The sequence below is a fragment of the Theobroma cacao genome, chromosome 7 (assembly GCF_053813885.1).
Source record: "Theobroma cacao isolate CCN51 chromosome 7, ASM5381388v1, whole genome shotgun sequence".
Classification (NCBI taxonomy): domain Eukaryota; kingdom Viridiplantae; phylum Streptophyta; class Magnoliopsida; order Malvales; family Malvaceae; genus Theobroma; species Theobroma cacao.
The window spans coordinates 10,463,730-10,524,677 of record NC_142645.1 but is presented as its reverse complement, the minus strand read 5'-3'; the positions used below and the strand labels follow the sequence as shown (position 1 = coordinate 10,524,677).

Sequence of the window (60,948 nt, the reverse complement as noted above, 5' to 3'; positions counted from 1 at the left end):
AGTGCAAAATAAAAGCATACACATGAGTCACGTTATTCTGTCTAATCAACACCAAGCCCCTTCCCTTAACCTCTGGAGAATACATATCTTGCTCTTATTAATTATTCATACTAATCACTGTTTAAATTAGCAAATAATACTGTTGCAGTCCAGTATTTAGTTCAATGACGATAATGCATACATCTCGGGACTTGGATTTCCTCGATTTAGAATATTAAGTTCCAATTAACTATGACAAGGGTATCTTTATATCTCCACTCCCAATCACTTTTTAGACGAGATTTTCCATATCGAACCAGTAAAAGTAATTAATTAGTCTCAACTCTACTATCCTAAGTACCTTAATTTAATCTCGAATTTGGCTCATTTCATAGGAATTATTGAACACGAGTTAATTGAGTTTTCAGAAGTCACATATTTACCTAAACTAGCTACAACTCTACACGAATTGAAGTCTTAAATAAGTAAGTTTAGGGTCAAAAATGTACAACTCAAACTCGATAATGTTAAGAAACTCATATATAAACAAGGTTGATCAAAGCACATTTTGGCTTCATTTAAATATAGCCTAGCTAGAGATCAATAGACAATAGTGTTTGTTTGACAATGGAATCTGTGCCTATGTATCATGGAATGTATATCACATGGCTACAGTTTTTTTCTTATCGGCAAGTAGCATCATGTTTTCTTAAAGGGGGAATACTTATTCTACTTGACTTAACCTTTCAAATTCATCTCCCTCTGCTTCTAATTCGTTCAATCAAAGTACAATGTTTTGGCCAATGTTTAATCAAGTACTTTAATACAGTCCATTTGGTATAGTGTTAGTCCTTCTCGGAGATTGATTGATATTGACAAATTAGACAACAACAAAGAGAGTGAACTACTAATTGAATAGGGTATGCCATTTGAGATTTTAGGCAAAGTTTTTCTGTCTAATAATCAGGATATGCAAGCTGTCCTAGCTACTCTTACTAGGTAGAACCTCTATCCTAGAAAAGGCCACCATATTTCCCGGGAGGGAGGCACATAGATGAGTATGCATGCTTCCCATGAGGAGGAAAAAGGAAAACTGCCTAACTCTTGTTATTCTTTTTGGAGAGGATGAAGTCTGGTTCTAATTCTAATTTTTCTTTGTATTTTCTCAAATGTTCAAAAAAAAAAAAAAAGAAAAAGGTAAGGAAACCCTAATTCCTGGATTTTTTTTCTTATAGATAATTGCTAACACACTTCCATTAGAAAAATTGTTATGGGTTTTATCATAAAGGGAAAAAGGAACTTTAGATACCCAGCTACCATGTGATTTGAACAATAATGTAGGGGTTGTGGATATGTACTTGACACTCTAATCTTTTTAAAGGTAATTTGTACTTATGAACTGAATTCATACTTATCCATGTACCAGATAAGTTAGAATCTAACTTTAATATTGATTTTTTTTATGTTACATAAATATATTATCTATTTTAAAATCAATTTACAATTATCCTTACTTTGCATGAAATTTTCAGATTTTTTTTTAAATATAACAACAATCATGTGATATTTTTACATATAAAAATTATATCTCTCAATCGTTTGACATGAACATCAAAGATAGACATGAATGTATTTCTGATCAATCTAACTAGAGCATTCAATAAGAATAATTAACAAAATTAACAATTATAATATAGGTCGAGAATTGATGCAAGGAGATCCATGAACAAGGAAGGATTGACTTGGTCTTTGACCAAGGCGACAATAAAACATTCAAAGGCACCTCAAGGAATTAAAAAAGATGTGAAATAACATGGCATGTGCAATGCAACAACATGAAGTAAGCAAGTGGGAAGTTTCAAAAAAAAAAAAGCACCAACAACATTTACGTGCTATATGCATAGTCAATTCAAAATAATAGATTATCCTTTTCATCATATAAAAACAACAAGAAAATGCAGAGGAAATATAAAAGGTAAACAAAGAAAGGTAATCCAATAATCATAGTTGACCATTGAGTCACACTCAATGAGAATTTCTTTCTTTCTTTCTTTTTTTCTTTTTATAATTATTTTATTTATTAATATATTAAAATTAAAATCCCAAGGTGGAAGATAAGAAAGAAAAGGAAAGACACACTTCTAGTTCCAAAAGATGAAAGATCCCTTTGGTACTCCCTACAAGCAAAGAGAGTCAGCCTTTTCTTTTTTTTTTAATTTTTGGTTGAGTTTGAAATTTGGGACAAAGACACACGTGTTAGAAGGGCAGCCTCCACTTGTAAAGTTCAACGCGTGGATGTCTAGGAACGCCTCGTTCCTTATCAGATTACGTGCCTTTTTCTCATTCGTAGCTTTCGCTGTCGGTCGCATTATTGTCGACATCTTTTTATTTTTTTTATCTTTCAATTTCAATAAATTAATAATTGTAAGAAGAAGAAGGAAAAAAAATTAAAAAAAAAAGAAAAAACAAAGAAGGAAACAAGAGGATGCTTCGTGGCAGCAGTCATGGAATCAAGTTTCATTCTAGGTAGGCTAAACGGCACATAGTTTTTCTTTTATGACAATTTTTTTTATTTAATAAGATCAAGAAAGTTCGACATTGGAGGAAAGATTCGCACCTTAAATTAAATACTTTATGCAATTATCTTATCAATTACGAAATTAATTATCATTGTACAAGTCAAATTTTGTACCTAGAGAAATGATTAGACATGCTGTCACTATTCTACATTTTCTTTTTATTTTTTTTAAAAACATTTATGTGGGATTCATTTGGTAAACTATATAGTATTATATGAAAATGGTCGGTTCAATTTTTTGAATTATATGAAGGGTTTTAATGATTTGATTGGGAAAAACTTTATTCACAGAGTTTTTGATTATGTCAAGGTTGAATTATTTGTTGGTAAAACCATGCAATCTTGGAATTAAAAGAATTCGATCCCTTTCCCGGTCCCATTTGGATATCCATAGCTTTCACAAGGGCCGTCCGGCCTCTAATTAATCCTCCTTCCCCTAAGAAAAAAAAATTAACTCACAAAAATTTAATGATAGAAAAATCTTATGTCCACATCTAATAATGAATCATAATCATACTAGAAAAGGACTATTCAATCTCGAGTCTTTGTTTATCTTTACAAGACTTAGATTATGGTGATTGTTTAATATAATATATATGGTTGTGCATTTTCAATTATTATTTTTAGTATATATGAGTTTGGATTCTACTGTAAGAATAATTAATCTATTTCGTTTTAAGATATGGATTAAAAACTTTTAAATTGTAGTTTCTCGATAGAGCTATTAAAAATTTCATGATTTATATGACTACATTATCAATTTGATATTTAAAAAAATGGTACCTTTGTGTATCGTCACAATCAATTATCCTGCTCACCTTGTTCGAGCTTTGAAATTTTGGTGATACATCAAAATAAGCTAAATGTAGCCAAATTGATTGATCAAGTGTTGTCAAAAACATGAAAATCTTGATAAAAAGGGACCCAACTTGAAAGCACGAGCAGAAAGAGTGCTGTATTTGCTTCATTATTGGTCATTACAACCATCTATCATTTCCTGGCCTAGCTTGAAAAGAAAGATACATAGTTTCTGACCATCCGGTCATAACAATGCATAAAGTAGGCGTGTTTCTCATTTACATACTGTTATATATATAAACAAGTATATATTTATTTATCTATCTATCTATATTGCATATTGAATAATGATTCAGATTGAACAATCATTTTATATGAAATTGCCCTTAACAAACGTCAAAAGAAAATAGTCAAAAACTGTTCAAGTCAACTCTCTTTTTAGTATATAATAATATATATGTCCCCACAAAATATAAAAGATTACAAAGTACAATAAATTTGTTGATCTAACCAATTTTTGCATAGGCAACAGATAACTTAATGGTTGTACGTAAGAAGGACTTGAGATGCATGGCACCCTCACAATAATTTGGGACACCCAAAACAGCTCATCGACAGGTATGTGTTGCATGCATGATTGGCTTGAAGTTTGATGTGACATGTGAACCAAGGAAAGAATTTTTCGCGCCCTTTGACCCATGTTGCTAATGAGGTGAAGTTAGCCAAATGGAAAAGAGGATAGGTATGGAGTCGACACAGCGAACTTTTTCTCTAAACATACCAAATATTAATGATGGAGCTTAGCTGAGGAAGAATTGTGCATGCCAATAAAGTTTTCTCTACCCCCCATGGTCACATCTTGCACGCAAATCTTTTCAATAGTTGTTGCCCTACACAATAAAACATCATCCTCCTTTAGCAAATGGGTAGATAGGGATCGATGATGATCGTATCCTAATCTAGAGGCTGGTGAAATTGCTTATCATTAAATTAAATGATTCAATATGCAATGAAGACTTGATTTAATGGTTGGGACGTGAATTTTGAAGAGTTGCAACGGAATTAGGCGTGCAGCTTGGTCTTGGATTACTTGATAGGCTATTTAGGACAAGATATGTTAGTTTTTATAGGTTTGAGATGAAAATTATGGCTCTCCTCTTGATGAGTAACAATTAGTTGGATCTATTAGTTTTATTGAAGGAATCCCAAATTTTTGTTGAGGGGCATAGGTAGATTGCTTTTGCTCTTTTGTGTAAGTCGACATGACCAGTATCTGCTAGCTTTTCGTGCAGTGGTCACTTGTTAAATGTACAGATTATGTACGATGTCATAGGGAATCTTTGACAAATCAGCTTGAGATTAACAATGGCATGTCAGTTGAAAAACGAGTAAATTGTTTTTAAAAAATTAATAAAAAAAAAGAAGCTCTTGAAGAGATTTCTTAATGATTCAAAGATGAGTTACATTTGATTTCCATATTGACAAGACAAAGAATCAATAGCAATGTGAGCCAAGAAAACCTTTTTGTTATGTACCAAGTTAAAATTGCGAATAGAAATAAGAACAAAAAATGGGTGTGCATTTGTTGGGGATGCATAAGTTTATGGAGTAAAGAAATTTAGGTCCAAACACAAACCAAAGAAATCATATGTAGGCATTGAATTAACATTAGGGGCAAAAAAAAAAAAAAAAAAAAAAAAGATCCTACCAAATAATATATGCATTTAAGAAAAGATTCTGGAAACAAGTGATTCAGAACGAATGGAAGATCCCCGCCCCCCTCCCTTTACATGTTTTGTGAATAGTCAACTTCATGAATAAGCTTGGTGCATAGTGGACTGGCAATGTACGAGTTATTTTCATGCCACGTTAGTGTACCTGATACTGAGTGTGGTAGTTGCCAGAGAAAATGGTTAGAGATTGAAGGCCATGGAAAAGTCAATATCCCATCCGGGCGGGGTCCCTAATTCACTATTGGTCTACCAGCTTTTTGGATTTCACCACCCAAATGTTTTAGATTCTCACGTGTCCCTTGCATTTGACTGAAAGTGGCTTTACATTTATGAATTATGTTGCAGTTTTAATCAAATTTCGACCTTAATTGTATGAATAATACTCAGGATTCTGATCTGGGTGTCGTTAATGCATGTTTCAGTTATTTGACTTAATGTGGCTCTACATTTATCACCTCAATTAAATAACTTTTTTTTAAAATTCTTTTGCTATTCAAGTTTTTAATTTAATTTTATTATTTTTTCAAACTTGACTCAATCATTATAAATTTAAGTAAAGAGAATGAAATTTGATTCGAGACTTGAACTCAAATTCGTATAAAATTGAAAAATGAAATGCCCCATTATGATCATGAGCTTCTCATGAGGTTTAGGATTCAAGTAGTTCAAGTAGTCATCAAGTCCAGTCTTTATAACTTACTTATAGCTTGATTCATTTATGCTCCAAATTCTTATGAATAGTTGGATAGATTCTAAAATTTCAATTATTAATATCTCAAAATATTATAATTAAAAATTTTTAAGTTTAAATTAAAAAAAAAGTTAAATTGACTTGAAGGGAATAAGCATGTTAACTTTCTTGTAATTCAAGATTTAAGATTTGTTCGACAGAAAGATACGATTGACAGTGACAAGATTGAGAATAATGGTGCCGGTGACATTGATAGTCAACAATGAGATTGAAAGTTGCAATGGCGAGATTGAAACCAAGAATAAGATAAAATTTGTTCGTCGAAAAACAATAGTGATAGTGAAGTGAGGTGAGAAGAGGAAATGATTATGTTTTTTTTTTTTTGGAAGGTAAGAGAAAATGACTATTATTATTTTAATGTATTTTTTTTATTTTATTGGGCATTGTTATGAGCCTAAGATATTTTTTGAATAAAAAATGTTAATAAATTATTAATATTATACTTAGTAAAAAATATTTTTTTAGAAATATTGACATATTGTTTTATATTAACATAATTCTTAATACAATAATTAGTAAAAATACTATGTATAGTAATTTAAAATACATTTGACATTTACGAAGTTAAGTCAATTTGTAAAATTTATAAATTATCTTTATATAAAATATTTATTATTAAAAATTAATAATAATAAATTAATAATATATTTACATTTCAAGCATTGGCGTAGAAGACAAAAAGAAAACAAAAAAGTGTGGCTCTTGTGTGCAAGGAAATGTTCGTCACTCGACTATAACATGAAGGGTAAAAAAAAAAAAAAAACAAAATTAAGGATAAAATTGGAAAACGAAAGAGGTCCAGTGCGATTACAGGCACTGGACCCCCCTTACCGCTTGGTGCGATTACGCACCGAGTGAGCCAATTGTGCCACATCAAGCTTAGCCTAACAGCTAAACAGATTGAGATTCAAAATTCGAATTTTTTTTCTTATTATTATATATAAAAAAATTATGATCAAATAAGTTCTTAACTATTAAAAAAATTTAATCAAGTTTTTTATATTTTTATTTTGAATCAAATAAATCTTTTATAATTAATGATTGACTAATTATCATTAATCAAAATTCTATTTGTAATTTACATCCACATGGCACTGACATAGTATTGATCTAGAGAGTGAAAAATGTCACATGATTATGTTATCATACCAAATTAATATATCGCGTTATCATCAATTGTGATATATTAACATATCACATCAGCATCACACTATATAGACTGATAAATAACATTTTGACTATATCAATAATTAATTATAAGGGTTTATTTGACTTAAAATAAAAGTGTAATGACTTATTTTGCTAAAAAATATATATATATATAGGCTTGATTGAACACAATAAAAGCATAAGGGTTTATTTGAATTTTTTTAATAGTTTAGGGGTTTTTTTAAATATTATACCTTTTCAGCTTTTCTATACTACTAAAAGTGTTGAAGATTTTCATTATTTTTTTGGCATAATATCTAAAAAAACCAAAACTATTTAAGAAAATTTAAAAAGCCCTTATATTTTTATTATATTCAATTAAGTTTTTATACTTTTATTTTGAGCCAAATAAATCATTATACTTTTATTTTGATTCAAAGAAGCTCTTATGACTAATGATAGATTTAGTCAAAATATTATTTGCCATTATATGTCTTGTGACGTTGACATGATAACATATTGATATTTCATAATAAATAATGACATGACATATTGATGTGACATGATAATATGGTCATATTGCATATTTTATCTTCCACATCAACGCTACATTAATGCCACGTAGATGTAAAATGATAAAAAAGTATTTTGATTAATGATAAGGAAGTATAGAGATTTAATTGAACACAATAAAGAATTTAGGGTTTATTTGAATTTTCTTTAAATAGTTCAAGAGTTTTTTGAACATGATGCTTTATTTAAAAAAAAAAAATTCATTGCATTTTTATTCAATAAAAACATTACAAAGTGTATTTTTAAACTTTTTAAAAGAATAAAGAAAAAGGTAAATTTCTTATGCTAATCATCATTAAGCAAGCTAGCTAGTCTAGCTTCACGATGAGTATGAATACTAGGTAAGCAGATATACCTATTAGTGACTCAGCATATACGAGATTTAATAGTTCCTTTGTTAACATATGAAGAAAAAAGATTTTAAAATAATAATAATAAAAAAAACTATTAAATTAAAATAACTTATAACGGCACTCGAGCATTTATCTCATTGATTAGTGTATAATCTCTCTGTCTAAAGAGTAATGTTCGAATCTTTCCTCTTTTAATTATAAAAAAATAATAATAATAATTTGTAACGTCTATTTTCAAATCAAAATAAATAAATAAATTTAGCACGTGCTATATTATTATAAACTGATGATAGTGAATGAAAATGACTCAATGGAATGAACTTCCATATACTTTGACAACAAAATAAAATCTAATTACATGACTCTTTTGTTGAAATGCATCAAAGAAAAAAAGGTAATTCAATTCACTAATAATTAATCTTTGAAATGTGATGAAAAGTAGTACTCAATTTCCAATCTTTTTATCCATATCTTGTGATCTTCTCCAACACTTTTGATTATGGAGGTGCTGCCACAGTATCATCACTCACACGTTGATTCTCAAACCAAAACAAAATGTGAACCCCAAGATTTAATTTTTTTCTTTTTAGCTTTTTTTTTTGACCGAAAATATAAATATTCTTATAAATGAGAAAATATTCTCGAAAGGGACTGCTCGAGAGGGAAGCTCTTAGTCAAAAGAAGTTTCATGCTCGCGTGAGTCGATATTTCAATATGGGATCCAAAAGATCCTTGAGGGACATCTTGATTCAAATCTTCCCCATATTTATCTTCTTTGGAGATAAAACTTTCTGCAAATGGATTTGGGGTCTTATCCTACACATTTTAAATGATGCCTTAGGGAAGCTTTGCTTCTTATTCTCGTCACATGATAAAGAACCCCAAAAAAAAAATTAAAAATAAAAAAAGTGACCAATTGTTCTTTGGTAAAGTGAGTCGTGACCTACTTTATTATCATAATCAGCATATTCAACTATGCCTCATCTCACTGTTCTATCTTCCTTTTCTTCTTTCTTTTTGTTATAGGAATAGGGACACCATTAGATTTTGATCTGCAGAAAAGGAAGATAAAATGGTATCCTTTTGCCGTCCTATGATCCCTAAGCTCCTTACTTTCAATACATGAATATATCATGTTTTCATTGTTGAGATATCCACTTTATCTTTCACAGCTTTTTGTCACCCTCTGGAAACCTGAAAAGTAAAAGAAAAGGGTGACTGGGTTTCATAGAGGTCTACATACATATGATGAAATTCTAAGCTTTTGAAGGCTCAGAAACATGGGAAACAACACCATCCACGATTACCATTAGCAGTACTTTTCCCTTGCTTCCTTTGTCAGAGCCACTGGTTGTGTAGCCAGATTTGAAGCACACTAGGAAATCTTTTATGGAATCTCCTTTGGGTACTCTATTAGCACGTGTTCATTTTTCATTGAACTTCAGTACAGGATTGACTTAAAAGGGGTTGTAGAAATTCAATCAGTTTTGTCTACTTCTAGAAATACAAGTTTTGCTATGGAAAGATGAGGAAAAAAAAAAGGAAGTGCAAAAGGGACAGCTAAGCACTTTGTGGCCTTTTGCCAAATCCCTTGAAGATGAGGCAGCGGTGCAGAAGAATCTATCTTCCCACCAAACAGTCACTGCATAGTAACATCCATGAATGAGAATTATGTAAGAAGCAAATTATAAAGTGGTGGCATGCTGTTGCATCTGGAAACTGATACATGCATATGCTTGAATTCATAATCAAACTGATTTTTTTTGAATGCGTGGTGGATATAATTACCAAGGGCATTAATTAATATAACATTGCAGAAAAATTTTCAGATTGCGTTTGCTTCTTTGATCACTCACCTAGTGCTGTGGTCAAGCATCACAAAACAGGCTGACAAGACAAGATTTCAACTTCAAGCACCACCCAGCTTGGCTGACTAAGATGGGCAATAAATCAATAATTGCTACATTAAGCCAATAAATTATGTTTTCGAAGCTAAGAAAGTTGAAAGCCAACTGAGTCTTCAAAGTCTCTGTAGCTCCCTGGCTTCGGTTTCGCTTGGAGGCTCCATAAACAGCCAGTCTCCTGCGTTGCAGGAAGAGTGTGGAGCATAACAGGCATCTTGCAAACAAGCAAACAATTCATTCTGATACATAGATGAAAAAGAAGACAGCTAGATGCAAACATGCTCTCCAACTTTCTTGTGAACTATGGGAGGCCACACCAAGACCTTGATACAAATATGTAGATATCATCTTAACTTGAAAGCTTACTGTTGTCTCAGATATTCCAAAAAAAACTATTATGGGGACCTGGTTTGCAGAATACTATCTGCTAACAATTCCATTGGTCAGAATTTTGGCCTTTTTTGGGCTTAGACTTCAGCATCTCACATTGCACAACAACAATTTTGAGATTGAACCAATATATGAAGAACTTCATTAATCAAGTGATTGATTCAAGTGTTATATCTTATTGTGAAAGGACATGTGAATACATTTCAAATGGCCTTTACTTTTCACCAGTTTTCAACTGGATTGATTCAAGATAAGTCTACCACAATTTTCACATTGGTTATGTGTCCGTGTGTGATAGAAAAAAAGACAAGGAACTGAACGTGTGAATTCATCTCATCTCAGTATAATGCTAACACTATTTATATGCATGAAAAACGTTGCATTGTGAACCATTAACCAACTGTAGCATTCCAAATTAATAAGCTCTTATATTGGCTTTTATTTCAATAATAACTGTATTCCAAAGTTTCATTATTTATGGCAGCAAGATGACAGTAATAGTTATCAAGGAGGATAACTTCAGTGCAGACAAAAAGCCTTCTGGATCAGTTATCAAATCAGATAGAAATTTCAACCCAACCATTAAGAGAGACAGCATGCTATGAAATAAGCACAAGTTGAAAATTCTTTACAGTTTGCGGCTTTAGAAGCAATTATATACCAACTTTCTGAAAAGAAAAGCAGTGCAGCCACCACATCTCTGGCATACCTTCATTCAATCACATCAATGGACAAATAATGATAACGGAGCATACAGTACGGTAGTAAAAGTAAGTAGAGCACATAGAACATTACAGAATATTAGTGATGCAAAACAAGAAGTTGATTGAAGTAAAATTATTTAGGAATTTATTTGATAACTCTGATATAAAATTTATGGGTTTTGTTGTACTGATGCAGAATATTTGAAATTTCTGTTAGGGTTTAGGTCTTAGGTTTAGCTCCTAAGCACCTTTGTTATTTCAGCTTCTGGTAGTTTTGGATTATGAATTTATTGAGATTTGGGAATATTGAATTTGAATATATCCCTTGCTTGGTTCTCTCTGGTTTTCTCTCCCTTTTTCTTATTCTTATTCCCCACCCCAGTCTCAGTTTCTTTCCCTCTTCTCTTAATTTCCTTCTCATCTCTTTTTCATTCTCTTTCCCCTTTCTGTTCCTCATCAATTAGCCAACACACAAATGCAACATTTGTGAATGAACAAGACATTTTAACAAGAAAAACACTAGTTATGGTCACTAACGGAGATACAATATAGATGCTCTGAATGTTGAGTGAGCAGGACACTTTAGATTGAGCCACAAGGTACAGTGCAAGCTTGCCAAATGACCAGTAGAATCATCATAACTTCCTGTTGAAGGAAAAATAAAAAAATAGTACACAATAGTTCTAGTCCATGCCAATTGCCAACTCTCACGGAACTGACTGCTTTAGAGTCAAATCCCATCTGTCTACAACGCAGAAGGGTTAGTGCTAATCCGCAATCATTACAAATGTTGAAAGCTCATGAGCGGTTTTGCAATGGTTTGCAACCATGTCATAATTATGTCACTCCAAGCTGCAGCAGGTTGGAATAGCCCTTGAATCCTTGTGAGATGAAAAGAACCAAATCTGGCAGTCCCAACCCAATATCATAGTAATCACAAAAGTGCAGCTGTAAACACAGAACCAATTCCTTTTATTTTCTTGGGCCAAAACACAGAACTGATTCAACAACCTATGAAACAACAGCATATCATTTTAGTAGCTTTTGAAAGCCGTTCAGATCGCTACTGAAATGAAAGGAACCAAATTCCTTAGCAGGACATACAGTGATAAAGATAGAACAGCAACAGTCAAAGAGATATCCACCAACACCTAGTCAACCTACCAGTCAAGAGCACAATATCAACAATGGAGGGCTACCATTTATCAGTATCTTTCACAACTGCTAGGGAAGCCATTTCCTTATTTCTTGTCAAAATTATACTTTTTCCTAATTAACTAAATGTTTTAATGTTTCTAGAAATAAAATTTTGACATTAGGCATCAGAATATAGAGCCTATTCCATTTTCCGCCAGCTAAAAGAGAGGAAAGAGGAGGAGCAAGGATGGAAAACATGAAGCTTTATAGTTGTTTAAGTTCCATCCCCTACATCTCAAATTCTTTTCCTTAGAACTCATATAAAGCTACTCAAGAGAAAAAAGTGTTTTTATGTAGACAGATATCCATCCTTCCCTCTTCTTGTTGGCAACTATAAGAACCCTATTTTATCTAAATCACCCTATACCATGAACTTTCTCACATTAGTGTCCACAAAAGCACAATCAACCTTCTACAACAGCTCAATCATGAAATAATAGGAAAAAAAAAAATCTTGAAACTTTGTACTAACAAAAAGTATACAAAAATACCTCAGGTGCAACAAAATGGTCATTTTCCAAATGCTTGTAAAGTCTAAGTAAAAAGCACTTAAATTCAAGTTGAAACTACTTATAAATACTGAATTTTGCAAATGGCCATCTAAGGTAATAGTCAGGATGTTTCTGGCATTCAGAATTAAGATAGTCTTGGCTGATAGCATAGATAAATATTTTAACACAGAACTTTAATTTGAGGTAAAATGCTTAGTGGAGTAAAAAGTAGTTCACACTGTCTATTTCTTCACTCTTTTACTCATCTTCCAGTCTTAATCCAGAATGAAAATAACTCTTCTGTCCTGCAATAAATATTTTCCATATATAATTATTTGCACCTTAGTAGAATTCTCATGGTAGGATGAGGAGTTATTCATAGGTACTGTTTCTCATGGCTCAAAAGACAGGGGATTCATGTTTATATCATCACATTAGGCTAACAATTAAATGATAATAAATCAATTCTAAGCCTATTTAATCACAAGAATTTCGAAAGACATTACACATGGACAAATTCTGTGAATCCCAACTGCTCCTACAAATCAAAAAGGATTTCCTTTTAAGTGCTATGGAATAAAATTAATCCTGGGAAATCCATCTTCTACTTTTCATTCCTATTTACAGGAGAACATGCATAACATCAAGGGGCCTCTTTTTGTCATCCTAAGTGAGTTTCAAGAGTCAAATCAGAAAATTTGCATAAAAAAGAATGAATTTCATGTTTTGTAAATGAATTACCTTGTTCCAAATTAGCAGCATGAGCTTGCTGAAGAAGGAGAAAAGAAACAATGAGAGAATTACGTAGCTTCATGACTGGAATAGAGCACATATAATTAAAGCTTGACTGATGTAGCTGATTAACCTTGACAATTTCACCTACCACCAAGCTTGCTGATGAAATTTAACAAATTATATGTCCACGAAGATGACTGTATTTCGCAAGTCAAAAAAGAACAAGCCAGGAAGATGACTGTATTTCCAAACATCAAATATATAAACCATACCCTGCATATTCTGGAGACTATAATATAGATCATAGTTAAGCTAGATAATTCAAGGTTTTAAAACGAAGGAGACTTCGCATTTGGATTTAGATCAAACTTGAATGTTTTAAAATTCAGTATTCACTGATGATTATTTGGATGATGGGACTATTTGTTTCATAGTTCACGACAGCTCCTAATGCTCCTCAAAACTGTGAGTGGAGAGCATCATAGAGTTCATTCTTCAATACCCAGCAATTCTTAAAATGAATTTCAAGACAAGAAAAATGGATAATAAGAACAGTAGACATTAGGGGTATTATTTTGAAATAACCAATTCTAAGAAGTGTTTATCTGTTAAGTATATAGCAGAAAGTAACACAACATGTCAACCAATACCCTGAACGTTATCAGTTGTAGCATCAGGATGTGTAAACCAGCAGGCAAATGTTACACCACTAGACAGGGTTCCATTTCTCATTAAAACTCAATGACATTGATACATGTAAAGGTTGAAAATAAATTTTCTTCCAGACTGATTCTCTACTGCTCTGCTGAAAAAGTAAATATTTGAGTCTGAATTGCATTTTAGCTCTACATATTACCAGGAGACACATTTAGAATACACAGAATCATCTATGCTGGATCAACTATGCCCCTTGGAAGGTTTAATATCGCTCACTAACTGTAAAATCTGAAGCCTTTACCTATTTTTCTTGCCACCTTTATAGAATTAAGTGTTCCATAAGTTCTATGGCAACCAGTAAAAAGAAATTATTCCAAAGTCACTACAATAGAAGCAAAAACTATAAGAATATTTCAGGATGCATTTATCAAGTCAAGATTGTAGCTATGTAGAGGGTTCTTCTGGTTAAGGAGAGAGGACGTGTTGCAATGAGTGAATTGCAATGCAGTAGAGGCAGCAGAGAGGAAGATTGGAGCAGTTCTTGAAGCGTAAGTGTTTTGGGTGGCAGGTGGTGAGGGATGAGAAAAAATGGAGAAAGCAACGGATTACGACGAATGAGAAAGGCTGAATGGAAAGAATGCTTGGAGGAGTCTCAAGAGAGCTTTTAGTATAATCTCTTTTGGGTTTCTAATGATTTTTTCCTTGCCTCCCAACCTCCAAGGCCCTCATATTTTTACTGAACAAGAGCATTTTCTTAGGAGTAGTTAGGAGAGCACGTTCAATCATGAGAGAACGTGTTTGTCATGGAAGAGCAGTTAAAAGAACTGTTTATGGGATATCAAAAAACTGGTAATGCAGTTGAGTAGTGGGCATAAGTTTTGAGCAATGAAATAGTGACACTTGATAGTGCGCCACGTGTATTCTAGAGAAAGAAAAATGGGTAAAGCACATGTACTTCAAGGAAAGATTAAGATGAAATCTTTTTAACTATATTCATATCTGAGCCACCAAGCCAACCTCTTTAAAACATCTCGAATGTGAAGGTAACTCATGAATACTGTCACTTATTCTGAGTTACTTTCGCTTTCACGTACAAACAATTGTTCCATGCTTGTTCTTGAGTGTTTCCGCGCTCGGAACACTCCTAGGTGCTCTCACGCTGAGAACGCCCTTGAGTGCTTTTGCACTCGGAACACCCCTAGACGCTTCTGCACTTAGAACACTCTTAGACACTTCTGCACTTGGAACACCCTTGGCTGTTCCGTGCTTGGAACGCCCCTGGCGCTTTCGTGCTTGTAACGATCCTAGGAGTTTTTGAGCTTGGAACATTCTTTGGTGTTTCTGCACTTGGAACACTCCTAGGCACTTCTACACTTGGAACACCTTTGGGTGCTTCAGTACTTGGAACACCCCTGAAGCTTCGCGCTTGTAACGACCCTGAGCGTTTCTGCGCTTGAAGCACCCCTGGCAGCTTATGCGCTTGAAACACCCTGGACCCTTCTACCCTTGAAACACCCCTAATGTAACCAAAATTGAGCATCTACAAGCTATAACATAAATACCAACCAACAAGCAGACAATGAAATCCCCAATTACACAAAAACTAAAAAGAAAAGTGTGCAGCTACAGATAACCAACCTACTGGTGTTAGAACCCAGAATGCATGACTTTTCAAGAACTAACAATACAAAAAACAAACAATAAACATGACTACACTCTGGTATAAAACGCTTACCATACAAGTGGAAAACAGTCCTAAGCAAATTACTTACTGAAGTCAAACAAAATCTACAAAACCCAATGCGACATCAGAGCAAGAAAACCAGTAGGAAGCTAATGAAATTGCAGTTATGAGGGATCTAGATTTAGGGAGAACAGAGCACTATCAAGATAAACCATGTGAGCTCTTGCAATCCGTCATTTACGAATTTTTCCTGACATATCTAGCAAGTTGAGAAACAGTTATTGCCATGCCGAAGATAACATAATGATGGAATTCAAGCCAATTTTCCTAGATGAAGCTGAATACATGACATTGCACTGATTCCCCCTCTACTAATGCATCATGGTTAGCACTAGAACATAGTGATCAGGATAGAAGTACCATGTCTAATTCCATTTTATTTAAAACACGCCATTTCCTGAGACACGGTCATAATGGTGTGTCACAACCTGCACAAGATTAGTATAGTTTTGCAGCACCTTGGGATACTATAGTTTGAATAGGTACATCTTATGGTCTTTATACTGGAGTGATCACAATAACACTAAACCTGAATAAATGTAAGAGCCCATTTGAGATTGAAAATTCATCGCATTTGCTTGGGAAACCCATATCACAGGCAAAATGAGAAGGATCAGAGGCAAAAGCTCAGAAACCTTAACAGAGAGTAATAGGAAATGAGTGTGTGTATGAGAGAGAGAGAGAGATTTTCAAGCTCCACCCTAACTGTTGTAGATTTCTAGGGAATACTCCAACCTCTTAATTAATCTAGGCAGCTTTATGATGGCCCCTTAGAGTAAGAGATTCCCCCAATTGAATGAGCAAGCAAAAGAAATCCTGATTCAGTGATGAATTCTCTACAAAAAAAATATATAATTTTCTAACACTTACAGGTCAGTAAGCCTTACGGCTGGATTGATAAACATAATTAAAAGAAAACAAGAAAGCATAACAAGAAAAGTTTAGAAATGTTTGATTTCATTTCAAAGTGGTAGATTCCACCAAAAACTCATATCACAACTTAAATAATATCAAAGCATTGTCAAGAACAACACTAGGAATGTATAAACTACCACCAAATGCTGTACCAGTTTGCTTTACTACTCCATTGTTACAGCTTTATGTACCTCTTCAATTTTTGACACTTCTTCATTCTGGTGAGCCACATCATAAGTGGCATGAAGACCAACAAGCAGGTAATATACTAGCATTACTGCACTGCAAATTATAAACCTCAAAAATGCCACAAAACCCAAAGATCCTATGAGAAACAAGTTCATCACAATTGACAAAGATGGCAACCAAGGAACCAGTGGAACTCCCCAAACCTTTGGAACACGATGCTTGGAAAGAAATACCATCCCCAAAGTCCCCAAGAACCATAGCAGTCCAGCCACAGTGTACCCAATCCATCCTCTCTCATGAGAATTCCAAAGTGCTGAAGCTCCAATTGAAGAACCAATAATAGTGAATAGACATGTGAGAAATTTTGTCAATTCATTCTTTGGAGTAACATCCTTCACATAATATCGCCTTACAAGCAATGCAGTAGCTATTAGCATAAAAATGAAGAGTGTACTAAAAGATAAAACACTCGACAAAACATCTAAACTAGAGAAAAATGCAACAATAGAACTAATCATTGTCACCAGCAGGGTAGCATTAACAGGAGTTCCAGTTTTGGGGTGAACCAAAGCAAAAATAGGAGGAATCATATGAGCTCTTGCAATCTGAGTTGTATATCGAGCTTGTCCAAGAGATCCAACCAACAAGCTAGTAGTCATTCCCTTGAGTGCACATATACTGACCAAATACTTGGCCCATTTCATTCCAATTTGTTCAAAAGCAGCAGAATATGCAGCATTTACATCAATCTCAGTATACTTCACCATCATGACCAATGCTAAAGCCATCAAGCAATAAACCACAGTAATTCCAGACATTGAACCAACCAACCCAATTGGTATGTCCCTCCGGGGTTTCTTAGTTTCCTCAGCCATGTTTGCCACCATATCAAAACCTGTATAAGACCAATAAACCACAGCAGCAGCCTTGATAACCCCTTCTGCCCCAAATGGAAAAAATGGTTCCAGATTTGAAGTTTTCGCATGAATAAACCCAAAAATTATAACAAAAACAATCAACGCACCACTAACCAAAGAACTAATCCAATTCAACGAAGATGTCCTCTTAGTTCCACTCATTGCTATCCCATTAGCAACCAAAAGTACCAGAACTGCAAGTGGGTCTAAAAGATTAAACCCTTTAGGCAAAGAATCAACCTTAATTCTCAAAAAATCAGAATCATTATTAATCATACTAGCAAAATAAGATGACCATGATCTTCCTAAACCTGCAGCTCCGACTAAAGCTTCCAAAAGAATATTACCAGCAGCTATAAATGCAATAAAGTCACCTAGTTCAATACGAAGATATGAAAATGAACCACCAGCTACAGGAATCTCAGCTGCAAACTCAGTGTAACAAAAAACTGATAACAATGCTGAAAGCCCAGATATCGCATAGGATAAAACAATAGCTGGACCAGCGTTGACATGAGCTTCTTGACCTGTGATGACAAATATGCCCGAACCAACAACTGAGCCAAAGCTTAGCCAAATGAGGTCCCACCAGGTTAGACACTTCTGCATGGGGTTTTCACTTACTTTTTGAAGGGTTACAAGCTCGTTGGTTGAGGAGGAACGGGCTAAGAGACGGTCAGTGAGGCGAGGGCAGGTTTGGGAAAGTGCTGTTTTGTAAGATGACATGGTTTGGAATGAGGTTTCTGGGAAGAAGTCTTTTTTGCTCCATCTCCAGTAGCTTCTTGTAGCTGTCGAAGAAGTTGCTTGAGCTTCATCCATGGAGATTCAAAGATCAGGCACCAAAAAGCATAGACAGAAACAAAAGAGAGTTTGGTTTGTTAGAGTTGACCCAGGAGATCTGGGACTGGGAAGAAGAGGTGGAAGTAGAGTAGATGAGAGTTTGTCGTATAGCTAACAATAAGCAACGTGAAGGAGAGAGGGAGAGTGGCGAGGGTTGGGATCTGCTTCCGTGGATGGAGTTTGGTAGGAACAGGAGATTCAATGGAATCAGGACTGACAACGACACAGATTTTATTAACTAGCTGGACTGACAACTCCAACGGGAAATCAACTAGCCGCTTGCTGGTTTGGTCTAACACTCTGTATTAACAGTATTCTTAATAGGCCAATTATTAACACAGGCTCGCTTGGAACAAAATGTCATGAGACGACTAGTGCGGACCGTTTGTTCTATATACCAATGCTTGATTAATCATCTTGCAGAAAATCATGAATCACCTTGAAGATGGAAAAAATCAAATGAGTATGAGCTGTATTCATTATTTCCATAATCACATGAATAAACTTGAGGTGAATATTTTTCCATAACAAGTCGAACCAAATGACTATGAGCTGTATTCATACATTGTTTGTAGCACTCTTATCTTCGAGAGTGAAAGTAATAAATGACAAAATGAATGTAATAGGTTCCATATGGAAAGAATCTGTTTTCAAGGTATAATCTCTAAACAAGCTAAAGTGCTCCCAAGTGCCAAGATGTTCTGATCTAATTAGTGGATCAAGGGCCTCTCACAAGCACCACATCTTTCCAAATTTGCAGTTTTGACGCTAGAAGCAGCTTTTGAGTGCGATGATATGAAGTAGCAGAACAACAAATACTAAGAGTAGGCGTAGTTTCAGCCTTCTATGATCCTCTCATAAAAAAGTAAGCTTGCTTCTGCAGCTAAAACATCCTTCTCTGAGACCCTACATACCTGAGAATCTGAAATGCAGAACCACTGCATTGTAGCGGGCTCAGAGTATTCATCAGAATCTGCCTCATCTGATTTGGCTCTCATAATTCTGTAAACAGTATAATGCCCACCTCCAACTCTCCCAAAGTGCTCCACGACTGAAACAAGCTGGTATAATTTAGTTTCTGAAGGAGGTAACTTGCTAGTCAAACTCACCTGCATCAAGAAATTAGGATACACGTCAGATATAGACAATCATCAAATACACCATCAGCTCTCAGTCCATTTAAAATCTTTGTATGTTATGCCCAAATGCATCTCCAAATCTATGGTATAGCATATATTAAGTAGATTGGTAAAACACATTTTGTTTTGAAATTTCATGATCAAGAAAATTTTTTTTATCTGAAGCCAAATTAAGACACAAATGCTTAGACGCAAGTAATGAGTCATGTTTCTCTAGAAACATGTTTAGCGTGCTAAGCTGGAATCTTTCTCATTGTGTAAACATCAATAAATGACAAACAATTGTCACATAACTAAAGTAACCATTCATGCAATGCTGCAAAGAACTTTGAGAAATTGTTTCCTTGACACTTCATTCATGCAGCAATTCTCAAATTTAATAACAATTTCACATTTTTTTCAATGATGAAAAGAGCAAAAGAAATAATACTTCTTGCTGGCAAAAACATGCACAATAATCAAATCATCTTAAAATGAAGCAGCATTTGAAAGAAGGTAAGAAAACAGAGCAAATCTACTAAAAAAATGCAACAAATGAAGTGCTAGCTTTGGATACTTATGGTTCTAGCTCAAAATTTGAAGAAAAGCCCCCACTGCTGATTAAAGTACAGGGAAGATATGTAGGCAAGCTGCTTTTGAGCATCATCCCACAAATGCCAAACTGTTAAAATCCTCACCTTAACAGAATTTTCAAGGCATGCTTTTAAATCATTAAAAATTATCCATTTAGTGAACCAACAAAAAAAGTTATTTAAAATATGTTGCTCAAAATATCATAACACCTACACATGTCCGGATCAGTAATTTTTCAACCAACCTTGTCACCGTGTTGCTCATGCATGTCTGTGTTTAAGGCCTTTGAACAACCATCAGTTTGGGACAAGTTAGACTTCCCTGGAAAGGATTCTCCATGGGAAGTACATTGAAAGTCATTTGCAGCTAATATTTCAGAAGAGACCTCTCCCATTGGTTTACTGATGTGATTGAAAATGGTTTCAAATTGCAAATTGATAAGGTTGAGACAAGGACTTGGCTTTTGATTTTGCAGCTTCACTTGCCCTTTTTGGACTCCTCCACAGTTCTTTATTTCCACCTCGCTAGTCATGAATGGGGACAGGTCTAAAATCAATGGGAAAGAAATATGGCCCTGCAATCATTAAGGCAGCCGTTCACTATTACGACAAAACCATTCTCATATCAATTTCAGCAAAGAATACGTACAACGAACATATACTTCAGTGAAGAGACAGAAAGCAGTGAGACTTAATGATCAGAATTAACAGGCAGGGAAATTACCTGAAGCTTGATTAGTTCCCCAAACTCATTTATTGAAGCACGTTGTAGATGAATGCATAGAATCTGTGAGTGTATGGTTGAAAAATAAGCATACTTGGAAATCGAACAACAAATTCATTCAGATAGTTTCTGACCCTAAATTAGTTACAAGAATAATTAATGTACTGTTGACACTTTAGAAGCAATTGGATTCTGTTTCAAGCAATAAAGTCTTCAACATTCATACCTTTGGACAACGAGCAATGCTTAGCTGCTTTAGAGTACATGAAAAGTTATTTGACCAGGGTAGCTTTTGAAGACAAAGAAAACTTCGACAGTCACAGGAGTCTTGTGCACTGCATCTCTTCAATCTTTCAATCTCCATCTGAGATCAAATGTCGGAAGATAAACATGGAAGAATATGCAGCAATTAATTGCATCAAGATAACCAAGAAACTGAAGAATCAGACTTAGGCAAGCATAACAAGAAATTCAGCAGATTGAAATCCACTAACCCAGAGAGAGAGAGAGAGAAACAAAAGTCTGTATTGCTAGTTAAAATCTGGACCAGTAGGATTGTGAGGATGGTATCAGGATAACACCTGATCTTACAATATAGATGGGTATCATCAGAAGATACTACATTTAAGGATTCTATATTGGAGTTGATTTTCTATCATAGGATCATAAAATTACAATATTTGAATGAGAAGTTTTAACAAATATGGCACCAAGATTATAATATTTTTATCAAGCAGATAGAAAACAAGCTAATATTTAAATCCAAAAGAACATTACCTCATTTGCCCCTGTAGAAGATAAATACTTTATCGCGGCGATGTGCCAACAATGGCTGCAGTAGTAGTTTTCAATTTGTTCAGCCATGACAAACTGCCTCAAGCAATCCTCCAAGGTACATCCAGCCATCTGGTGTTTTATTGAAGAAATTTGCACTAGAGTTACTAAGGGTGAGCTGTATAAGAAACTTGTCATGATGCAAAGGGCTTAGATATACATAATATTAGTAATACCGTTAAAGAGCAAAACCTTTAGTTAACATACAATGGTAGAACCACCATAAAGCACTGGCAAAAGGGGCAAGCTATGAAAAAATTGAAAGTCCAAACAAATCTGCAAAGAAAAAATAAATAAATAAACATATAAGATAAAAAACGTAGAGGAAATACCAAAAAGAATATGAGAGGTTAGATAAAAATTTCATTAATACTCTTTCCATTCCAGATTCTCAAATGTGGCTATGTCATAAAAAATTCAAGAAAATTTAGAATCACTAATTTAAAAATGTTCAAACATAGCATAGCAATGGTTTTTCTTACACAAACAAAAGCAAAGGTAGAAACTTTTAAGATGTGCTCTACAAGGGAACAATAACCTGAGATGAACAACTCTGACAAGTTAAAATGCTACCAATAATGCCATCAAATGGTCCAAGAAAGTGTTGCTGCCATCTTTCCTGTTCACTCTGATCCTCCTTCTGTGGAATTAGAATCCTACTAGTTTGAGACACAAAAGCATCCGCTAGAGTACTCTGACTGGGAAGATAGATATCTGAAAATTCTTCTCTTAAGGAAGTCAAAAGATGGAGAAATGCTTCTTCTGCATCCTACACATAGCACATATGAGAAAAATTACACTCTAGATAGTATGACACAGTGTTGTTAAAATATTGAAAACACAACCGCACCTGCTGGCTTGTTAAATCAAAATTTTGAATATAAAGCGCCAATGCACGCATAACTTTATGTGGGCTTAATGCAACTCTTCTTTCTCCAGCCATACCTAATTCTGCAAGAATGGAACATCTATAGCTCATGTTGTGATGATCACATTGAATTCAGTCTCTAAGGAGGTTTACAAGGTCAATTGTGTAGCTTCAATTGTGTATTTCTGATCCTCAACTAAACTAATCCTTTTAAGACACAGCTGAGAGATACCATTATTATTCCTTGGTTATTAAAGATAACAAGTGAATGCCTAAAGGCAAAAGTTGAGAGCATTCAAATATACATGAATAGTTTCTAGTTTCTATATCATGTTATGTGATATAGAAACTCTAAAGAAAGCAAAACAGTTCGCAAAGTTCTCATGTTACCTTCTAAGAGAGCAGTTAAAGTAATTGTAAGCGGCAAATTTTCATCCTGTCCCTCAACTGGTGACAATTTACATTTGTCTAGTATCTTCTGAAGAAAAGACTGAAAATATGAGCAGCTAGCCAGAGCCTGAAATATTGATTCAAGAACCCAAAATGAACAGCATTTTACCAAACTCTTCCTTTAGTGAAATAGGCATCCAGAAAATATTCAGAGGAAAAAAAAAGAAAAAAGAATAAAAAAAACCGCTGTGGTTCTGTTTGCTATATGGCAAAAATGAAAAAAAAAATACAGATAAAGGAAAATAATGAAAATTTCTTTTAAGAGGAAATGTAAAGCCTAAGAGTCAAAACGTTACTATTTTATTTCCTATTTTCTCTTCTATTTTCCTCAGCAACCACACAAAAAAAATACCCATTGCTAAAAGGAATCATACCTGCAATATTACATTCAAGAAACAGTTATTGCCAAGATTTTGCAACCCAGGAACCAAGCATAACTTCTCCAAATCTTTCTTTCTCTTTTCCCCCACTTTACCATCTCTTATTATAGCCAATACAAAACCAACAACTCCCACTAAACCAACCACTGATATATGAAACCCAAAAGCAGAAGCCCATCTCATATGCAACAAAGCTCTACAACCATGTTTCCAATTGCGGATTATTGCCCTTATACTTGTGTCTCGTTCCATTTCCATCATATTACTGACACAAAGGCCTACAAGATAATGCTGAAAAAAAAGAAACAGAAAATAAACTTCAAGAATAGAAAGACGAAAACCTAAAATTGAAATTTCAATAGAAACTATAACATAAACTCTGAGAATAAGATGATGAGGTAGGCCTAATTCAGGAAACATTTTGAGAACAATTGTAGGAATTTGTATTCATATACAAAAACATAAACATAAAAGAACCCTTCAAATGGTGGATTAATTGACTTCAATCTTTCAAAGAAAATGGTGGATTAATTGCAAATTCTATCAACACCTATTCGAACCTGCAAACTTGAATTTAAGGCCTAAAAAGAAGAGAAGTTAGAATATAAAATGATTCACCATGAATGAAAGTCATCAACAGAATACATGCGTATACATATATCTTAAAAACTTATCAGTCCCTCATAATTAATAGAATGCAAAATCTTGCACAGCTCCATCTCAGTGCTCAAATTCAACAACAAACAAACAAATTTGTTTAACCAAGTACAGCAATTCAAGTATTGACATTTAAACCTACATCCACATAACTAACATAGAATTCAAGTTTGCCTAAGAAAACTTTTCAAACACATTGAGCATGATTGACAAACTTAAACTAATTTCCATGAATTCTGATACACACCCAACAAACCAATAGGGATGAAAGTTGCACATTTATAAAAAATATCAACTCCTTCTATAAAATCAATAGCAAACAGAGAAACCCTTCTGCAAGAACTCATAAAAAAATTATTATAAGCCAAAGTACTGATTCCATCTAATCAGGCTACTCAAATTTCAACAACTAGTCAGTTTAAGTCAAAACCAGCAAGCTACAAGACATTTTTATTGGTGAAGGAAAGTTTAATAAAGAGGAACTTACTAAATGAAGAAGGTAAAAAGAAACTGCACCAGGGGCGAACCAATAAGCAAATCGGAGACTTTGGGGTTTTGGGTTTTTGGAAGGATGGAAGGAGATAGGTTCAGAATAAGAAAAATAAAAGAAGAAAAGAGTGAAGCCAAAACAAAAATGGGTTATGGAAGCTTTGGTGGCAGCTGAAGCAGCAACAATGGATGACAATTGCGTGCTGAGCGGGAAGTCAGACCGTCGTTGAGCGGCCCAAGGAAGTTTTTTTTTTTCCTTGAGTTGTTGGTTTGGGCTAAGAGTGTAATTTTACTTTTTCAAGTGAAAAGAGTTTTGAATTATTTAAGAAAATTTAAATAAATTTTTATTTTTTATTATATTTAACTAAATTTTATATTTTTATTTTAATTTAAATAAATTTTTATAATTAAAAATTGATTCATTATTAATGATGAAAATGTCATATGACTACATTAACATCTCATGACACAGAATGATAAGTGGCACTTTAATGAACAATAATTAATTAATCATTAATTGTAAAATTTTATTTGAGTCAAAATAAAAATATAAAAATTTATTTGAATTCAATAAAAAAAGAGTTTATTTAAAAAATTTTAAATAATTTAGAATTTTTAAGATATTATGTCTTTTTTATTTTGCTAAAAAATGGCTTAAAGATTTGAGGTGAATATTTGACGAATTTGTGTACGATTGTTTTTGGGTTCGTGTTTGAGCAATTCTGATTTGACATTGTAATAAATTCATGTTATTTTGAGTTTAGATTATTTTTAATTTAAATCATTGTAAAATTTAATTTGTTTCAATTTTAAGTAAATTTTAATGAATTTTAGAATTCCTATTAGTTATAGACATTTTTGTGAATTCGAATGCTATAAAGAATTTCATTTTTTTTATAATCAATGTTAAATCAATGTCATTGATTAATATGATCAATTCAAGATAAAAATGTAATAAAATTTTAAATTTTAAAAAAAAGTTAAATATATGTATAAATATAAATGATACTATAACTATTTATACACTCATTGAGTGATTTTTATTTTTATCTTTTTAGTCATTATAATTTTTTAATGATATTTTAACTTTTCAAAAATTTGTTCTTACATTTACTTTTTTCTGTTTGGACATAAATTATAAACATTAACATTATATATGATCATATAGACAAATATTCAATTGTAGTGTTGAATAATATAGAGACATTATTACAAAGAGTACCAATGAATACTAATTTAAAATGAACACAATGTAATAGTATAATATTTGCTAGTTTGCCTTGCCGTGATAAAAAAAAACATTATATTAAAATTAATTGATATAATATTGTTCTAATTTTAATTTTTGATCATTTTTGCATTTTGGTGTTGATGAAGAGTAAAGATGTCTTGGCTTGAAAATTAACTCTATAAATTTAATTGATCAATCAATTTGTATAACATTAATTAGAGTTTGCAACAATAGAAAATCAATAATCATGATATTGAAAATTAATTAACATAATATTTTTTTTAACGTTTGATCATGTGGGCACTAACATACAAAAAATAAGAACTAAGATATCTATTATTTTTGGTTGAAACAACTTAATAAATCTAAATGTTTAACTGATCAATTAATTGATCTTATTGCTGTTATAAATTATAAGAAATAATAACATTTAGAAACTAAAATTAATTGATATTATATTAAATCATTATTAACTTTTGGTCATTTTGGCATTACTCATGAAAAACGGAGTTTTATTGGTTGATTTAAATTTTTAGACTTGATTCCTTGGCTATTATTTTATTTTATATATAATTATAAATAATATTATTTTTCGAAGTTTAAAATTTGCATTCAAGAAAAAAGTTTAATCATTTATTTACTTACTTATTCTTGATAAAAATTATTTAATTATGAATTGGATCTTTTTAGCATTACGAGTTTTTTAACGAGTTTATATATGATCGATCTCATTCAAATTGTTGCAAGTTTAAGTCACTATAAGTTCGAGTCACTTTGGATTCGAATTGTTTCATGTTATGCTCGATGCAGTCCGTGTTCAACTTTAAATCGGTTTAGGCAAGTTTTCAAGTTTGTTTCAGATTTTATCACATTTATTAAAAATACTTACTTAATGTATTATTTATAAAAAGAATTGTATTAAATGCAAGTAATTAAGATAATAAATTTTAATGCATCAAGAGAAATCTTTAGTTAATATAGTACCTTTTAAAAGTGCCTTAAGGCACTTGTTAACTAAATTCTTTTTTTTTTTTTTGCTTTTCAAAAAAAAAACTAAACTCTTTTTTTAAAAGAAATGCAATACTAGTGATTTTTATAAATATATATTTTTTATTGCATACAATTTTAAAAGAAAAGACATTCATATCTGAGTACATTCATTATTGAACAAAAATGTTGAATTGTAATTGCCTTTAAAACATTCTCTAACCAAAAAAAAAAAAATTGTGGTATTACTTTGATGATGAAATTTTCAACTGTATTTATGAAAAAAAAATTCTTTAAGGAAGTTCATTTCTAAAATATATAATGAACTTTTAATTTAATGATAACAATGCATTAATTAAAAATATTTAATTTTAATAAAATTTTCTCTTTATTATACTTTAGATGAAAAATGACTCTTTCATTTTTTTTAATATTAAAATTTCACATGTTGTCATTATTCTATATGGTAAAGGATTTAGACTTAACATAATGATTGGTCTCTTCTTTTATAAAATTGAAAAATTCAAAGTTTAAATCTCCACTTTAAATAAATATACATATATATTTGTAAAATCACACCTTTTTTACTATTAATTTTTAAAGCTTTGTTGGTTAAATGTTTTTATTATTTACTTTAAAATTTCTAAATTTTTTGTAAAAAAGAAAAATCAATCTAAGAAAACTTAAATAAAAAACGTTACACTCAATGGATTCTTCATTCTTGTATCTTTAACTGTTGGTTGTGCTAAGAGTTAAAATTTATGTTGACTAATTATGTAAACTTCCAACTTCTATGTAATAACTTAATGCTGTCATGTCATGTGTAATGTTGACACAAACAAATGATTTTAAGCCTGAAAACACTTAAAGAAGTTGTTGGTGAATTAATATATATATATATATATATATATATATATATAATGTGGATATGATTATAGAATTTAAATAAGTGCTCTTTATATAATTTATGCAACTCAATTGCCAGCATATTTTCGGGCTTTTTGTATATTTTTCCTTTGATTATAACTTGTTACTTTCATTAAATGGTGATTTTTTTTAATTGAGGAAAAAGAAATTCGAATCATACTCTTTAAGTATGAATTATGTATTAATTAATAAATCAAATACTCAGTTGCTAAATGATGGTTATTTAAATAAAGAGTTAGACTGAATTTAAGCTCAAGGGAAGATTGTCGACAAGAATTATTAATCCAGAAGCACTTGAGCCAGAACTAAACCAAATGCCATGTCACAATTTGGTTTAGGAGGAGCATGAATTTATTATTAGAAGATATAAATTGTTTCTCTTTTGATCAACCAATAAGCCCTTCTTATGTATAATTCTTTGAAACTATTTCACAAATGCTTGGCCTCTATTGATTGTATGTTGACCATGGAGATCATCTATTTTCCTTCGAGTTTGGACCAAACTTATCTTGAAAGTGGATTGCTTTGGTTCATAAAACGACTGGATCATACAAAGCTACCTTGCATCAATGGGACTATTTTTTTTTTTGTTCTATTGTTTAGGACTTAGGTCCAAGTCCAAAAACCAAAATATTTCAAGCTAAAAGCCTTTTCCAAGTTACCCTTTACTTAAAACATTAAAACATTATTCCATTCTAGGTATTCTTGCCATGTTTCTCTTTTCCACTCCTGCCTCCCTAAGCCATGTCCCTAAGCCAGCAACTCCATATTCAACTGCACATATACTCACAATATTCCTCAAAGATCATCAAACTCAATATAAAAGCTACACCCCTATAGTTGCCCTAATACAGAACAAAGGCAATTTTGCATTCATAGTTGCTCACCGTTGCTAACAACATTTTGGTCAACAAAACCAGCAACAGTTCTCGTTGTCGTTGCACACCATCCTTGACTAACCAATCAGCCAAAATCATTTGCCTCTCGTAACATATGTTGGATTTTCTATTCACTGATCTTGGAGCTTATAACCTTTATTTGTTCTCCATGATTACTCTGAAGTTTCTGCACCCATTTCACAATATTCGTGAAATCGCTCCTTATCAACAAATTATGGGCATGGACCCATTAGACAATAAACATCTTTCGGGCATGGACCCATTAGACAATAAACATCTTTCGGGTATCTAGCAATTCAGCTGTGTTGGAATCCAAAACACACCAATTGTCCTTGAAAACATTGCTTTAACCAAACCCTCCTCATCTAGAAGCTCAATTTAGTTTTCGAAGCTCCCTCAATATTGAACTTATTATCGATGGCCTGCAATAGTTATTTTTTTAAATTGTGTTTGGTATTTTATAATCTAATTATATTGCGAGAAATGTAATTACACAAAATATGATTACTGGTAAGATAACATTGTATCGTTTGGTATACTAAGAAAAGTGATTAAAATGTTGAAAAGACAACATCACAACATTTGGTTTACAAGCTCTTTAGTAAAATTATTATTATGTATTAAAATGCAAGTTTAATATACTTTTTATGCTTTTTGTTGTAAATTTTTATATTATATCATCTCTTAAACAAATTTTTCAACAAGTAACCAAGTAGCAGGCAAATCCGCGTTAATATTAATTGAAAAATAACTTTTTATTTGTTAGCAATTTTGAAAATTTTAAAATATATTGTTATTATTATTACTAGACTATGGCCTATGCGTTGCACACGGGCCTCTTTCTATCTGTTTTTTTCTTTCTCTTTTTTTCTTTCTATTTTCTTTTTTTTCCTATGCCCTCCATGTGGTTAGAGGAGGAAGCCCCTTTGGAGTTTCTTTTAAGTATGTTATAGATTATTTTGAAATATTCCTAAAATATTAAAAATGAAAATAATTCTTTTTGGAAAAAATCAAAAGAGATTTTTTTAAAAAAAATTGAAAGTAAAAAAGAAATATTTTTTATTTTTAAAAGTTTATTAAAAATTACAGAGAGGAAATAATTTTTATAACTTTAAAAAATTATGAGCACAAAAAAGAATATTTTCTATTTTTTAAAAAAAATTCTAAATATAGTATTTATTTTATGAATTTTCTAATCTTCTATAATTTCTTAAAAATTAAAATTATTCTATTTTTTATCCTTCTAGAATTTTTTAATAATTAAAAAATATTTTTTATTTTTTTATAATTTTTAAGAATTAAAAAATTATTTTTATGTTTTAAAAATTTTTAAATTTTTTTATCAAAAATTTAAAATTTTTTTTTATTTTTAAAATTTTTTTAAAATGATAAAAATTAAGGTTTAAAATTTTAATGATTGGAAAAAGGTCAAAATGTCAAATCAAGTTTTGTAACATTGCAGGGTAAGTTGTAATATGAGATTGTATTAGTTTGTCAATGTAATCACATTACATTTATTGACTGTAATGTGATTGCATTGTAATTTTACGTTGTCTTAGTTTATTTTAAAACAAATGTTATAATGTAATTTAATTGCGTACATTATAAGAAATATGGGTGTACATCCTTGATACCAAACACTATCTTACTGTCTAATTTTTATTGATACTGTCGCTAGATGAGGGGGGCATAGAAGATCTAAAGTTGATTGGTATCTTCGGGACACTTTGTTTTGCACCGCTAAGCAACCCTAAGCTTGATGATATCTAAAGTTTGCTCAACATCTCAAATTCTGCCATTGAATAGCATCATACTGTGTGCAATTCAAGTTAAATTCAATATCCCAAATTCTTTGATAAATCTAATAAACTTTGTTTACATGTTTGTTTTAAAAGGGTTAAGACAATGACAAATATATGATAAGAGGTTTTCCTATAGTCATTTGTCTTTAATCATAAATTTGTCCTCTCTAATGTCTTCATGACAATTAGATTCTCTCTTTCCCTCAATGAATCTCTCATTTCCAGCCTTCCTTCCACACCTACCACTCCATTATGATCTTGTTTCCTTCCATTTCTTATAAATTTAAGTTTTGTGGCCTCTTTTTTGTCGACGATGAGACCCTTAAGAACATGTTTTTGCTGTCCTTGAAACCATTTCATGCATTTTCATGTTTGGACAACTCAACACAAAGCATACTTAATTTTTAAAAATGTTTTGACCTCTGTTTTCTTTCACTACTGGTTTCCCTCAATCATTTGTTTTTGCTGTTTTTCGTCCACTTTCTTTTATTATATTATAATTGATTTCACTTGTCATTTTATGAATTTAGAACTTAATTTTTCCTTTTTTTAGAATATTATCATATTAGCTTTTTTTAAAAAAAATTGATAATTTACTTAAATAAGTGAGAATTTTGAATTATATTATAAAATATAACATTCTTTGAGTCATCTCATGAATTTCATTTCGTTCGTACCAAGATTCGAATTAAAAAATTTAAGTTATAACCTTATAGTTTCCTTTTAAAGACATTTTCTGGTGCCTTTCATTTCATATAAAGCTTGACATGCAATATTTGGCAAATAAACATGCTACAATTTTCAACAAGATATGGCTAAGCCATGGACACGAGTTCATTGAATGTAAAAAACTGATTGTCAAATGTCTGGAGACAAGAGAAAAGCCAGGAGCCCATTTCTTCTTGGTTGCAATTTGCGACTTCGCAAGGGCAAACCGACCTTTTGTCCACCGCCCAACCACTGTGTATACCCTACACATGCACGTGATCCTGTGCCCTTATACTTTTCATTTGTCTCTCAATAATAATCCATATTTCACCCTCCAGATTAACAAGTTACACCTACAATTTGATAACCAAGAATCCGAAGCTTGACCCCCCATAAACCATATCCCACGCATCCAAAAGGCAATCCATCATATAATTGTGTTGTGATTGCTACCATGTTTGGTACCAAACTTCAATCCCAACAATCATATTACAAGAAATTCCAAAGGGCTCTATAGGTTTTGCAATTGGATGAGCCTACAAGGTGCGAGCCACCGGGGTGGTGCACGTGATGGACCCCTGGGATCCTACCACACCCTGGCTCATGCCAGACCACAAACATACATGAAACAAATCACCTGTTCTGAAGGATTCTTTCTGGTCATTTTTTTTTTGTGATTTTCATGTCTAATCCATGTCGGCTCCGGCACGCCGGCTTTCAAGCCCGACGGTGCAATGACGTTCCGGACTGACACATGGCGGCAGGAGAATGGATGCGGCCCTACAGTGGGGAGGGGGACTTGGTTGGGGACATTGTCACAGTCCCCTCTATCTCGAAGTTGTCATGATTTTGGACACAATGAAGCCCCAGTGACTTTTACATTGTCCCCTTTGACATACCAACCTTTTTGATTTGAAACTTTGGCGCTTTTAACTGCTTGGACCAAAAGCAAAAGAGGCTTATCTTCTCACTGTGTTGACTTTGGTGCATTGAGGATGATATTGATGGGGTAAGTTTTTCCTTTTCTTATTCCATTTTTTCATTTTAAGTCAACTAGGGGAAAGCAATATAACATACCTCCCAAGAGAAAAAAAAGGTTCTCATGTGCTAGCTTGCTTGGTTAAAATTGGTAGGTTTCTTGCAGCATTCAAGGGCCCTCAAGTTCTGAGTAAAATGCAGAGCTGTTTCATGGAAAATGCTGCTCTAGAGATCTTGGTGCTCCAGGTTGGTGGCTGTACCCTCCCTGAGCTGGATTCAATAGCCTTGTTACTTACCGGACAATTAGACATGTGGGTTCAAGGATAGGATCGATACCAGTACATACGGGAGCCATCATTTCTATGGCCAATCACTCAAGTTACTGATTACTGAAGTTCTTAAGTCCAAGAAAGAGAGATTCTATTAATGATGCATTGCATTTTAATTCTCCAAATTATAAAGACTAAAAAGAACTTATACTTTTCTGGCTCCAAGAACATGCCACAACGGTTCCAACTTAAGAATCCTATTTAGAGGGTTCAGGTTCCAATTCTGAGATGGGAGAGGGAGAGGTGGCCTACATAAGAACATATCTAACAAAGGAAGGAAACAATTCATGCATACAAGTTATAGTTAGTTTGGAAAAATGAAAAGAAATTAAAAGGACTGTTTCTACATTGTAGGAACAGTACCTGGTAATTGCTTGCAATTTTCCTTTCCTCCTGCAATAGCGCATCTTACATTTCCGCATTAAAATTTCTTTGTCTCAAAGCCTTAATTAGCAGTATAAATCATGTTTAGTGTATGTTCATTATCTGACAAATGAGGACCCATCAAATAGAAAAATCTCGGTACTATTCATGTGATTTTTTCGTCATAAAATCGTGGATCATCTTATCTGAAAATGATTGTAGCCCTACCATCGTCGGATTTTCTCCCTTCATGAATTAATGGCATGGTTATTGGTTCCTTCCCATGATTAATTAGAGAAAATCACAATCTAATCAACCTAAATAATGCAAAAACACAGTGAAAATGGCACATGTATTTTCTCCAGGGATTTATCATATCATGCTATAAAAATGCATGAATATTTTGCCAACTGGTACAATTTCACGGAAAAATTTGCCATGTTAATTTGTTTTCTGGTACAAAAGCTGCTAGTCCTTAGCGATGCAGGGTCATAAATGCTGTTCTTGGGCATATCAGAGAAGATAGGTCCACAAATCTATGGTATGCTAGAAGCTGTTCCCTGGTCCCTGTTTCTTGATACAAGTTGAGTGACAAAAACTCAAAAATATGAAATATAAACGAAGTTAAAAGAATATAACTTATAGTAATTATTTATACCTAATGGAGATTGGTTTCTGCTGATCATGAATATATATTCTAAGGGCAAGACTTAGCTGATCTTTGTGCTTCTCTAGTGTAATGATTGATTACAAACTAAATCTCAAAAATCCAACAGGCTGTGATCATGGATGTTTTTTGGTAAGCCATTCTAGGATAGTAATTGACTGAAGGATTACCAGTTGATAACTGTCTGCTTTTGTAAGTAATAGTTCCATATAATGAAATGATCCTCTTTAATTTAAAAAAAAAAAAAATCTAACAAATCCAATTTAATAGATTGATAGAATTCAGCTTTTCTAGTTTTAGTTCTTATTTTATCAATTTTAGTGAATAACCTCACAAATTTCACCTGAGAGTATAATTTTTCACCTAGGTCTTGCTCTTGGGGTAATTATTTCCACCTAATGGGGATTCTCAGTCAACTTAACAGCAGCTCATTTTCTTTCCTTAATATTAACTACAAATTAGAAAGAAAGCACTAAGCCATGGTTTTGTTTTTTTTTTATAGGATTGGACGTTTGGATCCTTTCCCTTTTAGTGTGTGGGTTCAGAATATTTAGATGATGTATTACTAATGAATTGATGAGTGTGCAATGGTTTAGATTATCCCAGGCAAAAACATAAGACTTTTCTTCCCTTCCACTCCATTTTCTGTATATGAAGATAGAACATGGTTTAGATGAATCTACATAAGCTCATACAAAAAATTCATCGACTGTGTTGTTGCTTAATTTTACACGGTGATCATGAGGAAAGGAACCTAAATTCCATACCTGAAAAACAGGTTCAATATCAGAAATTTGTTACTTTTTCCCCCTTTAGGCTTTCAATTATGACAAAACCAACTTCACTGGAGTAACAGTCCAAATGACAAATTCATCTTTAAATGGTTAATTGGAGGTTGTACTCCAAGCCTTATGCTAGCATTTTCATGCGAAGACAGCAGAAGACATTGATGTTGACTCTATAAGACCACATTACTCACGTAGAATTACTACAAATTTTGATGTCATAGTTGATTGCACCACATGTCTATATATGTAGATGGCAAGTGCTAGCTTTGCTTCTATATAAGAGTGGCAACATATAGAGGTTATTATAAGCAACAAAGAGAGATTTTAAACAAAACCTTATAAGAGTCTAAGATGGCTAGGGTTTCTCGCAAGCATTATCTTCTAGTTGCTTTTTTCCTCCTTTGCTTCATCTCTACAACTGCTAGAGGTAATTAAACTTTGATCCTCTCATCAAATTGAACCATCAATAATTTGAATATGGAGAGTTCCTAATTAATGAACTTTTTTTTTTTTTTTTATGTTGACAGCACAGAGTTTGCCAAAGGAGGCCAGGGAAACGGAGAAGGGCCACGACGATCAGGTGCTTACTGCAGCAACTGAAGATGGAGCATCTAATGTTGATGAATTAGTAGCTGTGGACTACACTCCGGCAAGAAGGAAGCCTCCAATCCATAACTAAGGAGATTTTGTGAAACAAGGACCATAGCTTTGTTTAGGCATTAATTTTACCGCAATCCTACTTTTATATATGTTGAGTGTATGTGCTTAGTGTTTAAATATAGTAGAAGGAATAAAAAGTTGGAAGAAATTATTTATATATAGAAACGAGAATCCAGAATTGATCATAGACACAGTGTGTATATATATATGCATTGACATATTACCCTAGCTAGGGTTCGTGCATATCTATCTTCTGAAAGTTAGGGTCATGCAATAAGTTTCCTAGAGTTGCTTTGGCAGTGTTCTTGTTATTGAGATGCCTTAACTTGTATTTGTCTAGTGAACATATACATCTACAGCTTTCTTCTAGTACTCTATAGATCAAATACACTACATATTGCTTTCTACCGGAAAAGTATTAATGTTGCAACAACACCTGGAAGGACCAATATTGAAGTAATATTTGTATATGATTTACATATATCAAGCAGCAAATAACACAATATTGAGTCCACATTTTTATGCCTTTTTATGCATAAAATTGTATGATTAGATGGTTTTATTTACGGTATGCTACTAATTTGTAAAACCCTTGAGAAGTCCACAAATTGAAACCTTTTCAAGTGAAATCTCCAGAATTGTGTTCTTGAGAGAAAACAGTACTACTAACTGCCTATTTCAATAAAGAAAAGATCTTACAAACTAAACAACCTTCTTTGAATTCTAGCCATAAGAAAAAAGTTCATACACTTATTTTGTTTTGTAATAGTTATATATATATATTGTGCAATCATGTATGAAGGCTGTTAAAATTCTGCTGTGGACAATGAATTCTATAGTAGTAGTATTATTTGATTGATGTGATATGGAGCATGTAGTGTGAGCCCTTCTTCTTAAATGATGAAACTTCATTTGAGAAAAGCATATGTATAATCTCTCCTTTCAGCCCTTTCCTTTGTCAATTACCTCTAAATGTCTGGTTTCAGTGGTCAGGTGCCAAACCTGCTAGATATTCCATAAAAGACATAAAAAAATTAAAAAAAAATTCTACCAATTAAGAATTTGATGACTATCTTCAAGCTAGCCTCTTCCTGCAGGTAATTTGCCTTTTTAGGTCATTTAATTTGTCCAGCTAATGATGTCCTTGAGAAGTAACCCATGAAACTCTAATGGACAGCTATTTTAGCAGGATTGGAATTAGCACTGGTTTTTTTCTTGATCAGATCATTGCTGCACTTCTTGCTTCTACTATATTAGATCATAACATATTTGGTCATTACCCAAATTTTCCTTTTTTTTTTTTTAAATTTTAATAGTTCCAGGACGAGAGATTTAGATTTGAGACTTTCTTTTTTTGGTATGAAAATTTGAGACTTTTTAAGAACTAATAGCAAAATTAACGAGAGAAAGTTGACTCAAGCTTCATTTGGTAGCAAATAAGAAATTATATATCAAGGTAAAAGTAAGTCAAATGAATTGAGCCACGGACGAGTCAAGCAAGAATTTGAGTAATAATTAAGAAGACTATCGAGTTAACATTTTAAGTAGTAAGATCATATACTAATTAAGGAACAAAATACTTAAGTGTTAATATATTAAAATTTGAGTACTATTATTTGTTTTTTGAAATTTTGATCAAAGTCAAGTTTAAATTTGACTATTTAAGTTTCTTAACTATTACTAACTAATCTATTGACGTTTACTTAATAAAAAAAATAAGATAAATTCGAAAAACATAATACTTATGTCAAGAAAAATCAATCAAATCTCTCTATGTTGCAATTAATTCTAGTGACAACTAAAGAAAAGCCAAGAACTAATAAGGCATGATTCAATTCATGTTGAAGGTGGCATAAGTAAAAAAAAGCTTAGAAAATTTTGGGTTTGTGATTGTTTTGATATGGCTCCTAGTTATGTCCACATATTTGATCAAATAATTTGTCAAATTTTCCTCTCACCAGAAAACAACCCGAAGACAAGATGGAGGCCACCAATAAACAAATTGTACCACCAAGTCAGGAAACCCCATCTTTTCAATAAGACATCTGCTGATAACACAGACAAAGGCTATACAAATTCAGGTCCAGACACAATTATGGCTGGAGAATTGGTTTTACAGGCCTTATGGCTACGGAGTTTGGCCCATGATTTGCATGCATTCCTGTGAATTTGTGACGCTCGTATTCTTGAAGAAATCGTGAGAAATGTTTTTTTTTAAAAAGATATTTTAAAAATAATTATTAAAATAAGTTTAATTATTTTTAATTATATTTAATTATGATTTGATAAAAATATCTTTTAAACTATTTCAAATAAATTAAACCATTCATCATAATTTCTTCTCATTTCTCTCCATTTGTACTTCGAATTTCTCTCTCACCATCCTAGTCTCTCAAATTTTGTCGATTTCTCTGTTCGGCATGCGTCTGTTATGCTTCCGATTTCTCTCTCCCTCATTTTCAGATTTCTCTTTTTTACGTTTTCAAAATACCAAGCAATAGTTTTGACGTGCTTGGGTGGGTGGTTGTTTGAAAAATTCGATTTTTAGGTATTTTGGATAAAACTAAAACGGTAAAAATAATCACAAATGTATGAAATAACTTTTAATTTAATAAATTCGGGACCTAGATACCAAAAAACTCAAATTTTTGAAATTTATAAATATAGGTTTTCAAAGAATTTTTTTTTTTTAGTCAAAATAAGTATTTTAGATAAAAAAATATTTGTATTTTGATTTATGAAAACATGTTAGAAACACTTTAATCTATGTCAAATTGTTAAAAAAAAAATTGAGAGGATTTGAAGTTTTGGTTCGTAAGTAACAACAATATTTTAGGCATTAAAATGTAACAACAATATTTTTTTTTCAACATAACATATTTTTTTATATGACGTGTAACAACAATATTTTTTTTCAATATGACGTGTAACAATCTAATCATGGCTTGTCACAAGTTTTTGTATATAACGTGTAACAAGTTAACCATAACTTATCATATGTTTTTGTAGTTGGCTTGTCACATATTTTTGTACATAACGTGTAACATGCTAATCATGGTTTGTCACAGGTTTTTGTACATGACGTGTAACAAGTTAACTATAACTTGTCACAGGTTTTTATATTTGGCTTGTTACATATTTTTGTACATAACGTGTAACACGTTAATTATGACTTGTCACGAGTTTTTTTACATGATGTGTACATTATAACGTGTAACTTCATTAAAGATAATTTTATTTAATTTAATTAAAAATAATTAAAATTATAAAAAAAGTTATTTTTAAAACTATTTTATTTTTAAAAATTATTTTTTAAAATGCCTCCGTATTCTTCATTCTCGGCTCTTTCGGGTTTGACAATGATTTACTCAAATGTTCATTCTTACAGGATAGGATAAAAAGTCTAGCTTAAGTAAGCAGCAGAGAAGGTAGGGTGGGGTGGAGTGGCAAATCATAGGAGCAATTGAATGCTTCCCAACACACACAAAATTCCCGCATGCCTAACTTACCCTCTGTACGTCACTGCCCATATTCCATGATTATTTAATAATTCTTTTTTATTTTTTATTTTTATATCTTCTGCTAACAGAAGCAAAATCATTTTAAAATTACTGTCATGCAGATGCTACTCCCAACAATTATCCTCCACTCTTGATCCCATCCCTACACGTGTCCAGCAGTAATATCATTGGGAAGAACATCCTGTACTTAGGCCCCACTTCCCAGGCAAAAGATAAAGTCATCGCTTTTATATTTTACTAATTTCTTTTACCCCTTCAAGAATTTTCAATTTAATATAAACAATATTAATTACAAATTAACAAGCGTATGTAAGCACTCTTTAACATTCTACTAATATTATTTAATAAAATTATCTTATACTCGATTTTTTAAATTTTATTAGGGTTATAAAATTACATGTGTGAGGTGCTTTATTAAAATATATTTATAAAAATTAAAAAACACTACAAACACATATTAAAGTGATATTTATAAGAATGATTTTTTGTAATTAAGGTGACTTTTATTTTAATTTGGTGGAAGTATTGTGCTAATTTTTTAAAATAAAAATTTAACTGATTTTAATTAATATTTTCCGATTGTTGGTAATTTTATCTCTTAACTGTTTTACCACGACCAAAATGACCTCACGTTTAAAAATTAAAAAAAATAAAAAACAATTAGCAAGTACAGTACAAAACTCCCGACTTCCACAAATCCAACGGTTGAAAACAGATCTTTCCAATTTTGTCACCACTCCCCATAAACAGTACAACGGTGGGCCCCACTCTCTGTCCACTTCATAGCAAATTGCCATGTGCCACGTGTCTAAAGTGATTGTCAGTACATTGCTTTGGGTCTGAGCAGACCAGACATAAAAATTTGCCAAAATCTTAAAAAGTGGAAAGAGAAGTGTGAAGGCAAAGAAGTGTTGCATAGGAAGAGAGAGAAAGATAGAAAAACTGTTGTCTTTATTCTTACCATCTGAGGAATCAAAGAATCTTTTTGAAGGAAAGAAAAACAAGTTTAGAAGAAGAAAGCAAAAAAAAATTTACTGTTTGTTGGGTTTTTTTTGTTTTTTTTTTTGCTTCTGGTTTAGATTTCTTCTTCAGTTTGCATGAGAGAGAGGTATGAAAGATTCAAGCTTTACTCAACTTTGCCATGATTTCATTTAGTTTGTACTTCTTTACTGTTTATTTATCTATTTGGGTTTTTTGAATCTGAGATTGTAGAAATGAGTGGTTTCATTTTAGTTTGCCTTTCTGTTGAAGAAAAGTTGGGTATTTTGGCCAGAAGATTTACTTCTTGGGCTGTGCTTCTTGTTTCTAGCTTTGTGCTGGAAAAATGCTTGATTTAGTGGGTTTTTTTTTTTGTTGGGCATTTTGGGTATAGTGTAGATACAGACCTGAAACCTGAACTACTTAGAAATGGGTTAATTTTGTTTTACTAATGTGTAGGTTCAAATGGGGAAATTTCTAGTTTTATTCTCCTGGTTTTGTATTTTTTAAATAATATTTTATCTTGTTGTGCTTTATTCAAGTAACTCTGGCTGAAATGTTAGTGCTTTGGGGATTGCAAAATGTTTTCTTTCAATGATTTAACTTATTGTGCCTGATTAAAGATAACTATAGTTGAAACGTTTGGTGCTTTGGGGGAGTGAGATTGTCCACCTAGACGCATTTATCAGGGGGGAAATGGTCAAATAATGATGGTAAATTAAATAATTGTTCCTTTTGTGTTGCAAAAACTTTCATATCTAGGCCCTTGCAAGATATTGTAAAGATGGTTCCCCCCTCTTTCTGCAGTGCCCCATTTCCTTTCTATTTTGTTGCTTTCTCTAAAAGTAAAATATGGAAATAGTTGCAGCTTATGTCATTAGTCTAGCAGAACTGCTTGTGTTGCAATAAATCCTCTGTAGAAATCAGATATGGATAAATGATTGAACCTTTTCAGGAGAAGTTTGAGGTAAACTAAATTAAGTTTTTTTGGTGCTCCGATGTGTTAACACATTGTTTTACAATCACAACTGTGGATGTATAAGGTTATAAATCAATAGAAAAAATAAAATTTAGAAAGTAGGAAGATGAGTGTGACTTATCTTCATATGGTCATAGGCTTATAACTAGCAAACTAGAGTTGACTGAAGCATTGCGTTAGTTTCTATTATTTACTACCTGGTGGAGCAACATTTCTGAACCTGTCAGTGAGAGACTATTGCAGAAATGTTAAGGTTGAGCAAAGTTCTTCTTTGTCATCCTATGGAAGAGAAACCTGATTGTCATGGTTGTGTACCCTTATGTTTGTTAATAGCTAAAATTCGGAATCTTGTCACCTTTCCTGCTAATTTTATTCTGAAATTGATATATAATTGTACCTTCCTTAAGTTTTATTGTCTTTGCTTTGGTAGGTTTAGGTATAAAATAAGCGTAGTTTTGCCTCAACTTGAGTTCTCCTTTAAGGACCAACCCTCTTCCCCCAATCCCCCCTCGCCCATCGGTATAGCTGAGTTTGATTGCGCTGTGGCAAGGAGGGGCTCAATGCAGATTGGAATTCACATGCCTCGTTTTCCATCTTGAAAACTTGTTGTTATAGGATGGATAACTTGGAACTGAACTTGCTTCACTGATATCTAAGCTTGGGGAGTTTCTGTCACTGAGTTTTGTCATATAAAGTTATTCATTCAAGTTTATCCATGGGCTTGGGTTAATTTTTCCACTGCCAGCATCTCCTTTCTTTCTCCTTCATTTTGAAAGAACTTGCTAAGGTTTGGTTGCAATTTTTCTTCTATTGTACTTAGAGTCTGGAGAGAAGTAATCTGCTTTTTTGTTTTAATGCAATTTGTTGCTGCAGAGTATACAACAGTAGAATGTCAAGCAACTTCTTTATGCTTAAATGCATATATTTATTGTAACTCTGATTGACAGTGTGATTTTTATATGGCAATCTTATGTTGTGACCTAACGAGTCAGAAAAATTTTGACAGGTTTGAATGGCACAGCATGATTTTGATATTGTAATTTAAGTTGCTGGTGTGGATGTTGATTTCATTGGAGTTATGTAGCTTTTGAAGAATACCTTCTGGATAGTGAATTTGGGGGCAAATTGGACATGAGAAGGCTTGTGGGGACATGCTTGAGCCAAGGGAAGCTGATATACCTGCATTGTTTCTGGTCTTGGTGGTGCTTCCTCTGGTTGCTTACTTTTTACTTGGGAAATGGAGTGAGACTTCAAAGAAACGAGAGAGGATAAGTATACTTGCTCAGCTTGCTGCTGAAGAAGCTCTTAGAGCAGAAACAATGGCTGCTGCCAGTGTTATTCCTCTTGTTGCTTCTTCAAAGAATGGACTGCATGTGTGTGCCAGGTGCTTTGGTCCAGCAACAACTCGCTGCTCCAGATGCAAGGCTGTCAGATATTGGTATATTCTATCCCTTAGCAACTGCAATGTATTTTCTTTAGTACTGTGCTTCATTGTTGTTGAATGCCCTTCTTGTTCAAGGAAGTAAAATATGGAATTAAATGCTAGATAGCAGTGTTTTGGAATGAAAGTCCACAGTTAGGCTAGAGTTTCATAAATGACAAATTAGATCTGGTCAAAGTGTTTCTGCAAATTAGTTAAAAGTTTTGTGCAATATTGTCTTTTATTATCACTCTGCAAAAATAGATATTCCTTGTGGTTGCCTGGTTAAATGAACTTTGAATAATTCATTACAGGCATTTATATGCATGAAGTACATTCTATAATATTCTAAGGTAGCTTTTTGTGCTTGATGTCTGAAGCTGCAGCAATCCTAGCTGTGGTTTGATTTATTTTTTTATTTTCATCCTCCCATGCATTCTAACTTTCCTAGAGTTTGTATTCAGGCTTTCTTTGGAGACTTGCTAGGTTTCTTACTCTTCCTTAACATTTTTTTTTCATTTTGGCTTAATTACCTGACGTGTTGTTAGTGTTTCACATTTCGGTTTACTTAAGAAAGTTTCATCTGCATTCATTTTGTGTAAGCATAACAGCTAATCCTTATTATATCAAAGCTAGTTTTGGAGGTTCTGAGTTGGTCTTTTTCTTTGAATTGGTGACCTTTTAGTCTCAATAAGTTGTCTAAATCCAAAACAACCTGCAGACGATGATGCACTTTACTATTTTTTGGTGCCTCTCCCTCCACCCTCTTCCGCCATAAGGGTAGGTGGAGATTGGGGGAAAAGAAGAAAGGGAGGAGTAGGTGACGGTGACATTGAAGTGTTAACATAAAGAACATTTAACGTAGTAATACAGGAGACTTCATTCATGATTAGTAAGTTTAAAAGTTCACATAAGAGAGTTATCATATTGTTATAGTGCAACCTCCTTACAGAAAGGCGTATATATAGAGAAATTACCATAGAACTTTCTAAGAGGAGAGTGAATGAATTTCCAAGCTTAAATTGGTATGAAGTATATTGAAATAATAAATATGGAAATATAATAAACTAATAACTAAAAGCCATTCCTTTTATTCATACAACAGTTCAAACCTTTTGTTTAAAACAGTCTATTAATAGAACAGTTCAAAACAAACTGGCTGTGACCAAATCTTTTCTTCTGTCTAAAAGATCTTGAATAATTTTTGAAGTTACTAAAATTAGAAATTTTTTTATGGTAAAATATATTTATTGATTATGACAGGAAACAGGTCATAATAAATGTTAAGAGATGCAATTGATCAACAATGGAAATCTATTGGTGCTAGGAATGGCCATCTATTTGGTTTTGATGAAATTCCTTTGGGACCCAACTCTGTGTTATAATTCATTGATTGGTAATGTTTCCCATAGAAAGATTAAATTTATGAATCAAATGTACTCTACATTTTCCTTGTTTCTCATTTCATGTAAAACTTCTCTACTCTCCTGGATCCTCACCTTTTCCATCTCAGTTATGGGTGTCTGTCTCTTCCATGAAACTGTCGAATGCATTTTATGGTCTATTTGCTGTATTCTACAAGTTCACATCAATTTCTGATCTCTCTCTTTTTTCCATATATACCACCTTGACCCACCCTTTCCACATGAAGTTTCTTACTTTAAAAATGATGACTTGTATGCAGTTCTGGGAGGTGTCAGATTATTCATTGGAGGCAAGTTCATAAGCAAGAATGCCTGCAGTTGGAGAGTGCAAGCACTTGCTCATCTCCTAGTGTTGCCTCAATTGAAGAATCTGCTCTACTCAGTGACAACATGAATTCACAGTTCTTTGGGTACATTAATAAGCAGGTTGTCACGGAAAAAGCACCTTTTGACAGTATAAGTCATTGTCAAACCGCTGGTGTATTTGCTAATGGGGATTGTTCTACAGTTGATAACTCTCACGTCTGTGCACCAGAGAGAAGAAGTACAGACAAGAGAATTTCTCGTAAATCCAACAGAGAAATGCTAAGAAGAGAGGATGTAGCTTTATTTGATTCTTGTGAGGAAATCTCAAGGAATCGAGCTACTAGTTCAACAACCAATAATATTTCTTCAAAAGAGGCTTTTATAAGGCAAAAGGTTCTTATCTGCGAATTTGTTTATGTAGAATGCATTAGCTTTTTCTCAATCATGTAGTCTGATAATTACATTGAACTATTGCTGCAGTCAAGAACTAGTGGCTTTGTTGCATCAGAAGAAGGCATCTCAAAACAGCATAATGCTGATGGTTCTAACATGCATATTCATGGACAAAATGCAAGAACTGCCATGCATGAGAGTCATAAAAATCAAAGTCAACATGGCAACATGTCTGAACCAAAAAGCAACTATGAAATTTCTGGCCCACCATATTCTGCAAAAGGTGGGACAAGTGCTCATGAAGCTGAAAATGCCTTTGTTCTGAGTGCAGAGAATTTAGTCAATGGGGAATTTTCTTTTAGTGATGAACCAGTAGAGTTAGACTGTTCTGGGATGACAGCACTAAAGGAATGCACAAAAGCCAGAAGTTCATTGCATTCCCTAGGACCCAAAGTCTCTAAATCACCAAAATTAGCAGTGAAAGTATCTGGGGAACAATTATGCCCTGAAATGGAGAGGAAGGGACAAATTACTGATGAATTAAGTAAAGTTTGAACTTTTTCTTCTTGATATTTAGGTGTTGCTTTTTGTAGCTCTTCATATTCTACATTTTTCATGCAGAAGTTTCTGGAATGACAGGTGCCATACTGACACCAGGAATTGATGGGCCTGCTAGCATGGGAATTAAGGAGATGATGCGTTTAAGGAAGTCATCAAGACTTTCCAGGCAGGATTTTTCTGCACTTTGTGGTGAAAGACGTAAGAAAATAAAGGTCAGTTTCTTTACATCTATCTATGATTGTTATCCATTGCATCACTTCCATTTTGAGTTAAATTATCTCATAGGGTTCTTGAATCGTGAACAGAAAACTCTGACTATGATCTGTTATCCTATTGTCTCAGATGCTGTTTCCTTATGAAGAATTTGTAAATTTCTTCCAGTGTGAATTCTTTGACTTATCTCCAAGGGGCCTTCTAAATTGTGGGAACAGGTATTGCTATTGTTACTTCTATGGTTCTACCTTCTGCTATATATGCCATCAAACTTAGGAATATGGTCTTCAAGTTAAGAAATGTTTGTAGTAGTATATATTCCGAACTAAAGAAAGAAAAATACTGAAGATTGACTTTATAAAACAGAATGAATGGTAACCTCAATACCCTATTGCATTTTATTTTCTTGATTTTACCCACAAGAGCTAGTTTAGTTGTACTATACTTCATTTGATTGGTAATTGCCAAGTGGTGTATTGCCAGAAGACCTATCAAAGTGTAATTCATTTTGGATTTTGAAAAGAAGGATGACTTATTTGTATTTGTATACTAAAAGAAAGTCCTAAGAGCTTACGTTTTATTGCACTGATGATTGTTTTTGTTTTGCAGTTGCTATGCCAATGCTGTTCTGCAGTGTTTAACCTGCACAAAGCCTCTCAGCATCTACCTGCTGCGAAGATCACATTCAAGAGCCTGTACTTGCTTTTTTGTGGTTTACTTGTTTGTTATTTGTACATTAATAATAACGTAAATATTGTACATTGTTTAATTGCATCAGAGCTTACTTTTGCATTACATTATAGGTTATGGGAAAGATTGGTGTCTTATGTGTGAGCTTGAGCAACATGTAATGTTGTTAAGAGAGAGCGGAGGTCCCTTGTCACCTAGTAGTATCCTTACACACATCCGAAGTATTAATTGCCAGATGGGTGATGGAAGTCAGGAAGATGCACATGAATTCTTGAGGTCTACAATATTCACTAGCCAATAGCCCCCTGCACCCCCTTCTTTTTCCTTTGTATATGTGTCTAGATTTGTTAGTTTTGCTTTAAACTTCCTCGGTTTTACTGTAAGATTGGAATTCATTCCCTTGCCACTCTGAAAGTTCAGTTGTTGTCTGTTTCAGGCTCCTGGTTGCTTCAATGCAATCGATATGCTTGGAGAGATTAGGTGGGGAACACAAGGTTGATCCCAGGTTGCAAGAGACAACATTTATACAACATACTTTTGGAGGGCATCTTAGGTCGAAGGTGTCTATAGCTATTTTACTTTGTTTAACTTTTATCTTATGTTCTCTCATGAAATATTGTTCTGCTCCATTTTTACGTTTTTTTTTTTTTTGACTTTTCCTTGGGCTATGTATGATGCAATCTCCGTGTAATTAGGTCAAGTGTCTTAGATGTTCTCACGAATCAGAAAGATTTGAAAACATTATGGATCTCACATTAGAGATATTTGGTTGGGTTGAGTCATTGGAAGATGCACTAACTCAGTTTACAACACCTGAAGATTTGGATGGAGAAAACATGTATAGATGTGGAAGGTGTGAAACCTTGTTTTAGTATGTTTTGTATTATCTTTTATTATAATAATCATGTAACTTGATTTAACTTGCTTAATTTACTGGCTTTGCAAATACTTTTGTCAAAAGGTGTGCTAGTTATGTTCGGGCTAGGAAGCAGTTGTGCATACATGAGGCTCCAAACATCCTGACAATTGTCTTAAAGAGGTTTCAGGTATGACTCTGCTCTACGTTGTACTCTCCTCTGTTAATGTCATGTCATAAATGCAAAAGCATTCCCTAGAACTTGCTCTTTTGGTCTATAGACATTTAGGTTTGAGTTTTGGTCTGGTGGTTTACAAGCTGCTTCATAACTATGTTAGCAACTTACTCAACTTAAGCAATTGTCACTTCTGTATAGCCCTCAACAAATAGCAGACAAGTCAGAATCAATTTTGAAGGTAGACATCATATGTCTGTACTGTTTTAAACACACCAAAGTGTAAAATTGGTTTCCTTTTCATTAGGTTCTTTATTTGTGAAACAATTTGGGGATGATAGGTTTATGTATCTATCTATCCATCCTGCATTGTGAACCTACTTTTGAAATATTGCATAATATTGTTTTTGGTTTGTTCATTGTTTGACTTGATTGTTTCTTGATGTTGCTGTTGCTTAATCAGGAGGGAAAATATGGGAAAATAAACAAATGCATCACTTTCCCGGAGATGCTGGATATGGTTCCGTATATGACTGGAACGGGTGACATCCCTCCACTTTACATGCTCTATGCTGTTGTGGTGCATTTGGATACGCTGAATGCATCTTTTTCTGGACATTATGTGTCATATGTAAAAGATTTGCAAGGCAACTGGTTCAGGATAGATGATACTGAGGTAAAATTATCTCCTCAGGTTCAGTGCAAGATGATTGGTTATACACACGAGAATATATGGTTTTACTTACTAAAATGATCCTGTGTTGATTGTTTCTTAGAAATACAGCTGCTCAGTGAAAATATTTTAGGACTGTTGTTTACTTTTCTTCTATTTATTTAGAATAGGTGAAAGCCATAATTCTGTGAACATCCTTGTGCATGTCAATGAACTGTTTTTTTCCATATATTATTGGTCAAATTATTTTTATTTTTGCATTTTCTTTTCTCTTGCTATTAGCATTATTGAAAGGAATCTCATCATTCATGCTTGTATATTTCATGAGCTAAAATAGCTGATTTATACAACTAACATGATTGTTTGCATTTTTAAAATATGTTTTAATTCTAACTGTTTCATTTAGATTCTCTTTTGTTGCAATGGGATTGAAATAAGGTTTTGGCTCCCCCTTCGCTTACAGGTCCATCCGGTGTCAATGAGTCAAGTGATGTCTGAGGGGGCATACATCTTATTTTACATGAGGTAGACATCTATCATTGCTAGAGTACTTTTAGAAATACCATCTACCTTTCCCTGCTTGCTCCCTTTCCTTTTGTCCTTTGTTCCTTTGTTCCTTTTCAGGGTTTCCTATCCCTGTGTATCAATTAGATCTTGTTGAAATCCTAGTACTTCTTAGCAATCTCTTCCATTTAATTAAGATCAATCTTCTATCTTTCTCCAGGGAAGGAAAGGATTAAGATATCTTATCTGATAATTGCTTTTATGGTGTTTCATATTGTTTACATTATCATCACATACTTAAGCTGCGGCATTAAATGTTGGAACTCTAGTCAGTTTTGTTGCTACAATAATTTTGTGGATGTTCCTTTATTGTATGAATGTTACATTTGACTTCCTTTCTTCAAGTTCTGAAAGTATGTAATCTATTTGAAGGTCTTGCCCTCGCCCTCAAAGAGCATTCACTGAAAAGAGCCGGCAGAAGCAAGCTCCAGCCTCCACTAGGCACCCCACCTCAAAATCTGAGAAGCTGTCACGACCAGAACAAAGTAAATCCAGTAGCCATTCCGTTGGCCCCAAGCATTTTTCAGATTTCAGGCCTGAAATTACTACAGGCTGTAACAACTCAAATGGCATTCTTAGGCAGAGTGCAAATAGTAACATTCACCCTGTGATGGAGATGTATGCTGAACCTATCAGTATGGAGTTCTCTGATGCTACATCAAGTGATTGGTCCCTTTTCACTAGCTCAGATGAGGCTTCTTTTACAACGGAGAGTACTAGAGACTCTTTCAGTACCGTGGACTATGCTGATGCAAGCAGTGGAGATCCATTCTCAATCTTCAACAACTTGTATACTCCAGAATCCTCCTCTTGCAACACGGTTTCGTGTAGAATGTTTTCAACTAGTAGACCCCAGACTGGGTATGTATTAGAGGAGAAGGGTTATGTTTTGGATTCATACTCATCAGCCCAACCTGTGATTAGAGTTCAAGAGAACTTGAAACAGGTCGGTAATTCTTTGACCAAAATTTCTTTGGATAGTGACAATGGCATGTTTGTAAAATATGGGAGTAACCCAAAAAATACTCTTGATAGAACTTATGGTCATTGTGAACTATAGTTTGTGGAAATTCCAACTGATTAAATAGTGACTTAGCCAGGTAGAAGTGTTGCCTCAATTTTCGTATCAATGCTTTGTTGATTGAGGCATGTGGATCGTATTAAGAGACCCAAGGAAAGGAATATTCTTGTTATTTTCCCAAAATATTTTTTGAAGATTGTATAGTGCCAGCATTTCCCTTGGGCTCCAGCCTCTTCTTTTTTGAGTCTTATATCTGATTATGTTCCACTTGTTTAGCTTGTAGGACAGACTGAAGCTGAATCCATGCTAATTTTGAGAAAGTTATTTCCAGTTAAGCAATTTTCAATTTTGGGAACATACCCATTGCAGGACAAATGGATTCTAATCCCGGTCTGCAGACAGTCTCCTCCCTCAAAGGAGGGTACATGCATGACCCTGGGGATGGTTGAGAGTTCTTCCTCCCCATTGTGAAGAGAAGCAGCAATGTGAAAGCCATGATTGTTCCGCATCTGATATATAGTTTTTTCAATTTATAAGGCCCTCGGAGATACTGGATTTGGTTATTTGCCAGAGTATATTTGTCAGTCCTTAGTAATGTGTTGCTCTATATTGTGAAATTAGGATCATAAGATTTATATCGGTTGGAACCCATGGTTCTGGCTTTCAAGCAAGCAGAAGAAAGATAATCCAAATGAAGAAGCGCTAGCTGGAGTCATGTAGCCTCATTTTGCATGCATGGTTAGACCAAATTGTTGAAAATTCATATGGAGCTTTAAATCTTAAGTCTTCAGTATAAGATGAGAGCCAGATTTTATTGATCAAAGCTTTCGCAGTTAAAACCATTTCTTATTCAATGCTACATGTTACATACAAGATACTTGACCCTCTGTTTCTCATCTCAGACAAAGTTCAGAGACTTAGAATATATACTCAGTTCCTCTAAACATACCATTCTCAGGAGCACTGTAACTTGTAGTTCTAAGATTAGCCAAGTTATTTTCCTCCAACTTTCAACTTAAACCAGCAGGAATTCATCTTCCATGTCAAACAACATCCAAATCTCATTCACCCTGTCATTAAATTCGAAAGGAGAGTTGTACTGTGCGACTGTGTAGACTGAAGTGGCATTAGCTTTCAGAGTCTTCTCAATGGCAGCAGACCAGGCAGTGCCTTCAAGACTGGCTTGCAAGGCAGCAGCCTCCTCTGCAACATTATAGTCTGTTACAAATCCACTGAATTGCCTTACTGCTACATACGTGGATTTCCATCTTTGGACATGGAGGCCTTCGGCTGGTGGCGGGTTTGCCTGGTTCACCTTTGGGACATAAAAGCTGACGGTGAATGATGACTCGCAGAAGGGTCCATCACTTGGTAGAACTTCAGTTAACACTGGAGCTGTCATTTCTACCTGTTGCTCATATTTGTTCTTTCCTTGAATGTAGTTAAATAGCCTGCAAGAGGAAGTAGGAACCAAATTTTTAGAACTTCCATTTATTCTTTAGTAGCAAGTTTTGAGAAACCATGAATGTGTTCGGAAGCAACAAAAAGAAAATTTGAACAATGAATGATTATATCTGCGAAAATGGATTAGGTTGGAGAGTGGAGACAAATGAAACTAGGAGAAAATATTCTAAATTTAAGACCAATGCACATAGAAATAGCAAGTTCTCTAGGATTTTTCAGAGATTCTGTTATGGAACAGGGTGGTTCTGTTTCCCACCTGCTATTCCCTTCCATTATCAGGAGCAAAATCTGAGGTAACAAAAGAATCAAATTACTGGTCTCCAGAAATCAAACAAATTGGTTTTGTTTCAATCATTATACACCAAATTTAGGGTGAGTCTAATGATTATGAAGAGGATATGAAATGATAAGATAAAATAAGATGACTTAATACAGTTCTTGAAAGATTGGAAATCAATTAGATAATCTACCCTTATCCTCAAAGAAACATGAACATGGTATTTGATAAGAATAATAGTATTAATTCATAAATTTCTGTGTGAGTTTTGACAACACTCTATAAGACATAAAATTAATGAACTAATATCTGGATAAACCCCCAGAAATAAATGGGGTTGATGGGTGTGATTTTTGTATATATAAATAAGGTAAATTACTGGCAACTTTTTGCAGGCCAGGTTCTGTCAATTGTGCCCAGGCTGATGCCTCCATTGTCGGGTTACAGTGGCTTGTTTATTCAGGGGTCTCCCCTGCTTTTGATTGGTAATGAAATTAATTTTCGAAAAAAAGAAATAAACAATGAAAAGAAGTTAATTTAGCAGATGAGACACAGTAATCTTACTGAAGAAAGCCTGTCCTGGTGGCATCAACAAGAGAAATATCCTGAATCGGAGAAGTCGACATCCAGACGGTGGAATTGTATCTACGGATCTCATAGCCATTGCCAACTTGAATCAAATCAAAACTCGGGCACTCTATGCGGTTGCATGTTGGTGGGAATATCCCAACAGTGTTCTTGCTGGTTTCTGGCAACAGACCAATGTTCGAGAGCAGACTCAAGACAAGTGATAGCTTGAATGTGTTGAAAGCAGCCATTGGTGAAGTTTCTGTTGGAAGTGGAAGTGAGTTGATGAGTTTGGGGGCAATGGTTTCTTATTCGGGAAGAATCATTGTCTGTCGTCCACACATTTATGATAAAGTGCTTGAGAACTCTGTTCCCTCTGCGTAAATAATGACGTGGCAATAAATTTATTATTTTTTATAATAAATATTGAAAATAAAGATATCTATTTATACTATTTAGAATTTTCATTTTTACAATTTTCTATTAATTTTTCCTCCAATCAAAGAATTCCTATTTATCGCGGTACTTGGCCTCTCCGTACAACGTACACTTTTTCATTCTTGCAGTCCTCCTGCATGAAGCCCAAGCAACCCAAGATTTTTCAAATTTCTGCAACCCCATCGTCCAAACCCTTTCTTGAAGAAGAAGATACAACCTTGACCCTGAGGATTCATCTATGGCTGTGGTTTATTACAAGTTCAAGAGCTCCAAAGATTTCCATTCCATTCCCGTTGATGGTCCGTTTATCTCAGTTTCTGAGTTCAAATCCAGAATCTTTGCTTCTAAAAGATACGGTAATGGCAAAGATTTTGATTTGTTGATCACCAATGCCAAAACCGATGAACAATATGCCGATGATTCCATCTTAATTCCAACACAGACTTCCCTTTTGATTCGCCGCATTCCTGGAGTGCCGGTGTCACCCATTGTTATTGGTGAAGAAAAACCCAAGATTGAAAAGAACCCATCATCTGTTGTGAAAGATCCTCATGAAGAAGGACGCTTTGATTGCCATGATTTTGGACCTGATTCCCATTCCATTCTCATAAACTCAACTGCCAATCCAAGCAATACCCATTGTAAGGAAGACAAAATTTATGATGGGTTTAAAACTTTGTACGTCTTTGGAAAGGGCCGAATTCCACCACAGGGCTATGTTTGCCATCGATGTAAGGTGGCTGGACATTATATTCAACATTGCCCTACTAATGGTAATCCCAATTATGATTTTAAAAGGGTTAAACCTACAACTGCAAATTCAAAGGCTTCTGCTTCAAGTTCTGGTAGTTCTTTTGGTGATAATATGATACCACTTGAACTTCGCTGCCTTTTGTGTAAGAAGGTGATGAAAGATGCTGCTCTGACAAAGTGCTGTTTCAGAAGCTTTTGTGACAGGTGCATAAGGGATCACATTGTTTCCAAGTCTGCTTGTGTTTGCCAAAGGAAAATAGTGGCCGGTGATATTCTGCCTAATACGACTCTTAGAGATACTATCAACCGAATTCTGAATCAATCCGGAAATAGAAATTCTTACAATGGTGGAACCAGTTTTTCGATTCAGGAAAGTGCATCTGCTGCATCAAAAGCTGATCAACAGACACAGATGATTGTTCCCCCACAACATACCTCAGACAAAGTGAAGGAGCCAACATCGAAAGGAAGTGTCCTGCTTGCGGAAAAACAAGAGCAACAGAAGAAGGTAGTTTCGGGCAAGACACAAAAGAAAAGGAAGAGGAAGGTCTCTATGATGCCGCGTTACCCACAGTGGAGAACCTCCCAAAATGTCGGAGTTGACAGCTATATGATGCCTCCACACTACTCTGCCTATAATCAATACTGGGCCGGTATGTATCCTGGATTTATGTCACCTTATGCTGCTGTTATGCCACAAAATCAGATGTTCACTGCCTTTCCACCAGAGAAGAATCCTGCCGAGTTTGGATTGGATGCAGATTTTGCGCAACCCACGAAGAAATATAAAGTATAGATTCATGTCAAGTTTGACTTGTGAAATATAGGCAGTTATAGTTACAGGGGCAACAGAACAGTTTGTGTTTCTTTATTTTTGCAATAAAAAAGTACTCGTTTTCTCAAAATTATATGTATTACTTCGCAGTTTCCTTCCCAAGTTTTATAATTCTAGGTAGTTGTAATTATATGGACAACAGAGGAATTTTGCCGACAGAGATTAGAAATTTCTGTTCTTTATGTTTGTTAATTAAATTTATTCATTTACTCAAAAAAGGTAGTATTCTTTTGCAATTTTCCTGTCAATTGTTTATGAATACATATATACTTTACTGTGATATGCTGAACCTGGGTCCAGTGGGGCTGTGTAGGGATTGCTTATTCCGGCTGATGGGTTTCTACAGGAAGGCGGACTCTATGTCAGTGGTGGATTCTTTGTTCTGTTTTACTTATGCATTCTGTTTGGTGTGATGTTTTTTCTTCAGTTTATGATAGTTTGTGTAAGTCAAGGTGTGGATCTGGTCTTACTGTGTTTCTGTCTGGTCTGGGCAGTGAAGGCTTTATTCCTGTCCTGCTGGTCGACTGTGACGGTTTCTTGGCTATGTCCAAGAAGTTGAATTACTCTACATAGTGGAAGGGTACTAAAATAAATGGAGGATTATTTACCACATCAACCTTAAAAAACGAAACACTTGAATTTAATTGCTTAATTTGTTTTGTCTAATTTTAACAATTAAACATTATTATAGAAGTCATAAGTTTGAAATTGTAAAGAGAGAGCTAAAAGGTGAGATTTATTTACTGCATATCGTGGTGTATTTGTTTCTTACATTCTGGCCTTTGCATATTCCTCAAATTGTGGTGATGGAAATTTAAATGATAATACTTGTGTTGCAACCAAGACAGGCTAAACTCAGTCAACATTCATGTGCAAATTAATGGAAACATCATGAACTCCTTCAACCATTCAGCTAGTTCTATTGTAGGGCAATAATTTCAGCAAACAAAAGAAGCTCCCTGCTTTTCAAGTTGCTGGAAGGCTTGTTCTTATCAAATTATGGTTGCCCTTTTAAGCCTTCCTTGACTATCATATTTCATTTTGGTGTTCCCAAAAGGTTCAGACATATGCAGAGACAGTATGATTTACCTGCATCGAGCATATGCATATTGTCTTTTGCTGTATTTTTTACATCTATTTCATTCATTATATTAGAAATTTCTGGAGGTAATTGTGCACTGGACTTTTTAATTAAGCAATGTCTAAACTTCTTGTGTTTATAAGATTTGAGTTTAGTTAAGTGCAGGTTTGTAACATAAATTAGTGTTGAAACCAAGCTGTAATCAGGATAGCCAAGTGTAGGCTTCTGTTACAACAATGTGACTTTATTTATTTATTTATTTGATAATGTAACAATTTACAATAATGTAGGCCTTGAAATTTCTAGTCCTCCTCCATTAATGGAATGATTAAATGTATTAAATTTCCTTGCAATTACCATATAGCTTGGAGTGCTCCCAAAGCAGACTCCCTAAGCCACACTTGAGGGCCGATACAAGAATTACAAGGGAGAAGAGATCAAAAAGTCTCAAATACTTCATGTTATTTGTTAATTTTCTTTTTCCTGAAGCAGTAGCACTAGGAAAACTGGATCAATTGATTTTCATGGGTTTTGCTCCTTTAAATATAAGATTCCTGATAACTTATATATGCTGCTTTGATAATTTTCTACCTGGCACTGGTTAATCAGGAGTTGACCAAAACATCACAAGCATTGCTATTGCAGCAGGAGGAGGCATCTGATCAGTTCCATAAACTGGCACAGATACAATCTGTTCACTTTTTGGTGTTTGTCCATCTTTTGATTTTTATGATTTTGTTTTCATTGAGTAGAATCTGTCCAACATGACCAGAGTGTACACAGTTTGGTGCCAAAAAAAGAGTGTATACTGTATTCTTCTATAATATAGTAGTATTGGATGTTGCAAAAGCTTATACTAGCTAAATAAGTGAATTAAATAGTAAATAATCTTAATTATAATATGATTGGACTTCAACATTAACATAAGGATATGTAGAAGAAGCCAACAAAGGGTTAGAGCAGGATAAACAAAATAAAAATCAACCTTGACACTTGATCAAAACAATGCAGAAACCTTAAGCAACTGGCCTAAAATTACTATTAAAATGAATTTTGGATTCTAGTCGACCTTGAATACAACCTGAGCTTTGTAGCAGTCTAGTCCTGTGGTAAACTTCCTCGAAATTTCTATTAAAATGATTGTTGGATTAATTAAATGTGTTCTAACCTTGTTGGCCATCTCTAGAATATTATAACGATTCCCTATGAAGCTTCCTTTGAAGCTCTAAAATTGTCCCAAAATTTTTGTTGGAATCTAGAATTCGACCGTCTTCATTCTATAGTAACCCTAACTCCTCAAGTTGTCATTTATTTACAAGTAATTTATACATTCATGGTATATGAAACATATCTAAAATATATTAGTCCATGTCTTTTGCTTTCTATTTTATTTTATTTGCCAATCGTACACAGTAGTATCCAGTTCACAGGAAAATACAGAACCGTTTGATCTTTCCCACAATTCCAATGCTTCTGAAAGCTAATTGCTATATAAATGATTCATCTACTTTCAGTTAATCTTTGTGAAGTCGGCAACTTGGAAAATCAAAGATGGATGGAAACATTGCCTTCATCATTGTCATCATATTCTTTGTTAAAATCGTGCTTTGGGTTGTAATTGCAAGTGCAAGGAAGAAACGCCGGCAGCAAATCAAGCTAGATAGGCTCAAAAAGAAAGCTGAAGCTGCCGCTAAGGCTGCTAGTGATGCAGCTGATGTTTTGGATGTTGCCAAAGAAGCTGTTGGCGGTGGTGCTGGTGATGGTGGCGACCACAGTTTAGATGTTGATGTGGATGTAGACGATGATAAGTACTTCATCTGTTGTTGTCTTTGTCTATGATTGATTGGTATTTCATTATCTCATGACTTGAGGCAACTTATAGTAAATATTTTATTATTTAAGAGAATGGAGATTTAAACCCAATCCTTATATATAGATTTCAAATCTAGGAATCCTCTATTTTTGACCCCTCCTCTCTTGAATTCTTGTAGTTGATATAAAAAATTAAGCTCCCAAATTCTCTTAATTTTTTTTTGAAAGGCATTTTTATTAGCATTAGAGCCATTATACCAAACACAGTGTCTCTATGCTGATTGCTAAGAGACTTCAAGTGGCATACAAACTGGCCTGTGCAAAATTTGGTTGCCTTAAATGATTAACTAGCCACATTTGTTTTGGTTTGGTCCTTTAGGCATCTTCAGCCACTCAATTTCAACCAATTTATAACAATTGTGAATCAGGATATAGAAGGACGAAGGGAAAAAGAAGAACAGAAAGAACGCAAAACCATAGAACAAATGCAAAAGAAATTGGCTTCCTGAAAGAAAGCAAGACAGAGAAACAAGAGTTCATCCTCCGGCAATCATGGAGACAATGCTGTTGCTTGACTCAGATTGGTCTATTGATTCTGTGCAAACAGAAGATTGTTAAAATCATAGGGTGTTTTTTTTTGTTTGTTTTTAAAAGTCAATGGATAAGCCGGATGGAACAAATGAAGAATAATCAAGAATGTTACGTGCTTTTCAATAATTTTGTCATTATTTAAGGATAAGTTTTGTTTATCATTAATAAAGGATCTATATATATTAACCATTACAGCACTGTAAATGTTGAAAAAAAATTGAAAATTCAGAACTTCCAAAGCTCAATGACGAGTGTAGTGTTAATACATAAAAAGATAAAACATTACATAATATAAATTCTCCATTCAATGCAGGGACCATCAAGTTCAAAACTGATAAATATAAGCATTTGCTTAAGGGTATATAAAATACTTGGAATATATTTTTACAAGAAGTTAATTTCCCAATGATGAATAAAAATAACTTTTGAAATAGTTAATTTAACTCTTTATGTTAAGTGATTCTTGACATGCTAACAAAATATCATTAATAAACTGAATTAGAAGCAACAATGAATAAATAAATAAGTATTTAAGCTAATGGTAAATGCTTGATTCCTTCATCAAAGTTCTAGTTTTTCCAAGTATATGAAAAATAGTTAAAGGACACCATCAGCAAAACAACATACATGCATTATAAATATTTTAATATTCCAGTAACGAATTTAACAAAGATGATGTTCTAATATCCAACTTAGTTTCACAAATCATTTTCTGTTTCAGCAATCTGTTCATACCATGCGTTAATGATCAATGCCTCAATCAAAGCAACGATTTGATATTCTTCTATCTTCCAAATCTTGTCGAATTGCCTTCTGAAATTTAGTCGAACTTCTTCTTCACCTACATCATGACAAAAATATTAATTTCTGATGAATTCTAGACACAACGATGAAGTCACAGAACAAATGGAGTTCATCAAATTGTAAAAACAACATGGAAAAAAAAGGGGGACTAAATTAATACCTTGAAGCAAGGTCTGCATATCAATCTCAGGTGCCACATTAAAGAAATGAAAGGCAAAGTTATACAATAAATTGTCAGAAGGTTGTCCAAGGCTAATCCTCATCTCTTCAGTATAATTTTGAATAGCCTCCAGATATTGCATCTTTATCATAAAAGGCAGGTCATAAAATTGGTAATGTAAATACCTATTGTTAGTAACATCTTTAAGGTGAGCCAGGAAACTATCAGCAAAATTTTCAGAGTTTGTATGGATGTTGATCTCTTGGATGCATTTATGAATAGCCTCCAGATATTCCCAATTCTCCATGAAAGAGTCCAAGTTAAATATAGTTCCATCACGTAAGAAATCATGATAATCTTCTACGGTAGCACTCAATCTATTTGTCAACAAAATCACCTGGTTTATATTTGAAGGCCACCAATTTGCTTCCAATAAATTCCCTTGGAGACTCTTCGAGGCATAAGGCATAAAAAACAAGGTTGGACTGTCAACCCGTCTCCGACACTCCTCGTTCATCCATAAAACGGTGCATCCGAATTTTTCTAGGACAAGGATATCTGCTAGAGATAGCGAGGGATCGAACACTTCTATTCTAGTAATCCAGCCAAAGAAGTCTTGTTGTAACAAAAGTGCAAAGGCCAATTGATATTTTGGAGGAGTGGCTCTTTCCAAGCTCCCTAGGGCATAAATAACCATGGTAACATCATAGAAATGAGAGCCTAAGGTACGACTTAACTTACTTTGAAATTCCTCACTTTCAATCTGCTTGCATAGTTGAGAGTAAAATTCAGATTCTCGCACTTCTCTTGATATTCTCTCCATTTCTTGCACTATTATCTTTGACTTTTCTTCGGCGTCATGATAAAATTCTCTGATACCAAACCCTAGTTCTAGGGAAATTGATGTTGCAGGATCGGTGCTTGACATCGGAGCTCTCTTTGCCACACCTTACCAGTGCAAAGAATATGGTCCTTCTTATTAGTATAAATATAAAGTAAACATATAAAAGTCGAAACTAATGACAATAAAAGGAAATTACTTTACATGGATGGACTATTTTTCTGACATGTATATCTACATTCTAAATAATGCGTTCCATATCTTTACTAATCAGTTCAAAATTTTATTTTATGGAAAAACCAAAAAAATTACATTTGGTTATTTCCATTTAAAGATGATTTTGAAAGATTTTGAAAGATTTATCACGTGTTTAAATTTATGGTTAACATTTTATGTATTAAATATAAACTTAAACTAATAGTAATAAATCTTTCAAGATTTGTTTTATAGAAAAACATAACAAATAAATGAAAGGCATAATATCTAAAAAATTTCTTGAATTATTCATAAAAATTCAAATAAACCCTTATTCTTTTATTACCTTCAGTTAAGCTTTTATATTTTTATTTTGAGGTAAATAAATATTTATAACTAATGATTGACTAACTATTGTTAGTCAAAATGTCAATTATTTTTTTATGTTACGTGATACTGACATGTCATGCTTATATGTCATAATAGATGATGATGTGGAATGATTACATGATTATGTGGTATTTTTTAATATCAATCCTTTACCTCCTTTCTATGCCCTTTTCCTCCCTCATCTCTAAAATCGTGCTATCTGTCTAATATTTTAAAATCTCTCAAAATCTTCAATCGACAAAGGCTAATGTTTCTCTTCTCTGTTAATGTTAGTCTCCATTTTTTACAAAACTCCTCTCTTTGGCCTTAGAGAAACTTAACAAATTTATCCATTTATTTACTGATAAATTCATTCTCTCATTCATCTTCAGCTTTTTCATCCAACAATAAGGATCGCGGTGAGACCAATAGTGCAAGTGGAAGTGCAAACAATGAAGAAGAAAAAGAAAATGGAGAAAAAGTAGCCAATGTTAATACCAATAATTATGATTACAATAATAATAGTGAAAAGGGTATATTACAGGTATGAAGAAGAAGATAGAGATCTTTTTAGGTCTAATAATGAAGATTACTGTAAAACTCCTTCCACAAGCCCTTTCTCTATTCATTATTTCTTGATTGTAATAAGTGTGATCTTAGCCCATAAATGGTGATTTTGAAGTATACCCATTAGTTTTCTTGGAGAATTTTGCTATGTTAAATGAAAATAGAAACCTTTGTATGTTTATTTTTTCTTGCATTGCTAGGTTGTAGATATTAGAACTTCCTAATTAATTGCTTTATTGTTGATTCTTTTGGTTTGGATTTTGGGATTTAAGTTTCAAGGAATAACCTCAATGTATAAGGAAAATGGGTAGTCAGTGGGGAGTGTAACGGGTTGCCTAAGCTAGAGCAATAACCGTTCTCTAGGATTGGAATCATTTGTTAAGAGTTGGGGATAAAAGATTGCGAAGATTGGCCTTGTTTGTCATTATCTGGATTATTTGGCTTATACATAATGAGATGATTTTTCAAGGGAAGCTTTGGGATGGCAAGGAATGCTTGGAATTGATAAAGGTTAGAATGGCTTAGTGGGCTAAGGCTAAATGGCCGAGCGAGAGTAGATAGGTTGAGGAGATGTTGAGAAGTCCCACTATAGGCATGATTACCAAAGAAAAAATAAGAAAGGTTTTAACAGTCAAATGGGATAAGCCCAAGAAGGGAACCTTCAAATTCAATGTTGACAGAGCCGCTAGGGGGAACCCAAGAGAACTAGCCATTAGAGGGCACTCGGGGATAGGCATGGTGTCATTAAGATGATGTTCTCTAAGGTGGTGGGTGTAGGGAGTGTAAATAAGGCTGATGTTAGGGCAATTAGAGAAGTGTTTCTTCTTTTTAGTGCATCTAAATGGGTGAAAACACACAAGTTGGAGGTTAAGAGTGACTTTAGCAATGTTGTCAAATGGGAGATCCAATTGGAGAAGATTGGTTACTAGCCTTGAGGGGATCAAGAAACGAGTGAAGAGTGGAGTGTTAGAAAAATCCCTAGGGAATGTAATGAGGTGGTTGATAGAATGGCCAAGGAAGGGTTTGATAGAGAAGAGGAACTCTTTATTGTGTTGGAGTAGTTAGGAATTGAAGTTGGTAAAGTAGTGGGACATTGGGAGTATGGGTTCTATTTATTCTATTAATTTTCTTTTGATTTTGTTTTTAGATGTTTTGGTGCTTGTGTAGGAGATAATGTTAATCTAAAAAATTACAGGGGAATCAGATGATTGTGTTTCTTTTGCATTTGTAGGATGAGTGATCTCAGAGGAAGTTAATTAAAAGAGAAAATAAGAGAAAGAAATGAAAAAAATAACAAAAGAAAAAAGATGGAAAAAAAGTGAAGAAATAAAAGAGGAAAATAAAAAAAAGATATAAAAAAAAGAGGATATC

At 33.6% G+C, this 60,948-nt stretch overlaps 5 protein-coding genes across 11 annotated transcripts; 2 read left to right on the top strand and 3 right to left on the bottom strand.

Annotated features, from left to right (window-relative positions):
- Positions 1 to 16,676: 16,676 nt before the first annotated feature.
- CAT8 (cationic amino acid transporter 8) lies at positions 16,677 to 18,926 on the bottom strand. Its single transcript, XM_018124863.2, has one exon. It carries the CDS (start codon positions 18,574 to 18,576, stop codon positions 16,816 to 16,818), a length of 1,761 nt encoding a protein of 586 aa, XP_017980352.1. The 5' UTR covers positions 18,577 to 18,926; the 3' UTR covers positions 16,677 to 16,815.
- Positions 18,927 to 19,043: 117 nt separating this feature from the next.
- On the bottom strand, positions 19,044 to 24,977 carry UBP27 (ubiquitin-specific protease 27). Of its 3 annotated transcripts, XM_088808291.1 has the most exons (12): positions 24,709 to 24,977; positions 24,125 to 24,145; positions 23,559 to 23,855; positions 23,125 to 23,251; positions 22,717 to 22,817; positions 22,405 to 22,635; positions 22,074 to 22,142; positions 21,810 to 21,938; positions 21,259 to 21,396; positions 21,033 to 21,095; positions 20,554 to 20,883; positions 19,044 to 19,706 (listed from the first exon to the last, which is right to left on the bottom strand). In XM_088808291.1, exons 3-12 carry the CDS (start codon positions 23,823 to 23,825, stop codon positions 19,434 to 19,436), a joined length of 1,728 nt encoding a protein of 575 aa, XP_088664417.1. In that variant the 5' UTR covers positions 23,826 to 23,855; positions 24,125 to 24,145; positions 24,709 to 24,977; the 3' UTR covers positions 19,044 to 19,433. The 3 variants fall into 3 exon arrangements, with proteins under 3 accessions (XP_088664417.1, XP_017980353.2, XP_007022157.3); XM_018124864.2 differs by lacking the exon at positions 24,125 to 24,145 and having other exon boundaries at positions 24,709 to 24,976; XM_007022095.3 differs by lacking the exon at positions 24,125 to 24,145 and having other exon boundaries at positions 24,738 to 24,976.
- A 9,698-nt stretch (positions 24,978 to 34,675) lies between these two features.
- On the top strand, positions 34,676 to 35,395 carry RGF9 (root meristem growth factor). The gene is made up of 2 exons (XM_007022094.3): positions 34,676 to 34,816; positions 34,917 to 35,395. Exons 1-2 carry the CDS (start codon positions 34,741 to 34,743, stop codon positions 35,066 to 35,068), a joined length of 228 nt encoding a protein of 75 aa, XP_007022156.3. The 5' UTR covers positions 34,676 to 34,740; the 3' UTR covers positions 35,069 to 35,395.
- A 4,045-nt stretch (positions 35,396 to 39,440) lies between these two features.
- Positions 39,441 to 49,662, top strand: UBP15 (ubiquitin-specific protease 15). Of its 5 annotated transcripts, none has more exons than XM_088808057.1 (15): positions 39,441 to 39,678; positions 41,534 to 41,965; positions 43,632 to 44,070; positions 44,158 to 44,614; positions 44,710 to 44,843; positions 44,974 to 45,062; positions 45,454 to 45,539; positions 45,648 to 45,810; positions 45,971 to 46,094; positions 46,230 to 46,387; positions 46,496 to 46,580; positions 47,029 to 47,241; positions 47,702 to 47,763; positions 48,175 to 48,748; positions 49,100 to 49,662. In XM_088808057.1, exons 2-15 carry the CDS (start codon positions 41,679 to 41,681, stop codon positions 49,292 to 49,294), a joined length of 3,066 nt encoding a protein of 1,021 aa, XP_088664183.1. In that variant the 5' UTR covers positions 39,441 to 39,678; positions 41,534 to 41,678; the 3' UTR covers positions 49,295 to 49,662. The 5 variants fall into 5 exon arrangements, with proteins under 5 accessions (XP_088664183.1, XP_017980323.2, XP_088664184.1 ...); XM_018124834.2 differs by having other exon boundaries at positions 44,695 to 44,843; XM_088808058.1 differs by having other exon boundaries at positions 44,692 to 44,843; positions 49,193 to 49,662.
- Positions 49,610 to 51,451, bottom strand: HBP1 (SOUL heme-binding family protein). The gene is made up of 2 exons (XM_007022090.3): positions 51,129 to 51,451; positions 49,610 to 50,274 (listed from the first exon to the last, which is right to left on the bottom strand). Exons 1-2 carry the CDS (start codon positions 51,380 to 51,382, stop codon positions 49,839 to 49,841), a joined length of 690 nt encoding a protein of 229 aa, XP_007022152.2. The 5' UTR covers positions 51,383 to 51,451; the 3' UTR covers positions 49,610 to 49,838.
- Positions 51,452 to 60,948: the final 9,497 nt, after the last annotated feature.

Coding starts and splice junctions, on each gene's coding strand:
- CAT8 (XM_018124863.2), bottom strand. CDS start 18,576: ATGGATGAAGCTCAAGCAACTTCTTCGACAGCTACAAGAAGCTACTGG.
- UBP27 (XM_088808291.1), bottom strand. CDS start 23,825: ATGATGGAAATGGAACGAGACACAAGTATAAGGGCAATAATCCGCAAT. Junction 23,252..23,558: donor TCTTGAATGTAATATTGCAG/GTATGATTCCTT, acceptor TCAATATTTCAG/GCTCTGGCTAGCTGCTCATA. Junction 22,636..22,716: donor TTGATTTAACAAGCCAGCAG/GTGCGGTTGTGT, acceptor TGCTATGTGTAG/GATGCAGAAGAAGCATTTCT.
- RGF9 (XM_007022094.3), top strand. CDS start 34,741: ATGGCTAGGGTTTCTCGCAAGCATTATCTTCTAGTTGCTTTTTTCCTC. Junction 34,817..34,916: donor CATCTCTACAACTGCTAGAG/GTAATTAAACTT, acceptor TTATGTTGACAG/CACAGAGTTTGCCAAAGGAG.
- UBP15 (XM_018124832.2), top strand. CDS start 41,679: ATGCTTGAGCCAAGGGAAGCTGATATACCTGCATTGTTTCTGGTCTTG. Junction 44,071..44,157: donor AGGCTTTTATAAGGCAAAAG/GTTCTTATCTGC, acceptor CTATTGCTGCAG/TCAAGAACTAGTGGCTTTGT. Junction 46,581..47,028: donor TTGTCTTAAAGAGGTTTCAG/GTATGACTCTGC, acceptor TTGCTTAATCAG/GAGGGAAAATATGGGAAAAT.
- HBP1 (XM_007022090.3), bottom strand. CDS start 51,382: ATGGCTGCTTTCAACACATTCAAGCTATCACTTGTCTTGAGTCTGCTC. Junction 50,275..51,128: donor ACCAGGACAGGCTTTCTTCA/GTAAGATTACTG, acceptor TTCCTCTTGCAG/GCTATTTAACTACATTCAAG.